At 32.8% G+C, this 53,584-nt stretch overlaps 8 protein-coding genes and 1 long non-coding RNA gene across 9 annotated transcripts; 4 read left to right on the forward strand and 5 right to left on the reverse strand.

Moving 5' to 3' along the window:
- Positions 1–1,290: 1,290 nt before the first annotated feature.
- LOC118037703 (subtilisin-like protease SBT5.4) lies at positions 1,291–4,751 on the forward strand. Its single transcript, XM_073404667.1, has 12 exons — positions 1,291–1,374; positions 1,466–1,611; positions 1,704–1,801; positions 1,949–2,113; positions 2,227–2,329; positions 2,484–3,021; positions 3,145–3,242; positions 3,357–3,602; positions 3,706–3,820; positions 3,914–4,127; positions 4,219–4,371; positions 4,477–4,751. Exons 1-12 carry the CDS (start codon positions 1,291–1,293, stop codon positions 4,749–4,751), a joined length of 2,235 nt encoding a protein of 744 aa, XP_073260768.1.
- Positions 4,752–11,674: 6,923 nt separating this feature from the next.
- On the forward strand, positions 11,675–15,242 carry LOC118037658 (subtilisin-like protease SBT5.3). Its single transcript, XM_035043706.1, has 10 exons — positions 11,675–11,752; positions 12,034–12,164; positions 12,240–12,337; positions 12,508–12,886; positions 12,973–13,510; positions 13,646–13,743; positions 13,854–14,099; positions 14,200–14,314; positions 14,394–14,607; positions 14,704–15,242. Exons 1-10 carry the CDS (start codon positions 11,675–11,677, stop codon positions 15,240–15,242), a joined length of 2,436 nt encoding a protein of 811 aa, XP_034899597.1.
- Positions 15,243–18,735: 3,493 nt separating this feature from the next.
- Positions 18,736–19,142, forward strand: LOC140955342 (pentatricopeptide repeat-containing protein At2g34400-like). Its single transcript, XM_073407826.1, has 2 exons — positions 18,736–18,941; positions 18,980–19,142. Exons 1-2 carry the CDS (start codon positions 18,736–18,738, stop codon positions 19,140–19,142), a joined length of 369 nt encoding a protein of 122 aa, XP_073263927.1.
- A 1,769-nt stretch (positions 19,143–20,911) lies between these two features.
- LOC118037704 (uncharacterized) lies at positions 20,912–25,005 on the reverse strand. Its single transcript, XM_035043779.2, has 8 exons — positions 24,793–25,005; positions 24,554–24,700; positions 24,329–24,469; positions 24,041–24,103; positions 23,817–23,957; positions 23,124–23,273; positions 22,886–23,035; positions 20,912–22,793 (listed from the first exon to the last, which is right to left on the reverse strand). The coding sequence occupies exons 1-8, from the start codon at positions 24,932–24,934 to the stop codon at positions 21,043–21,045; spliced, it is 2,685 nt and encodes an 894-aa protein (XP_034899670.2). The 5' UTR covers positions 24,935–25,005; the 3' UTR covers positions 20,912–21,042.
- A 521-nt stretch (positions 25,006–25,526) lies between these two features.
- Positions 25,527–25,904, reverse strand: LOC140955345 (cuscuta receptor 1-like). Its single transcript, XM_073407828.1, has one exon. The coding sequence runs from the start codon at positions 25,902–25,904 to the stop codon at positions 25,527–25,529; it is 378 nt and encodes a 125-aa protein (XP_073263929.1).
- A 4,700-nt stretch (positions 25,905–30,604) lies between these two features.
- LOC118037706 (subtilisin-like protease SBT5.4) lies at positions 30,605–31,901 on the forward strand. The gene is made up of 3 exons (XM_073412020.1): positions 30,605–30,804; positions 30,884–31,097; positions 31,194–31,901. Exons 1-3 carry the CDS (start codon positions 30,751–30,753, stop codon positions 31,730–31,732), a joined length of 807 nt encoding a protein of 268 aa, XP_073268121.1. The 5' UTR covers positions 30,605–30,750; the 3' UTR covers positions 31,733–31,901.
- A 4,455-nt stretch (positions 31,902–36,356) lies between these two features.
- LOC118037707 (cuscuta receptor 1-like) lies at positions 36,357–38,328 on the reverse strand. Its single transcript, XM_035043782.2, has 2 exons — positions 38,194–38,328; positions 36,357–38,101 (listed from the first exon to the last, which is right to left on the reverse strand). The coding sequence occupies exons 1-2, from the start codon at positions 38,258–38,260 to the stop codon at positions 36,357–36,359; spliced, it is 1,812 nt and encodes a 603-aa protein (XP_034899673.1). The 5' UTR covers positions 38,261–38,328.
- Positions 38,329–38,628: 300 nt separating this feature from the next.
- LOC118037720 (uncharacterized) lies at positions 38,629–39,998 on the reverse strand. The gene is made up of 5 exons (XR_004685658.2): positions 39,885–39,998; positions 39,646–39,792; positions 39,421–39,561; positions 39,133–39,195; positions 38,629–39,049 (listed from the first exon to the last, which is right to left on the reverse strand). It is a non-coding gene; the product is annotated as an uncharacterized lncRNA (long non-coding RNA).
- Positions 39,999–40,618: 620 nt separating this feature from the next.
- LOC140955348 (cuscuta receptor 1-like) lies at positions 40,619–40,990 on the reverse strand. The gene has a single exon (XM_073407844.1). It carries the CDS (start codon positions 40,988–40,990, stop codon positions 40,619–40,621), a length of 372 nt encoding a protein of 123 aa, XP_073263945.1.
- Positions 40,991–53,584: the final 12,594 nt, after the last annotated feature.

The raw sequence follows: 53,584 nt of genomic DNA on the forward strand, positions 1-53,584 counted from the left end.
AAGGGAGAAGAGAAGCGTGGTGGAAGACAAATCTCTTTCAGATCTAAGATGTGGACCGGACGTCAGTCACGGGGGCGGTGGCAAAATCAACGAAGCATGCAAATCCATGGAAGCGGTTCAAAATAGCCGATCGAGGAGAAGTTCACTCTTGGCGGCTTTAACAGTGAAAAAGAAAATAAGAAGGCAAAGCAAGGAAAAGGTAGCGATCAGCACTGAAAGATGTATATTATTAGCTAGTAGTAGTGGTAGTGGTACTCCATCAATTAGGGTTGGATTTCGATAGCAAAAGTAGAGATTATGCAGCATCTAGTAGCTAGGCTTGGACTTAAGTGGCACATGCTAAGAGGTGGAAAAGTTGTCAAAAAACTTCTAATAAAAATCAATTTTTCCTATGAGTTTTGGATATATGTAACAAATTCATGATGAAATGAGGGATTCTTCAATGCTTAATTGAGTATTTTAGTTTATTTAGTCAAGTTGCAGAACATTAATTAAAATTCAAGAATCATAATTGCTAAACTAAAGTTATTTGATTAAAAAGATATAGATAAAATTAAAATTTATTTGGTTAAAAAAAACTGAATTTCTTGTGTCTTTTAATACTCAATTTGAAGTGGCTATTTTAATTTTTCCTCCAAAATTGAAGATCAAAATTGCTAAACTAAAATTAGTGTATTTTGGATGGTAGTATAAGGTGCTTTTTAAAATAGTTTTTTAAAAAATATATATTAAAATAAATTTATTTTTAACATCAACATATCAAAACTATTAAAATAATATATAAATTTAATGTTTTTACATGCCAAATATATTTTTAAAAAGCACTCAAAAAGGTTTAAATGCACAAACAACCATCTACATGAAAAACCTCTTCCAAGAAACCAATAATGTTCAAAAACATTTTATCTCAAAATTAAGACATAAAGACATATTAATATAAATAGGAAAGACTAACGTAACACATGCATTTTATTCTACAATCTGAAAATATATGATATATATTTTCTCTTTTAAGGTTGTGACAAAAAAAAAAAAAAATCAAATTAAATGAAAAGGGGTTTTAAATTTGGCGCTAGAATCACTCTTCTCCAGCAAAGGAAATTGGATTCCGTGGTTGTTCACACCAAAAATATAGAAGGAAAATTTTGCTACCCTCTGAAAATAGGCAAGAAGGATAACAGAGTTTCAAAACAGGGGAAAGCTTAACAATATGTCAATTTTAGAACAGGGGAAAAGCAGAGCTTTTTGCGATTCTTTGCCGAAAGGAAGTTTCTGCAAGTAAGAGAAACAATGAGGCTCTCAATGTTCTCTCCTTTGGCTCTTTCTATTCTCCTCCTTTATATGTTTCAGGCTCAGAATTGTGCTGCCAAAAAGGCAAGATTGTCTCCTTTTTTGTTGCTTTATATGTAAATGCTGTTGATCTAAGCTTGGTTATGGGATTATTAATGCCTTTTTGTTCATGCAGTCTTACATAGTTTACATGGGAGAATCTTCATTTCCCCCATCATCATCATCAGGAGAGAAATCGTTTTCGGAGTCATCGTTGACAACATTAGATGTTAAAGCAATGACAAAATCACACTTTGATATGCTTGGAACATACTTAGACAGGTTTGTGCGTTGTCGAAAAGCGTTTGAAAATTCTCTGGCTAATTTATATAAACAATCAAAATTTGTACATCAATGCTGTATTTCTCATGCAGCAAAGAGAAGGTTGAGGATCAGATGCTTTACTCTTACACTAGATGTATCAATGGTTTTGCTGCAGTTCTCGACGAAGCTCAGGCTGCAGCACTTAATGGTAAGAATGACAATCCTGTATTTATTTCTCAAGCTTCAAATGCTCTGTTTTGCTCTGCTTCTTCTCTGTTTCATACAACTTTGTTGCAAATTTAAGAGGATTCCAGGATCAAATAGGTTAATTGTTTCATTTTTTACCAAAGTGTAGATAATTCAGGGGTGGTATCGATTTTTGAGAACAAAGAAAACAAAATGTACACAACACATTCATGGGATTTTCTTGGATTTGAGAAAAATGGAGTACCTTCTCTCTACTCGCTTCAGAAGAAGGCAAACTTTGGAGAAGATATAATTATTGGAAATCTGGACAGTGGTAAGGCTATGTCCTAGGATTTATAAGAGAAAAATTGCTAACCAGGTCCATGTTGTTTTTTGTCACCTGTAACACTCCCTTACATTTTGTTTGGTTGCATGCCATTGATCTAGGTGTATGGCCGGAATCTAAGAGCTTTAACGATGAAGGGATGGGTCCTGTGCCATCAAAATGGAAGGGGACTTGTGATGATGGAGGTGGAGTAACTTGCAATAAGTCCGTTCCCTTTCTCTTCTTGATCAATTTTTCCAAACAAATTTAAGACCTGAACATGTTTAGATGTCGAAAAGGACGGTAGAGTAGGTATCATAAGTGGATGTGCACATTTCCATGAGGTTTTTTTTTGTTGTTGTTGTTGTTGCTATACCAGAAAGCTTATTGGCGCAAGGTACTTTAACAAAGGTTTTGCTGCTAACAATGGCCCTGTACCAGAAGAGTGGAATACTGCTCGTGACGATGCCTCAGGCCACGGGACCCACACCTTATCAACTGCTGGTGGTAGCTATGTTCCCGGAGTAAATGTTTATGGTGTTGGGAATGGAACTGCCAAGGGTGGAGCGCCAAAAGCTCGTGTAGCTACTTACAAGGTATGCTGGCCTTCCGCTAATGGTGGATGCACCGATGCTGATATCTTGGCTGCCTATGATGCTGCCATCTCCGATGGAGTTGATGTGATCTCAGTGTCACTGGGCTCCGACGTGCCTATACAGTTTTATGAAGATGGAATCTCCATTGGCTCCCTCCATGCCATTAAGAAAGGCATTCCAGTGATTGCTGCAGGAGGCAATAATGGACCAAGTGATGGATCCATAACAAATGGGGCTCCCTGGTTGTTCACGATTGGTGCTAGTACAATGGATCGTGAGATTTTCACCACTGTTACGCTTGGCGACAAGAAGCTTTTCAAGGTATTCTTTCGAGGAACTAAAATTCTCAGCAGAATGATGAGGCAATCGCCATGAGTTTTCTAGGATCTACTATTTATGCTCATCAAGGTATTCAGTGGTTGAATGACCATTTTGTGAATTCAGGGAAAAACTCTGGCAAGTAAAAACCTGCCGGATGGAAAATTATATCCACTAATTAACGGTGCAGAAGCAGCGCTTGCCGAAGCAACACCTAGAGATGCGTAAGCAACCGCTCCAATCTACAAATATCAGAATTCAGAAACGTGTAACATCAATATAGTGTGCAAATCACTAGGTTGGCCATGGTAATAATTTGCAAGGAATTGATTGTGCAGACAACTATGCTTAGATGGAACACTTGATCCCAACAAGGTTTCTGGGAAAATCATACTGTGCCTTCGAGGACAAAGCCCGAGGCTGCCGAAGGGGTACGAGGCTGAGCGTGCTGGCGCTGTTGGGATGATATTAGCTAATGATATTATATCTGGCGACGAACTTTACTTGGAAGCTTACGAGCTCCCGTCTGCCCATATCACTTACGTTGATGGTGAATCTGTCATGGAATACATCAAAGCAACCAGGTAACAGCTCTTTTATCCATTTCACTTACTCCCTTTATCTCAATTTCTGTCAGGTTTAACGCCATTATAGACTTATACGTGCTCCTTATGCCAACTGAAATAGAAATCCTACAGCATCAATTAGCCCTGCAATTACAAGTTTTGGAGAAAAGCCAAGTCCAGCAATGGCCAAATTCTCATCAAGAGGACCTAGTAAAATTGAGCCAGCAATACTTAAGGTTAGTTCAGCTTCACTAGCAAGTCTTTGGCTTCTCCATAAACTATCACATTTATTTTTCTGTTTTATGCCTAATGAACAGTTCCAATTGCAGCCTGATATCACCGCACCTGGGGTCGATGTAATTGCTGCCTTCACCGAAGCTATAGGGCCATCTAGAAGACCATTTGACAAGCGCCGGACTCCTTACATGGTGATGTCTGGCACTTCAATGTCTTGCCCTCATGTTTCCGGCATTGTTGGCCTTCTTAGAGCTATCCATCCAGATTGGAGCCCAGCCGCTCTTAAATCTGCAATCATGACAACAGGTACATGCTTGTTATCAATATAAAGTAGGAAAGCGTGCAGCATGTTGTTCCAGCCCTTGAGAATTGAACCGGATTTGGTTTTTCCCCGCAGCAAAAACAAGCAAGAACAAGAAGAGAATGCTTGATTATGATGGACAACTTGCAACCCCGTTTATGTATGGTGCTGGACATGTGCAGCCAAACCTGGCAGCAGATCCTGGCCTAGTTTACGACACAAACGTGAATGATTACCTAAGCTTCTTGTGTGCCCATGGCTATAACAAGACCTTGCTGAACGCATTCTCAGATGGACCTTATACATGCCCTGAGAATTTTAGTCTCGCTGATTTCAACTACCCTTCAATCACAGTTCCCGATCTTAAAGGCCCGGTAACTGTTACTCGCCGGGTGAAGAACGTAGGGGCTCCGGGAACATACACGGTTAGCATTAAGGCGCCGGCCAAGGTTTCAGTAGCTGTTGAACCTTCTAGCTTGGAGTTCAAGCAAGCTGGTGAAGAGCAACTTTTCAAGCTTACTTTTAAGCCTATAATGGACGGCATGCCTAAAGACTATGAATTTGGGCATCTCACATGGTCAGATGGCTTGCACCGTGTCAAGAGTCCTCTTGTAGTGAAGCATGTGTAGATGGGAATGGGATTATTGCCCACAATCCTCGATCATCTCTTTGTAGATCATACTAGATTGATGGCTCGTGGTTCACCGCGGGGTAGGCCAATTTCTTTGCAATTGAGAAAAACAATGTCAAAGCATTATCATTATCATTGTATTTTAAAGAACAGAAAAAATCAACTACCGGATAGAAAAATAACTTAAAAAAATGAAGATCGTCAAATTTGATGGATCAAACTATAAACTAATAAAATTAATAAAAATCCATTAAAAAAATTAAAAACAAAACACTAGTAAAACCAAGCGAGGTTGTCAAAACCTACAAACAGTATCATGTCAAACCTTAAATATTGAATTGAAGTACAAAATCGAAAAGAAAAATCAAATTCACAAAAGAATTCAAAACATAAAAAAAAATTAATTTTCAACGAACTCAATAATAAATGATGAAATTTCTAAAAATAATTAAAAACAACTGAAGTGAGCATGATCCAACCATTAAAATTTGTGATACGGATCATGAGGTCGGATCACAATGTAAAAGGCTAATAAAAAAATAATTTTCAACGAACTCAATGATGATGGATGAAATTTTTGAAAATAATTAAAAATAACTTAAGCAAACCCGATCCAACCTTCAAAATTTATGACATAGATCATGAGGCCAAATCATAACATAAAAAGCAAACCAAAAAAATAATAATGTAAAATTCTAAACCAATCAAAATAATTAGGGATAAACATGAAAAAAACAAATTTAAAAAAAAATTAAAAATTTAGATTTGAAAAGGAAGGGAACCAAATTTGACATAAAAAAACCACAAATGATGAAATTGAAAAACTATTTCAATTAAGAAAATGATAGGAACAACTAAAAATAACAATCAAAAAAATGAGAACCATATTTGATATAAAAATAAAATGTCAAGGGATGAAATCCAAAGACAAATTAATTCAATAAATAATTTAAGACCAAAAACATCATAATTAAAAGAATGAGAACCAAATATAATATAAAAAAAGTGTAAACGGATGCAATGGAAAAAATAATTAACTTAATAAATTATCCAAAACCAAATACATTGCAATTAAAAAAATGAGAACCAAACTTGATATAAAAATAAAGTATTAAGGGATAAAATTGAAAAAATAAATTAACTCATTAATTGATTCAAGACTAAATACATTGCAATAAAAAAAATAAGGATTAAATTTAACTTAACAAACAAATAGCTGGATTTTTTTTTTTTTTTTTTTTGCAATAGACAACATGTTTTTCTAGGTGGACAAGGGAAAAAGAGGGAGGAATGGAAAAGGTCCTTGTCAACGCCCCTCAACGTGCCACTGCAAACACATGCCTCACCACGATAACAAAGGTGATGAGGTGCATTGAATGCCGCCCCTGACGGTGGCATTCAGCGTTATATGGGTGCTGCACGCGCCACCCGAATTGTGCAAGTAACGCCGACAATTTTTTTATTTTAAAATTAATTTATATATATTGAAACACCAAATCACCTCTAACCTCACAAAAAAAAAAAAAAAAAAAAAAAAACCATACAAATAAAATGATATTGCATTCATAGTATAGAGAGTTTATTTCTTAAGGATATTTAAGTAATTGACATGAATAAAAAATATAAAAAAAACCCGAAAATCCCCTGAACCAATGGAATTTTTTTAAGGGTTAATTAGTAATTATACTATATAAAAAAAACATGAAAATACTAATCAACACTTTTTTTTAATATAATTATTGATAAGTTCCATGAAAAAGATTTATATGCCACTCAAACTAACAATATTTGTCAAGCAAAATCAACCTTTCATTGTGGATTTACACCGTGAAAATGATACTTATTTTAGTTTATAGTTAATTAATTGGAAATGGTGGAAGGACAAGAGATTAAAAGTTTAACAAAGAGAAGATGTTCATTGTAAATAAAAATTTGTGTATCATTCATTATTTGTGTTGAAATTGTTTGATGATTAATACAATAATTAGAGAACAGAAATCCACTCTCTTTGTAACCATATCAGAATTTTTTATATCTTATTTTAATTAAAAAAACATATCAAAACCTTAATTAGTGATAGCAAAAATAAATAAGTTTTATAATGATAGTTCTAAAAAATTAATAATCACATTTAAAAATATTGGAAAATACAGATCATGGTTATACAAATGTTATTTAGATCTTATAAATGATAAGTTCATAGATTTCTCTCAATATATTTTAGAAAAATCTCAAACAAGTTAGACTCATATGAAGGTTTTGTGGAAGATGTTTTACTATTTAAAATTGAACATTGTGTGGATAAAACTATATTTTCATGATTTATCAAAAATAAAAAAATAAAATCTACAAAAATTATGAAGAAAGTTTAGAAATTTATAGAACATTGCACTTCTTGTTTAAGAAGAAAACATTAAGCTTATAAATTGATTTTTTTTTCTTAGAAAATAATTATTGTTCCCTTCTTACTCCACCTACTATCATCTCTCAAGCCATCATATGTGGCAAGTGATTAGTACTTAAAAGTGTATTTTTATTAAGGTTTTATATCATTATTTTGCACTTGAAGTATTAATAACTCCTTAACAAAAACATACTTTATAATAACAAGTTTGATACTATAAGATACCTTTAATTTATGATAAATGTTCATCTTAAATGCATGCTTATCACATAAATCAAAGGATTGATTGATGAGTTTAACTACTGAAATTTAAAAGACAAAGAGATGGCTAAACTTAGAAAAGAGATGATGGTTTAGTCCAAACTGGAACACTGTTAAGTCATTGGGTCATATCTAGAGTTGTAGATCTTAGATTTAGGTCTACTCTATATGGATGGAAAGATAAGACATAGGCCTAAAACTTTCATGAGGATTCCAAGATTTAAAAAGGTTGTTTTCAAGTCCAAATTGTAGCAACAACGGAGAAGTTTGAATATGTCATGCAGCCCAGACACTGTTCAGTTTTTAGCCCATATCTCAAGTTCTAGAAGTTCAAATGCCCTCAATTTTATTTTTTTTGGAAAGCTAGGAAAAGTTCCTAAAACTTTCATAAGTTAAGTATGTTCAAATCCTGACGTTATTAATGACGTTTTGTTCAAACAAGAAGATAAGAATTGTCACCAAGTCAAGATATGGCCACCCACTCAACAATTAGTCATCAAATTAATAGTTCCAAATTTTAGCCTATAAAAGAAGGCATTTGCCATGCATTTAGGCATCTTGATTTTCAGATCAAGATCATTCTCTTTATTACTTTCTTTATATTTTTGTAATGTTTAAGTTTTATTTTATGTTATATTTTCCTTAATCTCTTGTTTATACTTTTATTTCCTTTACTATACTTATGTTCTTATGTTGTTTATTTATGTTTATGTTCTTCATTATGTTTAGCTAAGTTTATTATGTCAAGGTGAAAAGGTTTCACTAATGGTGTTAAAATCATAGTTTTGAAACCCGGCCCGGCGGGTCGACCTGGGGCTGGAACCGGGTCAGGTTGAAGAAAAAATGGGGGAAGGAAAAACTTAGCATGACCCGACAAGACCCAGCTACAAATTCGTTGACTTTAATTTTTTTTTTTTACGAAAACGACGTCGTTTTGATTTAAAAAAAAACTTTTTTGACCCGGCCGACCCGGTGTGTAATGTTTTGAAATTAATAAGATAGGATATTACAACAAAGCCCTTGGAGGCTTAAAGAGAGGGTATAAATAAATAAGGGCATTGTAGTAATTGTATAAAATAATAAATATAAATAGAAAAAAGAAGAAGGAAAGAGTGATCTGAAAATTTGAAGAACAAACTGTGAGAGAGAGAGGGAGGAAGAAGAAGAAGAAGAGAAAAAAAGGAAAATAAGGGAAAAAGGAAGAGATTTGGAGGAAATAAGTTAAAAGGGTAAGATTTATGGTTTAATGTGTATAATATGTTTTAAGTAAGCTTTAATTTGATTTTGATTTAAATAAGGGTAAGAATGTTAGGGTTTTGAGAATTTGTGTTTGATTTAAATTGATGAATTAATTTGAAGGTTATAAGGTTAATTGTTGTGGTTAATTGATGATTTAGTTGATTATGGAAGATTGTGATGATTTTGAGTTATAGTTTTGTTTGAATGGTGAAATTTGAGTTAAAAATCAGGGGAGAACAGTGGGGTTTCTGTTAAAATTCTGGATTGGAGGTTGAAGATGACGAAAATTCAATTTGGTCCCTCAATTTACGAAAATTGCAGTTTAGTCCCCGAACTTTGGAAAATTGCAAATTGGTCCCTGGAGCATATTCCGAGATTCTGAACAGAATAACATATGAATTATGGGCAGAATTACTGTATAGATAAGAGAATTTAACACTTTCAATTTGGTCCTCCAATTTGACAAAAATTACAATTTGACCCTAAAAATTTGGTAAAATTCCAGAATGGTCCCTGAAGCATAATGATACATCCTGGACAGAATTGAGGATTAATTGAGGTCAGAATTTTAGTATATTCATGGATTATGAAAAATTTTAGTTTGGTCCTCCATTTGATAAAAGTTACAATTTGACCCTAAAAATATGATAAATTCCAAATTCATCTCTAGCTGTAATATTAGCTTTTGCATATTAGTTTGATGAATAATTAAGGGTTATTTAGTGAATTATTACCAATTTTATTAGTTATTTTTATTATGGATTAGATTTCGGGAAAACCGTTAGATTTTGGGTTTTTGAGAAAATTGACTAGTTAGTTCGAAAACCATATAGGGTTATGGAATAGACCCTTAGTTAAGTGTATTAAATAGGTTAAATGTTCTTTCGAGTCATTCTTGAATATGTCTTCTTTGTATTAAGATAATCCTGATATTCTATCGGCGGGACGTCAGTAGGATTTTCTTCAGTGTCTGTTTTTGGCTTCTGTTTGCTTTTGAGTCAGGTGAGTGGATAATTTTTCATATGCATGAGAAATAGTATAAATATTTGATTTGTTAATATGAATTGAATCATGCTTCTTGATAATATATATGTTGAGTATTATCCTTGTTATGATAAAGCATGATCAATTATTGAATCTGAATTCTTGATATGAACCAACATATATTTTGAATTGACTTCTGAATTGATAGCTCCTTATTTGATTGATGTCATGAGTTGAGCTTTGAGATACGAATATGTTTGTTAGATTATGATTATGAACCTATGGTATGTCAGTCAGAATACACATGCTAACAGGGTAGTGTTAGTCTTTGTGCACATCGTATCTGAACCCTAATTGGTTGGGGGAGTCACCAACCTGTGTGGACTGATCATCCCACAGTACGGAGCTTCATGCTCATTGCATTTTGATTTTCTGACGAGCTTTACCATATAATCTTCTTGTTATGGCCTATTTGAGAAACCTTCCAATAAGAACCTAGAGCCATAATTGTATATATATTCTCATTGCTGTATTACCTCGTGTGTGTGTATTGAACGTTATCTACTCACTGAGTTGTTGAACTCACCATCTCATTACTTATCCTTTTCAGGCTTATAGTTTGATAGCAGGTCATTTTTGTTGAATCTTCCGAACCTGCTTTTTGGTTGTAAATTGTACCTTCCTTTTATGCCAAGTTAGTGCTCCAAAACTATGAATTTATATGAACTCTTGTATTAAGACAATCGAATTATGTTATAAAATTAGCTTTGTTGTTAATGATGCGTTGAACTTTGATTGAGTTGTTTTAAGGATTGTATGTAAGTTTGGGTTCGCATAGGTTTGGAACCTTGGAGGAGAACCTTGCCTATGTGCCGGTCATGGATCCAGGAATCCGGTCGTGACACGGTGACCCAGCCAAAACTCGAAACTCGGGCCTTGGACCGAGCCAGGTCTTAAAACTATGGTTAGAATAGGTATAATACAAACTCAACATAGACTTCAATGTCTATATCCAAGAAAATTTGTTATTAACATGTCTTATATTTTGTGTTGTATAACACTTGATACAATAAATGCTTGACACTTTTATAACCAACCGTATGGTATAACCTACACATGTGATATGAAAGGAACTTGATTTGTTGTTAACATAAGTTAGCATCATGAATTCCTGCAAATATTTAAAAGTATAGTGTTACTTAAATAAGATAATTAATATGATCATGGTAAAAATTTATAATAAACTATTAAGGATAAATCATTCGATTGGAACCTCATTTGTGTGTGGTTTCCAGTTGATTAATAAAAAGAGTTTATACTATATTTATTTCTAATAATATTAGTGGATCCTCTAACCTTGACAATTGCTTTGTTATTATTTAATCCTTACATCAATATCCCATAAAATTCTCATAAACTCTTTGTTTTATTAAATATATATTATTTGTAATTTATATAGTTCACCTTCTTGTAGTTCGACCCCGGTCTTGCCAAGTTATTTATTACTTCGACACTCCTACAATTGGGATAAGACATCAATCTTTTGATCGTGTCAGCAAGCATTAATTATTTTATAATTTAAATTAATAAAATCTTATTTTATCACCAAACACTATCTCTCAAGACATCATGCATCAAATGATTTTCATTTTGAAATAATAAAAATTGTTCTCGTATAAGAATAACAATTTAAATTATGGGTTTTATAAATATATTATTTTTGCTGAATAATAAATAATAATTATACAATGAATATTTATATAAATACCTAAAATTCCATAAATAAAATATAAATATATAATTATTTTTATTAATAGATAATCGATGGCATATAAATATAAAAAAATTCACTCATGATTACCCATCTTAATCACCTTATATCGGGCTGCCAATCCATAAGGAGGAATAAGTGGAGAAGCAAGAAATTTTCTTGCTACATTTGTTGTCGTCTCTCTCTTTTCTTTTTTTGGAAGAAAGAGTTGTATGAGAAATAGTAGTTGTTTTCAATTGCTTGACAAGTTCTTGCTCAAATAATGTTAGCTTTGTTCCTAAAATCATTCTTATCCATCAAAATTAAGGATTCCATGGCTGTCCACACCAAAAATATAGAAGTAAGATTTGACTAAAAATAAATAGAATAGGCAAAAAAAACAGAGTTTAAAAACAGGGTAAAAATATTGCAATTCTACTCTGAAAGGAAATTTTGCAATTGAGAGAGAAACAATGAGGCTCTTAAGGTTCTCTCCCTTAGTTCTCTCTGTCCTCCTCCTTTATCTCGTTGAGACTTGTGCTGCCAAAAAGGCAAGATTGTCTCCCTCTTCATTGCCCTACATGTAAATGCTATTGATCCAAGCTTAGTTGTGGAATTATTGATGCTTTTTGTTTCATGCAGTCTTACATAGTTTACATGGGAGAGTCTTCGTTTTCCCCATTATCATCAACTGGAGAGAGTTCTTTTTCAGAATTAGATGTACAGAAAATGACACAATCACACTTTGATCTTCTTGGATCATGCTTGGAGAGGTTTGCTTTGTCGAAAAGTTACTGAATTCGATTAAACAATCAACCTTTATTCATCACTGTCACCTTCCTATGCAGCAAAGAGAATGTCCAGGATGTGATGATTTACTCTTACACTAATTGTCTCAATGGTTTTGCTGCATACCTCAATGAAGCTCAAGTAGCTGCCATGAAAGGTAAAGAAATACAAATTTGTATCTATTTCTCTGGCACGTTAATTTAGTTTCGGATACTGTATTTTGCTCCGCTTTTTCTCTGTTTATTCTCTATATCGTAAGACTTTGTTTTGAGTTTTTAAAAATTCCAAGATCAAATAGGTTCATTGTTTCTTTCTTCGCAAATGTAGGTAATCCGGGAGTGATATCGGTTTTCGAGAACCAAGAAAGAATATTGCACACAACACATTCATGGGAATTTATTGGATTTGAAGCAAATGGAGCACCTACCCCCAATTCGCTTCAGAAGAAGGCAAACTTTGGTGAAGGTGTAATCATCGCAAATCTTGATACCGGTAAGATTCTGTCCATGAAGCTCCAAGGGAAAAATCTTAACTATGTTCATATTGGTTCTTTGCCAACTGTAATACCCTCTTACATTTTTTGGCTGCGTAATATCACTATAGGTGTATGGCCAGAATCCAAGAGCTTTAATGATGAGGGAATGGGCCCTGTGCCATCAAGATGGAAGGGAACTTGTCAGGCTGGAGGTGGATTTAAGTGCAACAAGTCAGTTCTCTTTCTCTTCTTGATCAAGTTTCTCAAACAAACTGAATGGTGTAGATTTTGACGAAACATTTTTTGTGCTATGCCAGAAAGCTTATTGGTGCAAGGTACTTCAACAAAGGTTTTGCTTCTGCAAGTCCTACTCCAATCCCTACAGAGTGGAACACTGCCCGTGACACCGAGGGCCACGGTTCCCACACCTTATCTACAGCTGGTGGTAGCTTTGTTCCTGGAGCAGGTGTTTTTGGTTATGGGAATGGAACTGCTAAAGGTGGATCGCCAAAAGCTCACGTGGCTGCTTACAAAGTATGCTGGCCTTCAGATAATGGTGGATGCTTTGATGCAGATATCTTGGCAGCTTTTGATGCTGCCATAGGTGATGGAGTTGATGTGATCTCAATGTCGTTGGGTCCAACTCGTCCTGTAGAGTTTTTGCAAGATGGAATGGCAATTGGCTCCTTCCATGCCATCAAGAAAGGCATTCCCGTCGTTGCTTCAGCCGGCAATAACGGACCAGTTGCTGGGTCCGTAGCTCATGGGGCTCCCTGGTTGTTTACGATTGGTGCTAGTACACTGGATCGTGAGTTTTCAGCCACCGTTACTCTTGGCAACAAGAAGCTGGTCAAGGTATTCTTTTCTTGTAAAGGACTAGGATTATCTACCATAATTGTCTGTCATTAAGCCTATCAGTGGTACTAAGCCGTTAAAATATTGTTGAAACTTGGAACTAAAACACATTTAATAACCTTATTCTCGTTTCAGGGATCAAGTGCTGCAAGTAAAAGCTTACCAGCTGGGAAATTCTATCCATTGATCAATGCCGCAGAAGCAAGGCTTCCTACAGCATCATCTGCAGACGCGTAAGCAACTACTCTAATCTACAAATATCATAATTCAGGAAGGTCGAACATCTATGTAGTTTGCAAATCAGTAGGTTAGCCATATCATTAATTTGCATGAAACTGTGCAGTCAACTATGCCAGAATGGAACACTTGATCCCAAGAAGGTTGCAGGGAAGATTATAGTATGTCTTCGAGGAATAAACAGTAGAGTAGTAAAAGGACACGAGGCTGAGCTTGCCGGTGCCGTTGGGATGATATTGGCAAATGATGAAGAAAGTGGAAGTGAACTTTTGTCCGATCCTCATGTGCTCCCTGCTGCCCAACTCACGTTCACTGATGGTCAAGCTGTAATGGAGTACATCAAATCGACCAAGTAACGATCCTTCTTTTGTTCTGTTTTTCACAGCTTGCTCCCTTTCACCTAAACAAACCTATTGGGGACTTACACGTGCTCTTTATGCACATTGAAATAGAAATCCTACAGCATCAATTAGTCCAGTACACACAGATTTACGAGTCGTCCCGAATCCTGTGATGGCTGCATTCTCATCAAGGGGACCTAGTCTAATTGAGCCAGCAATACTCAAGGTTGGTTCAATTGCACGATCTCTTGTCATTCATCGCTCTCGATATGAACTATCCGTTATTTTCCAATTCTCTCTTGCAGCCTGATGTCACTGCACCTGGGGTTGATGTAATCGCTGCTTACACTGAAGCTATGGGGCCATCTGAGCTACCTTTTGACAAGCGTCGGACACCTTACATCACCATGTCCGGCACTTCAATGTCATGCCCTCATGTTTCCGGCATTGTCGGCCTCCTTAAAGCTATCCATCCAGATTGGAGTCCAGCTGCTATTAAATCTGCAATCATGACAACAGGTGCATGCTTTTGATCAATTTAAACTGGCAAAAGTCTGCAGCGTGTTGTTATAGCCCTGCTAATTGGACCGAATTCGTGTTTTTTTATCTGCGCAGCAAAAACAAAATCTAACTCCAAGAAGAGAATACTCGATGCTGGTGGCCAACCTGCGACACCATTTGCATATGGTGCAGGACATGTGAATCCAAATCTTGCAGCAGATCCTGGCCTCGTTTATGACACCAACGTGATTGATTACCTTAACTTCTTATGTGCCCGTGGCTATAACAGTACCTTCATAATAGAATTCTCAGGTGTACCGTATAAATGTCCTGAGAATGCTAGCTTGGCTGAGTTCAACTATCCTTCAATCACAGTACCTGATCTCAATGGCCCAGTAACTGTTACTCGCCGGGTGAAGAACGTGGGGGCTCCGGGCACATACACAGTCAAAGTCAAGGCACCACCTAAGGTTTCAGTGGTTGTTGAACCTTCAAGCTTGGAATTCAAGAAAGCCGGTGAAGAGAAGATTTTCAAGGTTACTTTTAAGCCTGTAGTGAATGGAATGCCGAAAGACTACACCTTTGGGCACCTGACGTGGTCAGATAGCAACGGCCACCGTGTCAAGAGTCCTCTTGTGGTGAAGCATGCGTAGATGTTCATTGTAGATGACAATTTCAGTACACACAACTGTGCTTTCATCTATAATCTTCCCTCTGATTCAATTCAATTTTTCTCACTCCATTACTTTTCTTGTTAATTTTCCCCTACCATGAATTAACAACATCCTAAAAGGAGTGGGGGGAGTATTGTTCACCTGCACACACTAATGGGCACAAAAGATTTTCTTTGCCCATGAGTTTTTTTTTTTTTTTCCCGTCCCTTTTCTTCTTCTTTTTCTTTTTTATTTTGCCTTTTAGAGGCTTAATTGAAGGTTCATTTAACTAAAATTATTAAAAAAAAAAAAAAACTGAAAGATGTAGAACCAAAATGAAACACGCGGATGAGATGGGTGATGTTTAAAACTTCTCGGTGAAATGTTTAACTTAGTTATCATACTTTTCAAATTATTCAAATTGATTCCCTCTTATTTTCAATGATTTAGAAAAAAAATCACTTTTGTTCCATAACATCATTTTATTTATTTATTTTAGTTCTAGGTTCGAGAGAGAAAAGAGAGTCATTGCATTCTAACGGTAGAAAGAAAATCATTATTGATATCGATTTCGACCATAAAAACAGTTAATTGTAGTGTCAGCGGGTTTTATTTAGTGAGGAGAGCTCCATTTAAGTGTTTTTTTTTTCACCTTCAAATTACCTACAAAAAATATTTGAGCTTGGAATTTTTGTTTTGCGTTTATTTCAAAATTTTTGAACAGTCTTTTGGGTTTTTAAAGCCATAAATGAGTTTATCTAGATGTCTAGGATGTTTGGGTGTTTTTAGGTGTTTTGTGTCAAAACAATTGATTGAAAAAGGAGCTTGTGAGGCCTAGCAATGTCTAGCTTTTTTTATTCTAATTTTTATTTTTTTTAATTGATACCTTTTTTAATATGCATTTTTTAAAATAATTTTTTGATTTATATTTAAATTAATACATATTCTCTTTGATTTTTTATTTTTTTTATTTAGCATTTTTTAAATAATGGTTATTTTTTAATTATTTTGTATGCATTTAATTTTTGAAGATATTATTCCAATTCATTTATAAAAAATATTTTATGTTTTATATAAATGAAATTTATTTTTAAAAATAAAAATATATTTATTTTTTTGATGATATTTTTAATATGTATAACCTTACATAATATTTTTTTCCTTTTATTTATTAAACACAGTCAGGTCAAAGTCTCATGTTGTTAGGGTAAATATCTTCATCTACAAATCTCTCTTGATTTTTTTGAATTTCATCTTTATTTATTATTAATGATTTTTTATTTAAATAGATGCATGTATAGACTTTTTAATTTATACTTTAAAAAATTATGTAAAAAAACACATCAGAAAAGCTTTTATATTTTTTTTATTGGAAAACAAATATCTCATCTGCGACAGAGCATTGGTTAACTAGCTAATACAAACTAGAGGAGATCCTTTAAGACCTAGTTATAAGACTCAGTCTGACGTGAAGGTCAACCTAATAACATCGATCTCACTGATGGCGAGGCTGCCATTGCCTTCATCATCTCCGCCAAGTAAGGACTCCTCCATCCCTTTCACTTGCTCCCTTTCTAAAAAATCTTATGCGTGCTCTTTATGCTTATTGAAACAGAAAACCTCCAGCATCAATTAGTGAGATCCTTTAAGACCTAGTTATAAGACTCTGCCACAGAGCATTGGTTAACTAGCTAATACAAACTAGAGGAGATCCTTTAAGACCTAGTTATAAGACTCAGTCTGACGTGAAGGTCAACCTAATAACATACAAGCCCGGGACCGACCCAAGATGAGTTAATGAAAAACAAGGTTTTTTATTGAATACAACATCATTTCAAGCATTTTTTTTCCTTAACAAATTAAAAGAAATCAGATCAGATCTTATAACTATACAATTAGATTTATTTTTATATCATATTTGGATGATGGTGCTTAGTTTTTAACTCAAGGAAAAGATGGTGACATTTCTGATGATGAAGGAATGGGCCCTGTGCCATCGAGATGGAAGGGTATTTTTTGGTTGCATACCATCTATCGACCGCTGGTTGTAGCTTTGTTCCTGGAGAAAATGTTTTTGGTGTTGGGAACGAAACTGCTCGAATCTACGAAATCAGAATTCAGGAATGTAGAATATCTACATGGTGTGAAATCACTAGGTTTGTCTCATTAGTTATTTGCATGAAATCGCAAGAAGGTTACCGGGAAAATCATACTATGCCTTTGAGGGCTTGGCGGCACGGTGTCAGGTTCGGGCCATGAGGCTGAGCTTGCTGGTGCTGTTGGGATGATATTTGAAAATGTTAGAGAACATGGGAATGAACTTTTAACCTATCCTCAAGTGCTCCCTGCCGCCCACATCGATCTCACTGATGGTGAGGCTGCCATTGCCGTCATCATCTCCGCCAAGTAAGGACTCCTCCATCCCTTTCACTTGCTCCCTTTCTAAAAAATCTTATGCGTGCTCTTTATGCTTATTGAAACAGAAAACCTCCGGCATCAATTAGTCCTGGAAATACAGATTTGGGAGTGAATTCAAATCCAGCAATGGCCAAATTCTCATCAAGGAGGCCTAATTCCATTGAGCCAGCAATACTTCACGAAACTGCTCGAATCTGCTGCAAGGTTGCAACCAAACCTTGCAGCAGATCCTGGTTTGGTTGAGCCTAAAATCTCGACATTCATTCAAGTTTTCCTGCTTGTTTTTCCACATTATGAATATAAATCCGACATTCATGTCTGTGGAAAAGCTGGAGTTGTTTCTGAATCTATTACAGAAGGCTGCCTGCATCGTACTGGATTTAGCTGGAAGTGAAAGAGTGGACAAATCAGAAGCTGTTGGGCCATTCAATCTTTTCCTTTGAAGTAGTTTTCCTTGAGAAGGAACGATAAAAACATTGAAAAGTAACATTTTCCAGCCATTGATCTCATCAGCAGACAACAGCTCAAAGTCTCCCATTTGCCAAATTTTACGCAAGGAGATTTAGTCGAATTCTTCAACCTCTTTTAACATCTTGGTTTAAGGTTTAAATCTTAATTAGTTCAAGAATCTCTTACCATATTTTCTTAATTATCAAACCTAGTCTTTCATTTTCAACTTGAAGATGTGGATCAGCATTAACTAAACTAAATCAGAGCATTTGTGAATACAAATTCAATGGGAATTTAATATAGAATATCACAATTGAATAGCTAAATCTGATATTTTTCTTGTAGTTAAAAAAGTTTTGATTAAGTCGAATTAGAATATAATTTAAGCTAAATTTTATAAAAATAAAAGAATAATGCTAATTGAGAAATTAGATTAATCAATGACCCGAATAATCAAAAACTCGTTATGGTCCAGTGATAGAAACTTGAGACCAAGAGGTTTTCTCCCCTTATAGTTTTAAGTCCGAGTCATATGGTTACTAATATGATAACTACTAAAAGTTTATATGGTTATTAATTTCAGAACCCGTGAAATTAGTCAAGATGCACACAAACTGACCCGGATATGTGGGGATTGGTCCCAAAAGTCGAGCATTATTCTTGCATGGTTGATCTTTGTGCACGTGCAGGACTTCTGAACAAAGCTTGGGACTTGATCAAGAAGATGCCTGGAAAACGAGATGAAATTGTGTTGGGGTCATTGCTTGGTGCCTGTCAGAGGCGTAGAAATGCAGATGTTGGTGAAAGGGTCATTCAATTGTTTCCAGAGATGCAATTATCTCATCTAAGATATATGCAAATATGAGAAGGTGGGATGATTCTGCAAAGATGCGGAAGTGTGGTGTCTCTAAAACCCCTGGCTGTAGCTGGATTGACGTTGGAGCTCGTGCTCATGAATTTCATGCTGGTGGCAGCTTACATCATCATTCGGAGAACATATACCAATTGCTGAATGAGGAGATGAAGAGATAAGGTTACATTCCAAATATCGGTTGCATATAGAGGTGGAAAAGTTGAAAACTCGGTGGCCTCCTTCAGCCATTGAGCAGTGCATTCGGAGGGATTGTATCTTCTGGTTGATGACTACAGCCAAAATGTTGAATGATAAGTTGTGTTCTTAAGAGCTTGAGCAAGGATCTCTATCTTGCTGATAGAAATGTATAGTTTACCCTCGCATGAGTATGTTTCTGTAGAATGAAAATGGTTGTTGGATTGGTACATGCATTTGCTGTAAAATAATGCAAGTTCATTGCGGAAAGAATGCTAAAACTTTTTTTTTTTTTCTTTCAGAACTTAAGGAGGGAATATTGGTGGATTGAAATAAAATGCACTTGACACCTTTTAAGTTTTTAAGGGATGCCATAAATCATCATTTTCAATAGTACTCTAAGCCATAATGTTGTTTAGTTTCTGAACAGACTTCACTTGGAATCTGACAAAACCCAATCTACGATTAGAACTTGTGCAGAAAGTGCCTCATAACGCGACTCCATATCTATTTGTCTTTCCCTAGTGGGACCTTGTAATTTCAATAGTTGATGTAAATGCAGTGTAAAATGTTTTTAGGCCTTCATTGTAGTTTCCGCTTGGAAACTAGTTTCTATAAAAAATAATTTTTTTTAAAGGTGAATTATTTTATTTTTGTTTTAATTATTACTTTTTAAGTTTATCTAATATATATTAAACGTTAAATGTAATTATAATACAATATTGATGAGCCCTTAATTAGACCCATCCAAAGCTAGCATTTTCATCGTTACCAATAACATGATATTTTGTTGACAATCTTAAGAATTGAGTTATATACATTTAAATGCAGTGTACTCCATATTGTACTTGTTATGATCCTTGTTAAATCTTAAGAATTGAGTTATATAGCATTAGGGAGACTTCATTACAATCCTTAGCAATGATTGTGGAGAAGTGAAAAATTAATAGCATTCCTAGTGAAGTCCCAAGTGTTCTTGAATCAAAGCTCCAGGTTAATTTGTTCTCTCAACATGCAGCCTTGTACAAGATTAATAAAGGAAAATATAGTGAAAGACTTCATTATATTTTCCTTTATTAATCTTGTACCAAGAAAACTGGAAAAAGGGCTGTGTTTTCCATGTTTGAAACCACTTTCTTGGAAAGTGGTTTCTCGTAGTGTATCAAATATAGAAAAATTGTTTATAGGAAAGTGGTTTTCATGAAACAAATAAGGCCAGTTTAGTTTTTTAATGCTCCCTTGTTTGCTTTCTGAACTTTCTTCTTGCTGTGGCAATTGCAGCTGGAAATATGATAAAGCTAAAGGACATGCTAAGAAGAGAAGAAATGCATTTTGATTTGTCAGTGTTTTAAGCAAGTGGAAGTGGAGGTAATTAAAGATTCTAACAAGAGACTTAACTTTATTTTCATATATTCTTTCACCAGATATTTGTCATTTGTCAGTCTAATTGGATCTGTTATTCTTGTAATTCTCATTTTCTAGTTTTTTTTAGAGGAAGTTTAATTTTTTTTTCTTTTTACCTTCAGGTGAAAGCTAATCATATCAAATACAAGGTTTTCTAGTTTTTTGTACATCACTTTTGGAACATATTTTTGGAATAAATTTGAATTGATATTTGTATTGTAATGTATTCCCTTTAATATTAAATATTTTTGGATATTCGTGTTGTAAATTTGAATTGACCATCCGTAACTATCAAGTAATAATGTAATATACAAGGGAAGTAAAAACTCATGGAATTGAAAAGCCCTCGCTATATAAAAACCCACAAAACCGAATGGAACTGTATAAATTATTACAACATCGCTTGAGCATGCCTTTAAACATGTTTAAATCTTAAAACTAGAATACACAACGATGCACCAAGTCTTGGTACCATCAAGGCTATGAAAACCTAAACTTTGATAAAATGGGAAGGTTGTCCACTAGAAAATAATAACAATTGTTGATGCTCACCTCAACAAAGTGAAACCATGCTCGTCGCCAATATGGATTTATATGCAAAACTGCACCTATCACCAGCAGCACCATGATGTATGCAACCCAAAAGGTCACATAAAAAACCTCCATATCCATGAAGCCACCATTATCTTCATTGTTCGTTGAAGTTGGTGTTGGGGATGGTGATGGTGGCATAGCCGCACCACATATTTTGGGTAGCGGTTCTCCACAAAGAAAAGGGTTGTCTTTGTAGCAGCTCGCCTCAAACGTGGCAAATTGTGCAACTCTCGCAGGAGTCTTACCGGACAAATTATTGTGAGCCACACTAAAAACTTCTATAGAAAATAGTTCAGTAAGTCGAGGTGGGATTTCTCCATCCAGTTTGTTGTAGGAAAGATCCAAGCTCTCTATTTCCTTTAAGTTTGAAAATGTTGGTGGAATTGGTCCGGTCAAACTGTTGTGTGAAAGGTTCAATGCCTTGATCATACTAAGGTTTCCAATTTCAGGAGGAATCTTTCCGGTGAAATTGTTGCATGAGAAATCAATTCCTATGAAGTACCATATATTGTTGCCTCTATAAGAAAGGGATACATTCTTTGTTGTAAACTCGAAGGATTGTTGTGAATCATAAGAATTGTATAACGGTGGGAAAGGATGAGTAGATATCATCCAAGAGAGGATGTTACCAGAAAGGTGATTATGAGAAAGATCAATCAAGGTTAATTGGTCCAACCTGGATAATTGAATTGGGACTTCACCTTCAAGATTGTTATAACTCAAGAGTAGAAATCTCAAGTTAGATAGCTTGTCAATCCATTCTGGAATTGTACTAGTTAAATTATTATGGGAAAGATCCAATGCCACTATCTCAGTAGGGTCATAAAATGCCATTGTGATCGGTCCTTGCAACTTATTTCTAGACAAATAAACATATCTCAAATTTGAAGAAGTGCCGAATCTAGGTGGTAAACAACCAGAGAAATTGTTCCCTGATAAGTCCAAGAATTCAAGAAAAGACATATTCCCTATCCCTTCAGAGATCTGCCCTTGCAAATTGTTGTTGGACAGGTCTAACACTTGCATCGAGGTAATGTTACCCAACGAAAAAGGAATGCTTCCACTGAAACCATTGTCAGACATAAGTAAAACTGTTAACCCTGGCAAACGAGCTCCGATTTCTGAAGGTATTTGGCCTTGGAAATGATTCATAGATATACTTAGGAATGACAAATTCACATGAGAATTCTTTGGCAACAAGAATGGACCCGAAAGAGAACAGTTTTCTAAATAAAGTTGATGTAGGTATGTGTTGTTCTCAATCAACCAATTTGAAAACTCTCCCTTTATTTGGATGTTTGCAAGATCCAAATATTGTAGGCTAAATTGATGGTAGAAGAACTTGGGTAATGCTCCCGCATCTTGTCCACGACCTCTCAAATAAAGGGACTCTAACTGGAAGTTTGGGCTCAGATTATGATCATCTTCTTCTGCGAATATTTCATTACCCGACCCATCAAAAGACTTGAGTTTTGAAAGGTTGTATAATGGGCTCAATGACATAGGAATCTTCAAGTTGTTGGAAGAGAGATCTAGTTGTTGAAGGGAAGTCAGATTCGCCAGACACGGAGGCAAGAAACCATTAAGATCATTGTCATGCATATTCAGCTCTTGGAGATGATTTAAGTCACATAGGCCTGGTTACATTATAATATAGAGAAAATTAAAACTTTGAGTGTCTAATAGAAAATACATAACCTAGAGAGAGAATAAGAGTCATCAACCTTACCTTGAGCTCTAGGTATTTGGCCATCTAGTTTGCAGCCCACCAAATCCAAAGTTTTGAGAGAGGTCATTGTTCCGATGGATTGTAAGATGTTATTATCAAGAGTATTGGAACTCAAATCTAAGTATTCCAAGTTCTTGAGATTAAGTAAGCCTGCTACAGTCAATTAAACAAGAAATTATAATCGCGTAGAAGGAATTAATTATAAAGGCAATGAAAGAGCAAGAGTAATCAACCTTACCTTGGGTTGTAGGTATTTGGTGATTTAGACTGCAATCCTCCAATATCAATGTTTTAAGAGAGGTCATTGTTCTGATTGTTTGGAAGATGCTATTATTGAGAGTATTGGAACTCAAATCCAAGTATTCCAAGTTCTTGAGATCAAGGAAGCCTGTCATGATCAATTAAACAATAAATTATATTAGCGTAGAAGGAATTAAAATTAGAAATAATTTATTACTTATTAATCATGGCTAAAAAAATGAAAAACATCAGTTAAGTGTAGAAATTGTATTGTCCATTTAATAGAAGGTTTTTTTATACATCTGACCCAAAAATAGAAATACACCATTGTTAATTTATTCTCCTCCTAAAAATAGCACTCTCTATATATGAAGTTACCTTTTCATTAAAGAAATTATTGTTTTTTATGGTATCATTTTATTTACATTACATTGAAATAGTGTTGAGAGAGAGGGGGGGCAAAATTAAATTGAAATATTATTTATATTAAATGGATTGTAGAATTTTAAAATAATAAAGATTTCAATTGAGTTAATTTCTAAATTTGAGATTTAATTGTCTCTAAGACTTGTTTAGTAGGTTGCTAAAACATAAAAGAGGAAATCTATAAAGACACCTAATTATAGCAGGTATAGAAAGAAATAAAATGATAAATGATAAGTAATAGTGGAGTTGAAATTTGTTAATTTACCTTTAGAAGGTACAGTGCCATCAAGTGCTCGCAATGACAGATTTTTTAGAGAATGCAGTGCTCCAAGGCTTTGAAAAGAGTGTTCATCTAGAGAACAACCGTCCAGAAACAACTCTTCCAAGGAGCTCAAATTTTGCAACTCTGTTTGTTCAAAAGTAGCAAATTGTATTTTTCAATTAAACCCAAATATATGAACATCACTATATATAATTACTTACTCTCACCTAATATTCTTCCTCTAAAATCATTGCCTTCCAGGTAAAGTGTCGTGAGGTTTGGGAATGATCCTAATAAACGAAGAATACTCAAGTTAAAAATATTATAATTTCATCAAACCACTAATATGATATATTACACTATTATTTTTTTCATATTTTGTTTTGCTTTCCCTTGTTAAGAAAATGCCATATTTTTTAAAAATAAAAATAAATTATAATGATTCCAATTGAGTTAATTTCCTAATTTGAATAGTCAATGAAAAGTAATAGTGGAGTTGAAATTTGTTGATTTACCTATAAAAGGTACAGTGCCATTGAGATTTTGCAATGACAGTTGTTCTAGAGAAGTCAGTGCTCCAAAGCTTTGAAGGGAGTGTTCATCTAGAGAACAACCTTCCATATACAAACTTTTCAAGGAGCTCAAATTTTGCAACTCTGTTTGTTCAAAAGTAGCAAATTAAATTTTTCAATTAAACCCAAATATATAAACATCACTATATATGTACTATAAGTACTTACCGTCACCTAATATTCTTCCTCTAAAATCATTGGATTCCAAATAAAGTGTTGTGAGGTTTGGGAATGCTCCTAATGGTTGTAGTAACTGGAAGCTACTTCCATAAGTTGTGATATTATCCAGCCGTAGAGTTCTCAAGTTGCTTGGACCTGCAAGTTAGTTAGGGAATAAACAAGAATAATTAATATCATCTTCATGATGCTACCAGCCATGTAGGTAATGTGAATGTGTTACTAATTACCTCTTGAGGCTACCAATTTGTTAATATTGTTGCCGCTTAGATCCAAGTACTCCAAGCTGCTCAAAGATTCTTGATATTTATATATAAAAAATAAATGAATACAATACTCATTAATTGTGTTTTTTGAAATTAAATGTAACATATAATCGTGTTAATTAAATTTAATATTTATAAAAAAAATAATATATAAAAAAAACTAACCTTTCAAGTCTGTTAACCCTTCCAGTCTATTATATTCTAAATATAGTGATTTAAGAGACGGAAGTCCCTCCACAAATGATAGAATATTGTTATGGAAACGATTATATCCCAAGTCAAGGTACTTCAAATTGCTCAATTTATGTAACTCATGACCACCTATATAAACAAATAAAGAATAAATTAATTAATACTTCATGTAAAGAACATAAAAAAGATATCATTGGAGTAACTTAATTATTATTGATCAAGAGGCATGTAATTGGTACGGTGACTTTATGTAAAGAGGTTGAGGCGGTGAAAGTGAAAGAAAGAGCAGTAATGATGGCAGTGAAAGTAAGAGGAATAATTGTTACAGTGATGATGTCATGATTATAATATGTTGTGGTGGTATGATTATATTAATAATGTAAGGAATTAAACAACTCCTTTTTACTAAATATGCTTTCTATTTTCTTCCAAAATGATACTAATTAAACAACACTTTATTTGATTAATTCTAAAAAATTAAAACTAATATAAATATTTTGTAATACTTAAGAGAGCAAACCTTTGTTCTCAACCCAACCGGCTATTCTATTATTCCACAAGGAGAGATAGTAGAGTTGTTGGAAAGGAAGGAACAAGGAGGCATTGAAGTACCAATCTCCCAGCTCCTGGTTCCTTACTCTCTCAACATAGAGTTCGGTGACTCGACCTGTAATGCTGTTGCAGACAATACTTTCCCAATCCCACTCACAGCAGTTGGGGTGGGCTATTCTCCAAGAGGGAAGGGAGGTGCCATTGGGATACTTAAGAGAATCTTTGAGGTGCAACAGAGCGATCATCTCTTCCTCCAAGCAGCCAAGAGCCACCCATCCTTGCAGGGAAACCGTTATCACTAACACCGTCAACACCTGAAGGAACAGCCCCATCTTAATAAATATCAACTATTACAATATTAATTGTTGCAAATGGCAGCGAGGAGGTTCAGGCTTTTATAGAGGACTTCACGGACCCATGCCGTGCAAAAAACTGCAAAGCTAGTTGTTTTAAAGAATTCCATAACTTAATGAAAACAATATATCTCAGTAATCTCAATATTTGTGCATTTACCACGTAAGAGGTTATATTACTAACTCTTCAGCAACATTAAGTAAAAGAAATGTTCATCATTCTTATAGCACTCAACATTTTCCATTTTAATTTTAACAAAGTTCAATACGAATCTTTCCTGATTGATTTCATGCACTTTTTTTTTCCTACTAAACACCAGCTTTTTAATATAGTTTTCTTATAAACATTATTTTTTAAAAAAAGTTTTTACAAACTAAAAGGTTGTTTGAGAAAAAAAATTGATACCATGTTTTTTTTTTTAATAATTTTTTTATTTAAAATATTTTTTATTTTTTTATTGTTATAATATATTGATGTTAAAAATAATTTTAAAAATGATTTTTTTTATTTTAATACATAATTCATAATATCTCAATTGATTCATTTAACATTTATCTTTAATATATATAATTTCTTTGTTTTTTTTTATAATATTTTTAATCTGAATATCTTTTAGGAAAAAAATGCATGATGAAAATGTTCACTCGGACCCAACTTATGAAAAAATGCATGATGACACCATCCAACAGACCCATCTCGTGGAAAAAAAAAAAGCAGGATGGCACAGGACGGCAATGTCTCTTCATCCTGATTTTATGATAATTTAAGTGAATAGAATTTTAGGATTTCTAGAAGAATTAATTCTCTCAAATTTTGTCATATTTCCTGTTTTTTTTTTATTATTACTTTGGCTTTCCTTTCTTACTTTTTAATATGTTTTGGATGAGAATGAAATATTTTATATAAATTTTAAAAACAGGGTCCATTAATGGAAAAATGGTTGATGGCAATGGTCTAACGGGCCCAACTCTTGTTAAAAATGGAGAAAAAAATGCCAACATAGCTGGCTAGCATGATATCCAGACACATATACAATATATGATTTTATAATAATTAATTTCATGCGATAATAACATGAAGGATTTTTTTCAATCAAATAAAAAAATTTATTTATTTATCAAAAAATTATTATGAATTTAATATTTTCAATATGTATTTTGAAATATACCACATGAAATGTTTAAATATTTGCAATATGTATTTAGAATTTAATATTAATAATTATATCTTCTTTCGGCTTTGTCATTCTTTCTTTCTCTTTCTATCTTCCATCTCTCAATCCATCAAAATTCATATTACATAGCAATTATAATAAAGCATTTAATTACATTTCCACCGACCCATATCATATCATGGAAAAAATGCAGATGGCATTAATAGTCTCACATACCCATCTTACACGGCAAAATAACTGGCTAGCAATAACCTTTCATTCAATATTTTTCCACAAAAGACTTTGACTTGGGTCAACTTTTCACTTCATTACTTTCATCAAATGGATTCACTCAATTGTCTCTGTAGGTTTACATACCTTATTTCTCAGGCATCAAGAGATATAATTATCAGAATTGTATATTTTAATACTATAATTCATAAAATTATTTTCCTTCTTTCTATATATTTTATTTATGTTATCCAAACCCTGAAATATCTAAGATTTAATTTATTTTTAGTTAATTTTTACTTTTAAAAAAGCATGATAAGTTTTTTTTTTTTTCTTAACACCACTGGTCGCTTCTTTGAATATACATTAGTGTTGATGGATGAAAATTTAAGTGGACGGAATTTTAGGATTTCTAGAATTTGAGGACCCATGCCGTGGAAGAAACTGCATGATGGAAATGTTATCTCGGACCCAACTTATGGAAAAAATGCATGATGGCAACATCCAACGGACCCATCTCGTGGAAAAAAAGAGCAGGACGGCAGTGTACTCGACAGGGCTTTATTCTTCAACCTCTCGTATAATACAGAAGAACTGTGTAAAATTTATATTTTTTTAATTTAATGATGGGAGTTTATATTAAATATTTTTTCTTTAAATTCATGAAAAAATAAATTAATGTTTTTTTACCTTAAAAAAAAACATGATAATAATTATTTTTATTTTTATTTTTTCAACACCATTGATCACTTCTTTGAACATACATTATTGTTGATGAATGAGAATTTAAGTGGATAGAATTTTAGGATTTCTAGAAAAAAAAATGATCTCAAATTTTATCATATTTTCTGTTTTTATTTTTATTGATTTGGCTTTTCTTTCCTACTTTTTAATATTTTTTGGATGAGAATGAAATATTTTATATAAACTTTAAAAACAACACTTAGATTGATTCATGTATATTCTGTGTTACTATTATTTATATAAATGGATGAAGCATGAAAATTATAGAAGGCGATTGTTACAAACTAAACTTTGAAGATGAAATTGTGAAATCTCAAGGAGCAAACTAAAAATTTAACAAAATCTGACCAAGTCGTTTTAGAAGCCAAGAAAAAACATAAAAATAATGGAATCACATCAACATCACTAGCATTATAACCCTTTCAAAAATTTAACAAAATAATGGAATCACATCAACTAAAAATTCAAGATGCAATTGAGAAATCTGAAGGAGAAAACTAAGAATCTACCAAAATCTGACCAAGTCGTTTCACAGGTGGCTTCAAGATAAAATAAAAGGAATCACGTCAACATCAGTAGTGGTTTCAATCAAACACCTCAGAGGCAGGTAATTTCCCACAGCAATAAAAGAACTATCTCACCCAATAATTTAAGTTATTAGGTGAGATCATAGGATATGATTTATATTATTCTCTAACACACCCCTTCAAGTAAAAGCTATTTGGGCTTGAAACTTGCACAGACCCATATTATCTTGTGCTTAATTTTTATCAAATAAATAGGGATAGTGAGATTCAAACTCTTGACCATTTGGTCATCAAGGCTCTGATATCATGTCAAAGAACCATCTCAACCTAATAGCTTAAGCTATTAGATAAGGTCCTAAGATATGAGTTATATTATTCTCTAACACATAAAGAAATTGCTTTTTACATCCTCAGCATGGTTGTTCTTCCTCTATTTCTATTTTTAAAAACTAAAAACATATCTGAATAAAAATATAATACAAAGAAATTGTTTCTAGAATTGTATATTTTTAAAATAAAAAACATATAAAAACATATTTTCTTTATCTTTACTATTTTTTTATTTTATATCACGATAATCAAATGTTGCCTAATTAAAAGAGCACCAAATCATGATAAAAATTGCTCCCTTTTTAATCTAGTTTTTTTTTTTTGTTAAATTGATAATTTTGATAAATAACACATTTATTTTAGTTAAAAAAAAAAAAAACTTATTAGTAGAGAGGCATTGGAGCTGGTTTTAATTACTTCAATAAATAACACACTAATTTACTTTTTGATTGATAGGAAATGGCAGCTGGTTCTTAATATTCTTGCTGATAGCCTTGCAAGAGTAATGAGTGTGTTTTTTCTTCACATTCCTCAATTTTTTTTTGTGTATTATTTTTATTTACTGGTTTCTTGTGAAGAAATTGAAACCTCAATCGCTTCAATATATCTTAAACATTTCCATTAATTAATCGGTGGTTGCATTCTTCTTCTTCTTCTTTTTTTCTTATGATAATTGAGAACTATATTAAAATATTAAAATTAAGGCATGATTTTCTAGACGTGATTTCCATAAAGATAGTAGGGAGGGCTCTGTATCAATCATCTTCATGGAAAGTGAGCTGACCAACGTTAACTTTTTATTCATGTTTTTCCACAAAAGACTTTGACTTGGGGTCAAGTTTTCCACAAAAGGCGTGATTTCAATTTTTTCTTACAATGTTAGCAAAATCACTTTAATTATTCTTTCAATATTCCCGTACGTGTGATTCACTGCTTGGTGATTCGAAAGTCACCTATTTAAACTTTAGTACGTTAGACAACTAAATTTACTCTTTCACTCGGTATTTATTATATATTCAATTCGTTTATAAAATAATGATGTAGAGTTAACCCATAGAACGGGTTGTTTTAGATGGCGATTGTTACAAACTAAAATTTCAAGACGAAATTGAGAAATTTGAAGGAGCAAACTAAGAATTTACCAAAATCTGAGCAAGTGGTTTCTAGATAAAATAAAGAAATCACATCAACATCACTAGTGATTTCTAAATAAGCATAACCCATAGAACGGGTTGTTCTTCTACTTATCAGATTCATTTATATCATAAAATAAAATTATAACAGTAATGAAATGAAATTGGATTTGAAAATTCTCCAAAACTTGGCAACGCATGATGTGTAACAGACCCATAGAACGGGAGTGAGTTACAAATGACCCAGAACTCTTGCCAAAAATTTTAGTCTCAAGAAGGTATGGACATTTTCCATGGATTCGACCTTGATGATTGTACATAGAATTTATTGGATTTGAAGCAAATGGAGCACCTACCCTCAATTCGCTTCAGAAGAAGGCAAACTTTGGTGAAGGTGTAATCATTGCAAATCTTGATACCGGTAAGGTTCTGTCCATGAAGCTCCAAGGGAAAAATCTTAACAATGTTCATATTGGTTCTTTGCCAATTGCAATACCCTCTTACATTTTTTGGCTGCGTACTATCACTATAGGTGTATGGCCAGAATCCAAGAGCTTTAATGACGAGGGAATGGGCCCTGTGCCATCAAGATGGAAGGGAACTTGTCAGGAGACTTACACGTGTTCTTTATGCACATTGAAATAGAAATCCTACAGCATCAATTAGTCCAGTAAACACAGATATAGGAGTCGTCCCGAATCCTGTGATGGCTGCATTCTCATCAAGGGGACCGAGTTTAATTGAGCCAGCAATACTTAAGGTTGGTTCAATTGTACGATCTCTTGTCATTCATCGCTCTCGATATGAACTATCCGTTATTTTCCAATTCTCTCTTGCAGCCGGATGTCACTGCACCTGGGGTTGATGTAATCGCTGCTTACACTGAAGCTATAGGGCCGTCTGAACTACCTTTTGACAAGCGTCGGACACCTTACATCACCATGTCCGGCACTTCAATGTCATGCCCTCATGTTTCCGGCATTGTCGGCCTCCTTAAAGCTATCCATCCAGATTGGAGTCCAGCTGCTATTAAATCTGCAATCATGACAACAGGTGCATGCTTTTGATCAATTTAAACTGGCAAAAGTCTGCAGCGTGTTGTTATAGCCCTGCTAATTGGACCGAATTCGTGTTTTTTTATCTGCGCAGCAAAAACAAAATCTAACTCCAAGAAGAGAATACTCGATGCTGATGGCCAACCTGCGACACCATTTGCATACGGTGCAGGACATGTGAATCCAAATCTTGCAGCAGATCCTGGCCTAGTTTATGACACCAACGTGATTGATTACCTTAACTTCTTATGTGCCCATGGCTATAACAGTACCTTCATAATAGAATTCTCAGGTGTGCCGTATAAATGTCCTGAGAATGCTAGCTTGGCTGAGTTCAACTATCCTTCAATCACAGTACCCGATCTTAATGGCCCGGTAACTGTCACTCGCCGAGTGAAGAACGTAGGGGCTCCGGGCACATACACCGTCAAAGTCAAGGCACCACCTAAGGTTTCAGTGGTTGTTGAACCTTCAAGCTTGGAATTCAAGAAAGCCGGTGAAGAGAAGATTTTCAAGGTTACTTTCAAGCCTGTAGTGAATGGAATGCCGAAAGACTACACCTTTGGGCACCTTACGTGGTCAGATAGCAACGGCCACCGTGTCAAGAGTCCTCTTGTGGTGAAGCATGCGTAGATGTTCTTTGTAGATGACAATTTCAGTACACGCAACTGTGCTTTCATCTATAATCTTCCCTCTGATTCAATTCAATTTTTTTCACTCCATTACTTCTCTTGTTAATTTTCCCATACCATGAATTAACAACATCCTAAAAGGAGTGGGGGGAGTATTGTTCACCTGCACACACTCATGGGCACAAAAGATTTTCTGTGCCCATGAGTTTTATTTTTTTCCGTCCCTTTTCTTCTTCTTTTTCTTTTTTATTTTGCCTTTTAGAGGCTTAATTGAAGTTTAATTTAACTAAAATTATTAAGAAATAAAAAAGACTAAAAGACATAGAACCAAATTAATGAAACACGCAGATGAGTTGGGTGATGTTTTAAAACTTCTCGGTAAAATGGTTAACTTAGTTATCATACTTTCCAAATTATAAAAATTAATTCCCTTTAATTTTCAATGATTTAGAAAAAAAATATCACTTTTTTTCCATAACATTATATTTTTTTATTTTTTTAGTTCTAGGTTCGAGAGAGAAAAAAGAGTCATTGCATTCTAGCGGTAGAGAAAAAATTATTATTGATATCGATTTCGACCATCAAAACAGTCCATCATGATGTCAGCGGGTTTTATTTGGTGAGAAGAGCTCCACTTAGGTGTTTTTTTCACCTTCAAATTACCTACAAAAAATATTTGAGCTTGAAATTTTGTTTTGAGTTAATTTCAAATTTTTGAACAGTCTTTTGGATTTTTTAGGCTATAATTAAGTTTATCTAGATGTCTAGGATGTTTGAGTGTTTTTAAGATGTTTGTGTCAAAACAATTGATTGAAAAATGAGCTTGTGAGACCTAGCAACGTCTAGCTTTTTTTATTCTAATTTTGATTTTTTTAATTGATGCCTTTTTTAATATGCATTTTTTTAAAATAATGTTTTGATTTATATTTAAATTAATACATATTCTCTTTGATTTTTTATTTTTTTTATTTAGCATTTTTTAAATAATGGTTATTTTTTAATTATTTTGTATGCATTTAATTTTTGAAGATATTATTCCAATTCATTTATAAAAAATATTTTATGTTTTATATAAATGAAATTTATTTTTAAAAATAAAAATATATTTATTTTTTAATGATATGTTTAATATGTGCACCCTTACATAATATTTTTTTTTCTTTTTATTTTATTAAACACAATCAGGTCAAAGTCTCATGCTATCAGGGTAAATATCTTCATTTACATATCTCTTTTGATTTTTTGAATTTCATCTTTATTTATTATTAATGATTTTTTTATTTAAATAGATGCATGTATAGACTTTTTAATTTATACTTAAAAAAATTATGTAAAAAACCACATCAGAAAAGCTTTTATATTTTTTTTATTGGAAAACAAATATCTCATCTGCGACAGAGCATTGGTTAACTAGCTAATACAAACTAGAGGAGATCCTTTAAGACCTAGTTATAAGACTCAGTCTGACGTGAAGGTCAACCTAATAACATACAAGCCCGGGACCAACCCAAGCTGAGTTAATGAAAAACAAGGTTTTTTTATTGAATACAACATCATTTCAAGCTTTTGTTTTTAACAAATTAAAAGAAATCAGATCAGATCTTATAACTATACAATTAGATTTATTTTTATATCATATTTGGATGATGGTGCTTAGTTTTTAACTCAAGGAAAAGATGGTGACATTTCTGATGATGAAGGAATGGGCCCTGTGCCATCGAGATGGAAGGGTATTTTTTGGTTGCATACCATCTATCGACCGCTGGTTGTAGCTTTGTTCCTGGAGAAAATGTTTTTGGTGTTGGGAACGGAACTGCTCGAATCTACGAATATCAGAATTCAGGAATGTAGAATATCTACATGGTGTGAAATCACTAGGTTTGTCTCATTAGTTATTTGCATGAAATCGCAAGAAGGTTGCCGGGAAAATCATACTATGCCTTTGAGGGCTTGGCGGCACGGTGTCAGGTTAGGACCATGAGGCTGAGCTTGCTGGTTCTGTTGGGATGATATTTGAAAATGTTAGAGAACATGGGAATGAACTTTTAACCTATCCTCAAGTGCTCCCTGCCGCCCACATCGATCTCACTGATGGCGAGGCTGCCATTGCCGTCATCATCTCCGCCAAGTAAGGACTCCTCCATCCCTTTCACTTGCTCCCTTTCTAAAAAATCTTATGCGTGCTCTTTATGCTTATTGAAACAGAAAACCTCCAGCATCAATTAGTCCTGGAAATACAGATTTGGGAGTGAATTCAAATCCAGCAATGGCCAAATTCTCATCAAGGGGGCCTAATTCCATTGAGCCAGCAATACTTCACGAAACTGCTCGAATCTGCTGCAAGGTTGCAACCAAACCTTGCAGCAGATCCTGGTTTGGTTGAGCCTAAAATCTCGACATTCATTCAAGTTTTCCTGCTTGTTTTTCCACATTATGAATATAAATCCGACATTCATGTCTGTGGAAAAGCTGGAGTTGTTTCTGAATCTATTCCAGAAGGCTGCCTGCATCGTACTGGATTTAGCTGGAAGTGAAGGAGTGGACAAATCAGAAGCTGTTGGACCAATCAATCTTTTCCTTTGAAGTAGTTTTCCTTGAGAAGGAACGATAAAAACATTGAAAAGTAACATTTTGGAGCTTGCTCATGAATTTCATGCTGGTGGCAGCTTACATCATCATTCGGAGAAATATATACCAATTTCTGAATGAGGAGATGAAGAGAGAAGGTTACATTCCAAATATCGGTTGCATATAGAGGTGGAAAAGTTGAAAACTCGGTGGCCTCCTTCAGCCATTGAGCAGTGCATTCGGAGGGATTGTATCTTCTGGTTGATGACTACAGCCAAAATGTTGAATGATAAGTTGTGTTCTTAAGAGCTTGAGCAAGGATCTCTATCTTGCTGATAGAAATGTATAGTTTACCCTCGCATGAGTATGTTTCTGTAGAATGAAAATGGTTGTTGGATTGGTACATGCATTTGCTGTAAAATAATGCAAGTTCATTGCGGAAAGAATGCTAAAACTTTTTTTTTTTTTCTTTCAGAACTTAAGGAGGGAATATTGGTGGATTGAAATAAAATGCACTTGACACCTTTTAAGTTTTTAAGGGATGCCATAAATCATCATTTTCAATAGTACTCTAAGCCATAATGTTGTTTAGTTTCTGAACAGACTTCACTTGGAATCTGACAAAACCCAATCTACGATTAGAACTTGTGCAGAAAGTGCCTCATAACGCGACTCCATATCTATTTGTCTTTCCCTAGTGGGACCTTGTAATTTCAATAGTTGATGTAAATGCAGTGTAAAATGTTTTTAGGCCTTCATTGTAGTTTCCGCTTGGAAACTAGTTTCTATAAAAAATAAATTTGTTAAAGGTGAATTATTTTATTTTTGTTTTAATTATTATTTTTTAAGTTTATCTAATATATATTAAACGTTAAATGTAATTATAATACAATATGGATGAGCCCTTAATTAGACCCATCCAAAGCTAGCATTTTCATCGGTTCCAATAACATGATATTTTGTTGACAATCTTAAGAATTGAGTTATATACATTTAAATGCAGTGTACTCCATATTGTACTTGTTATGATCCTTGTTAAATCTTAAGAATTGAGTTATATAGCATTAGGGAGACTTCATTACAATCCTTAGCAATGATTGTGGAGAAGTGAAAAATTAATAGCATTCCTAGTGAAGTCCCAAGTGTTCTTGAATCAAAGCTCCAGGTTAATTTGTTCTCTCAACATGCAGCCTTGTACAAGATTAATAAAGGAAAATATAGTGAAAGACTTCATTATATTTTCCTTTATTAATCTTGTACCAAGAAAACTGGAAAAAGGGCTGTGTTTTCCATGTTTGAAACCACTTTCTTGGAAAGTGGTTTCTCGTAGTGTATCAAATATAGGAAAGTTGTTTATAGGAAAGTGGTTTTCATGAAACAAATAAGGCCAGTTTAGTTTTTTAATGCTCCCTTGTTTGCTTTCTGAACTTTCTTCTTGCTGTGGCAATTGCAGCTGGAAATATGATAAAGCTAAAGGACATGCTAAGAAGAGAAGAAATGCATTTTCATTTGTCAGTGTTTTAAGCGAGTGGAAGTGGAGGTAATTAAAGATTCTAACAAGAGACTTAACTTTATTTTCATATATTCTTTCACCAGATATTTGTCATTTGTCAGTCTAATTGGGTCTGTTATTCTTGTAATTCTCATTTTCTAGTTTTTTTTTAGAGGGAGTTTAATTTTTTTTTTTTTTTACCTTCAGGTGAAAGCTAATCATATCAAATACAAGGTTTTCTAGTATTCTGTACATCACTTTTGGAACATATTTTTTGAATAAATTTGAATTGATATTTGTGTTGTAATGTATTCCCTTTAATATTAAATATTTTTGGATATTCATGTTGTAAATTTGAATTGACCATCCGTAAATATCAAGTAATAATGTAATATACAAGGGAAGTAAAAACTCATGGAATTGAAAAGCCCTCGCTAGATAAAAACCCACAAAACCGAATGGAACTGTATAAATTAATACAGCATCGCTTGAGCATGCCTTTAAACTTGTTTAAATCTTAAAACTAGAATACACAACGATGCACCAAGTCTTGGTACCATCAAGGCTATGAAAACCCAAACTTTGATAAAATAGGAAGGTTGTCCACTAGAAAATAATAGCAATTGTTGATGCTCACCTCAACAAAGTGAAACCATGCTCGTCGCCAATATGGATTTATATGCAAAATTGCACCTATCACCAGCAGCACCATGATGTATGCAACCCAAAAGGTCACATAGAAAACCTCCATATCCATGAAGCCACCATTATCTTCATTGTTCGTTGAAGTTGGTGTTGGTGATGGTGGCATAGCCGCACCACATATTTTGGGTAGCGGTTCTCCACAAAGAAAATAGTTGTCTTTATAGCAGCTCGCCTCAAACGTGGCAAATTGTGCAACTCTCGCAGGAGTCTTACCGGACAAATTATTGTGAGCCACACTAAAAACTTCTATAGAAAATAGTTCAGTAAGTCGAGGTGGGATTTCTCCATCCAGTTTGTTGAAGGAAAGATCCAAGCTCTCTATTTCCTTTAAGTTTGAAAATGTTGGTGGAATTGGTCCGGTCAAACTGTTGTGCGAAAGGTTCAATGCCTTGATCATACTGAGGTTTCCAATTTCAGGAGGAATCTTCCCGGTGAAATTGTTGCATGAGAAATCAATTCCTATGAAGTACCACATATTGATGCCTCTATAAGAAAGGGATACATTCTTTGTTGTAAACTCGAAGGATTGTTGTGAATCATAAGAATTGTATAAATATGTGAAAGGATTAGTAGATATCATCCAAGAGAGGATGCTACCAGAAAGGTGATTATGAGAAAGATCAATCAAGGTTAATTGGTCCAACCTGGATAATTGAATTGGGATTTCACCTTCAAGATTGTTATAACTCAAGAGTAGAAATCTCAAGTTAGATAGCCTGCCAATCCATTCTGGAATTGTACTAGTTAAATTATTATGGGAAAGATCCAATGCCACTATCTTAGCGGGGTTATAAAATGCCATTGTGATCGGTCCTTGCAACTTATTTCTAGACAAATAAACAGATTTCAAACTTGAAGAAGTGCCGAATCTAGGTGGTAAATGACCGGAGAAATTGTTCCCTGATAAGTCCAAGAATTCAAGAGAAGACATATTCCCTATCCATTCAGAGATTTGACCTTGCAAATTGTTGTTGGACAGGTCTAATATTTGCATCCAGGTAATGTTACCCAACGAAAAAGGAATGCTTCCACTGAAACCATTGTCAGACATAAGTAAAACCGCTAACCCTGGCAAACGAGCTCCGATTTCTGAAGGTATTTGGCCTTGGAAATGATTCATGGATATACTTAGGGATGACAAATTCACATGAGAATTCTTTGGCAACAAGAATGGACCCGAAAGAGAACAGTTTTCTAAATAAAGCACTCGTAGGTATGTGTTGTTCTCAATCAACCAATTTGAAAACTCTCCCTTTATTTGGATGTTTGCAAGGTTCAAATATTGCAGGCTAAACTGATGGTAAAAGAACTTGGGTAATGCACCCGCATCTTGTCCACGACCTCTTAAAGAGAGGGACTCTAACTGGACCTTTGGGCTCAGATTATGATCATCTTCTTCTGCGAATATTTCATTACCCGACCCATCAAAAGACTTGAGTTTTGAAAGGTTGTATAATGGGCTCAATGACATAGGAATCTTCAAGTTGTTGGAAGAGAGATCTAGTCGTTGAAGGGAAGTTAGATTCGCCAGACACGGAGGCAAGAAACCATTAAGATCATTGTCATGCATATTCAGCTCTTGGAGATGATTTAAGTCACATAGGCCTGGTTACATTATAATATAGAGAAAATTAAAACTTTGAGTGTCTAATAGAAAATACATAACCTAGAGAGAGAATAAGAGTCATCAACCTTACCTTGAGCTCTAGGTATTTGGCCATCTAGTTTGCAGCCCACCAAATCCAAAGTTTTGAGAGAGGTCATTGTTCCGATGGATTGTAAGATGTTATTATCAAGAGTATTGGAACTCAAATCTAAGTATTCCAAGTTCTTGAGATTACTAAAGCCTGCTATAATCAATTAAACAAGAAATTATAATCGCGTAGAAGGAATTAATTATAAAGGCAATGAAAGAGCAAGAGTAATCAATGCTCTGTCGCAGATGAGAGGTCAAAAAAAATGAAAAACATCAGTTAAGTGTAGAAATTGTATTGTCCATTTAATAGAAGGTTTTTTTATACATCTGACCCAAAAATAGAAATACACCATTGTTAATTTATTCTCCTCCTAAAAATAGCACTCTCTATATATGAAGTTACCTTTTCATTAAAGAAATTATTGTTTTTTATGGTATCATTTTATTTACATTACATTGAAATAGTGTTGAGAGAGAGGGGGGGCAAAATTAAATTGAAATATTATTTATATTAAATGGATTGTAGAATTTTAAAATAATAAAGATTTCAATTGAGTTAATTTCTAAATTTGAGATTTAATTGTCTCTAAGACTTGTTTAGTAGGTTGCTAAAACATAAAAGATGAAATCTATAAAGACACCTAATTGTAGCAGGGATAGAAAGAAATAAAATGATCAATGATAAGTAATAGTGGAGTTGAAATTTGTTAATTTACCTTTAGAAGGAAAAGTGACATGAAGTTCTTGTAATGATAGAATTTTTAGAGAAGGCAGTGCTCCAAGGCTTTGAAGAGAGTGTTCATCTAGAGAACAACCGTCCAGATACAACTCTTCCAAGGAGCTTAAATTTTGCAACTCTGTTTATTCAAAAGTAGCAAATTGTATTTTTCAATTAAACCCAAATATATGAACATCACTATATATAATTACTTACTCTCACCTAATATTCTTCCTCTAAAATCATTGCCTTCCAGGTGAAGTGTCGTGAGGTTTGGGAATGATCCTAATAAACGAAGAATACTCAAGTTAAAAATATTATAATTTCATCAAACCACTAATATGATATATTACACTATTATTTTTTTCATATTTTGTTTTGCTTTCCCTTGTTTAGAAAATGCCATATTTTTTTAAAATAAAAAGAAATTATAATGATTCCAATTGAGTTAATTTCCTAATTTGAATAGTCAATGAAAAGTAATAGTGGAGTTGAAATTTGTTGATTTACCTATAAAAGGTACAGTGCCATTGAGATTTTGCAATGACAGTTGTTCTAGAGAAGTCAGTGCTCCAAAGCTTTGAAGGGAGTGTTCATCTAGAGAACAACCTTCCATATACAAACTTTTCAAGGAGCTCAAATTTTGCAACTCTGTTTGTTCAAAAGTAGCAAATTAAATTTTTCAATTAAACCCAAATATATAAACATCACTATATATGTACTATAAGTACTTACCGTCACCTAATATTCTTCCTCTAAAATCATTGGATTCCAAATAAAGTGTTGTGAGGTTTGGGAATGCTCCTAATGGTTGTAGTAACTGGAAGCTACTTCCATAAGTTGTGATATTATCCAGCCGTAGAGTTCTCAAGTTGCTTGGACCTGCAAGTTAGTTAGGGAATAAACAAGAATAATTAATATCATCTTCATGATGCTACCAGCCATGTAGGTAATGTGAATGTGTTACTAATTACCTCTTGAGGCTACCAATTTGTTAATATTGTTGCCGCTTAGATCCAAGTACTCCAAGCTGCTCAAAGATTCTTGATATTTATATATAAAAAATAAATGAATACAATACTCATTAATTGTGTTTTTTGAAATTAAATGTAACATATAATCGTGTTAATTAAATTTAATATTTATAAAAAAAAATAATATATAAAAAAACTAACCTTTCAAGTCTGTTAACCCTTCCAGTCTATTATATTCTAAATATAGTGATTTAAGAGACGGAAGTCCCTCCACAAATGATAGAATATTGTTATGGAAACGATTATATCCCAAGTCAAGGTACTTCAAATTGCTCAATTTATGTAACTCATGACCACCTATATAAACAAATAAAGAATAAATTAATTAATACTTCATGTAAAGAACATAAAAAAGATATCATTGGAGTAACTTAATTATTATTGATCAAGAGGCATGTAATTGGTACGGTGACTTTATGTAAAGAGGTTGAGGCGGTGAAAGTGAAAGAAAGAGCAGTAATGATGGCAGTGAAAGTAAGAGGAATAATTGTTACAGTGATGATGTCATGATTATAATATGTTGTGGTGGTATGATTATATTAATAATGTAAGGAATTAAACAACTCCTTTTTACTAAATATGCTTTCTATTTTCTTCCAAAATGATACTAATTAAACAACACTTTATTTGATTAATTCTAAAAAAATAAAACTAATATAAATATTTTGTAATACTTAAGAGAGCAAACCTTTGTTCTCAACCCAACCGGCTATGCTATTATTCCACAAGTCGAGAACGTTGAGTTGTTGGAAAGGAAGAAACAAGGAGGCATTGAAGTACCAATCTCCCAGCTCCTGGTTCCTTACGCTCCCAAGTAAGAGTTCGATGACTCGACCTGTACTGCTGTTGCAGACAATACCTTCCCAAGAACAACAGTGGACGTCAGCTTTCATCCAGGAGGGAAGGGAGGTGCCATTGGGATAGTTAAGAGAATCTTTGAGGTGCAACAGAGCGATCCTCTCTTCCTCCAAGCAGCCAAGAGCCACCCATCCTTGCAGGGAAACCGTTATCACTAACACCGTCAACACCTGAAGGAACAGCCCCATCTTAATAAATATCAACTATTACAATATTAATTGTTGCAAATGGCAGCGAGGAGGTTCAGGCTTTTATAGAGGACTTCACGGACCCATGCCGTGCAAAAAACTGCAAAGCTAGTTGTTTTAAAGAATTCCATAACTTAATGAAAACAATATATCTCAGTAATCTCAATATTTGTGCATTTACCACGTAAGAGGTTATATTACTAACTCTTCAGCAACATTAAGTAAAAGAAATGTTCATCATTCTTATAGCACTCAACATTTTCCATTTTAATTTTAACAAAGTTCAATACGAATCTTTCCTGATTGATTTCATGCACTTTTTTTTTCCTACTAAACACCAGCATTTTAATATAGTTTTTCTTATAAACATTATTTTTTAAAAAAAGTTTTTACAAACTAAAAGGTTGTTTGAGAAAAAATATTGATACCATGTTTTTTTTATTTAATAATTTTTTTATTTCAAATAATTTTTATTTTTTTATTGTTATAATATATTGATGTTAAAAATAATTTTAAAAATGATTTTTTTTATTTTAATACATAATTCATAATATCTCAATTGATTCATTTAACATTTATCTTTAATATATATAATTTCTTTTTTTATATAATAATTTTAATCTGAATATCTTTTAGGAAAAAATGCATGATGAAAATGTTCACTCGGACCCAACTTATGGAAAAATGCATGATGACACCATCCAACAGACCCATCTCGTGGGAAAAAAAAAAAAAGAAGCAGGATGGCACAGGACGGCAATGTCCTCTTCATCCCGATTTTATGATAATTTAAGTGAATAGAATTTTAGGATTTCTATAAGAATTAATTCTCTCAAATTTTGTCATATTTCCAGTTTTTTTATTATTATTATTACTTGGGCTTTCCTTTCTTACATTTTAATATGTTTTGGATGAGAATGAAATATTTTATATAAACTTTAAAAACAGGGTCCATTAATGGAAAAATGGTTGATGGAAATGGTCTAACGGGCCCACCTCTTGTTAAAAATGGAGAAAAAAATGCCAACATAGCTGGCTAGCATGATGGAAAAATCCAGACCCATATACAATATATGATTTTATAATAATTTCATGCGATAATAACATGAAGGATTTTTTTCAATCAAATAAAAAAATTTATTTATTTATCAAAAAATTATTATGAATTTAATATTTTCAATATGTATTTTGAAATATACCACATGAAATGTTTAAATATTTGCAATATGTATTTAGAATTTAATATTAATAATTATATCTTCCTAACACAAGTTTACTTTAATCAATAAAAACTGGTATACCTTTTGTTTTTTCATCCCTCCCCCTCCCTTTTGATCTTTCTTCTTCTTTTTTCGGCTTTGTCATTCTTTCTTTCTCTTTCTATCTTCCATCTCTCAATCCATCAAAATTCATATTACATAGCAATTATAATAAAGTATTTAATTACATTTCCACCTACCCATATCATATCATGGAAAAAATACAGATAGCATTAATAGTCTCACATACCCATCTTTTATAGCAAAATAGCTGGCTAGCATTAACCTTTCATTCAATATTTTTCCACAAAAGACTTTGACTTGGAGTCAACTTTTCACTTCATTACACTTTTATGGAATTCAATTTTATTTAACTAAAATCCAGTTCAGCTTGACTGCATGTTCATCCATGATGTAGCCCGATCAAATGGATTCACTCAATTGTCTCTGTAGGTTTACATACCTTATTTTTCAGGCATGAAGAGATATAATTATCAAAATTATATATTTTAATACTATAATTCAAAAAATTATTTTCCTTCTTTCTATATATTTTATTTATGTTATCAAAACCCTGAAATATCTAAGATTTTCATTCGAAATTCTTTCGGAAACCAATTTCATTTTTACCGAAATCATTTTTTGTCTCGCACTTGAGAAATTCAGCTGAATTTTTTCATTGGATTCTTAATTGGGTCGGTTATGTCTTTTTTTTTTAAAATAAAAATAAAAATCTTGTACTTCTTAAAACCTTGAATTGACAAGGTCTTGGACTCTTGGGTATATCTACTAGAGTTGTCAAGGTTTGATATCAATGGTGATGGCAATGTGAAAGAGCTAGAGTGAATATCGAATTATGGAGTTCTTGGGTAATATGAACATGAATTATATTAATAGATTACATTAATATGACAACTAGTATTGATTTTGTTCCTCCCAATTTTGAATATATACTTATATTCATGATTAATAAAATATCTTTGTTAGTTATGCTATAAAATATTTAGCGATGTCACAGTTAACTCTCTTTTTTAATTTTTAATTTTTGAACTATAAAATATAGATAAATTTAAAATAAATATTTTTTTACAATAATCTTTCTAATTTACTCCTGTTCAAGATGAGGCAGTTCCCATTTGAGGTGGTTCTTCGTATCCTTCATCCACCAGACTCCACAAATCTGGTGAGATAAAGATTGTCTCCATTGGAGAACTTCAATAATCATAATGCTTGTTATTTATTTTTTTTGTTTCTGTATATATATAAAAAAAAATTAAAAAAATATATATTTAAAAGAAAACAAAAAATATATAGCAGTGAAAACAAGATGCCGAAATACCTAGAAAATAGTTAAAAACTGGTTGAGAAAGTTAAAAAATACAAAGATTAAAATTTGATAGCATATTTGTTTATTGATGAGAGTCCTATTAACAAAAAAAATTAATTTAAGGAAGAAAAATTTAATTTATTTTTAGTTAATTTTTTACTTTTAAAAAAGCATGATAAGTTTTTTTATTATTATTAACACCACTGGTCGCTTCTTTGAATATACATTAGTGTTGATGGATGAAAATTTAAGTGGACGGAATTTTAGGATTTCTAGAATTTGAGGACCCATGCCGTGGAAGAAACTGCATGATGGAAATGTTTTCTCGGACCCAACTTATGGAAAAAATGCATGATGCCACCATCCAACGGACCCATCTCGTGGAAAAAAGGAGCAGGACGGCAGTGTACTCGACAGGGCTTTATTCTTCAACCTCTCGTATAATACAGAACTGTGTAAAATTTATATTTTTTTAATTTAATGATGGGAGTTTATATTAAATATTTTTTTTCTTTAAATTCATGAAAAAATAAATTAATGTTTTTTTACCTTAAAAAAAAAACATGATAATAATTATTTTTATTTTTATTTTTTCAACACCATTGATCACTTCTTTGAACATACATTATTGTTGATGAATGAGAATTTAAGTGGATAGAATTTTAGGATTTCTAGAAAAAAAATAATTATCTCAAATTTTATCATATTTTCTGTTTTTATTTTTATTAATTTGGCTTTTCTTTCCTACTTTTTAATATTTTTTGGATGAGAATGAAATATTTTATATAAACTTTAAAAACAACACTAAGATTGATTCATGTATATTTGTGTTACTATTATTTATATAAATGGATGAAGCATGAAAATTATAGAAGGTGATTGTTACAAACTAAACTCTGAAGATGAAATTGTGAAATCTCTAGGAGCAAGCTAAAAATTTAACAAAATCTGACCAAGTCGTTTTAGAAGCCAAGAAAAAACATAAAAATAATGGAATCACATCAACATCACTAGCATTATAACCCTTTCAAAAATTTAACAAAATAATGGAATCACATCAACTAAAAATTCAAGATGCAATTGAGAAATCTGAAGGAGAAAACTAAGAATCTACCAAAATCTGACCAAGTCGTTTCACAGGTGGCTTCAAGATAAAATAAAAGGAATCACATCAACATCAGTAGTGGTTTCAATCAAACACCTCAGAGGCAGGTAATTTCCCACAGCAATAAAAGAACTATCTCACCCAATAATTTAAGTTATTAGGTGAGGTCATAGGATATGATTTATATTATTCTCTAACACACCCCTTCAAGTAAAAGCTCTTTGGGCTTGAAACTTGCACAGACCCATATTATCTTGTGTTTAATTTTTATCAAATAAATAGGGATAGTGAGATTCAAACTCTTGACCATTTTGTCATCAAAGCTCTGATATCATGTCAAAGAATCATCTCAACCTAATAGCTTAAGTTATTAGGTAAGGTCTTAAGATATGAGTTATATTATTCTCTAACACATAAAGAAATTGCTTTTTACATCCTCAGCATGGTTGTTCTTCCTCTATTTGTATTTTTAAAAACTAAAAAAATATCTGAATAAAAATATAATACAAAGAAATTGTTTCTAGAATTGTATATTTTTAAAATAAAAAACATATAAAAACATATTTTCTTTATCTTTACTATTTTTTTATTTTATATCACGATAATCAAATGTTGCCTAATTAAAAGAGCACCAAATCATGATAAAAATTGCTCCCTTTTTAATCTAGTTTTTTTTTTGTTGAATTGATAATTTTGATAAATAACACATTTATTTTAGTTAAAAAAAAAAAACTTATTAGTAGAGAGGCATTGGAGCTGGTTTTAATTACTTCAATAAATAACACACTAATTTACTTTTTGATTGATAGGAAATGGCAGCTGGTTCTTAATATTCTTGCTGATAGCCTTGCAAGAGTAATGAGTGTGTTTTTTCTTTACATTCCTTTTTTTTTTTTTTTGTGTATTATTTTTATTTACTGGTTTCTTGTGAAGAAATTGAAACCTCAATCGCTTCAATATATTTTAAACATTTCCATTAATTAATCGGTGGTTGCATTCTTCTTCTTTTTTTTATTTTCTCTTATGATAATTGAGAACTATATTAAAATATTAAAATTAAGGCATGATTTTCTAGACGTGATTTCCATAAAGATAGTAGGGAGGGCTTTGTATCAATCATCTTCATGGAAAGTGAGTTGGCCAACGTTAACTTTTTATTCATGTTTTTCCACAAAAGACTTTGACTTAAGGTCAAGTTTACTTTAGTCAATAAAAATGCCAACATAGCTGGCTAGCATGATGGAAAAATCCAGACCCATATACAATATATGATTTTATAATAATTTCATGCGATAATAACATGAAGGATTTTTTTCAATCAAATAAAAAAATTTATTTATTTATCAAAAAATTATTATGAATTTAATATTTTCAATATGTATTTTGAAATGCAATATGTATTTAGAATTTAATATTAATAATTATATCTTCCTAACACAAGTTTACTTTAGTCAATAAAAACTGGTACACCTTTTGTTTTTTCATCCCTCCCCCTCCCTTTTGATCTTTTTTCTTCTTTTTTCGGCTTTGTCATTCTTTCTTTCTATTTCTATCCTCCATCTCTCAATCCATCAAAATTCATATTACATAGCAATTATAATAAAGCATTTAATTACATTTCCACCTACCCATATCATATCATGGAAAAAATGCAGATGGCATTAATAGTCTCACATACCCATCTTACATGGCAAAATAGTTGGCTAGCATTAACCTTTCATTCAATATTTTTCCACAAAAGACTTTGACTTGGAGTCAACTTTTCACTTCATTACACTTTTATGGAATTCAATTTTATTTAACTAAAATCCAGTTCAGCTTGACTGCATGTTCATCCATGATGTAGCCCGATCAAATGGATTCACTCAATTGTCTCTGTAGGTTTACATACCTTATTTTTCAGGCATGAAGAGATATAATTATCAAAATTGTATATTTTAATACTATAATTCAAAAAATTATTTTCCTTCTTTCTATATATTTTATTTATTTATGTTATCAAAACCCTGAAATATCTAAGATTTTCATTCGAAATTCTTTCGGAAACCAATTTCATTTTTACCGAAATCATTTTTTTTCTCGCACTTGAGAAATTCAGCTGAATTTTTTCATTGGATTCTTAATTGGGTCGGTTATGTCTTTTTTTTTTAAAATAAAAATAAAAATCTTGTACTTCTTAAAACCTTGAATTGACAAGGTCTTGGACTCTTGGACATCTACTAGAGCTGTCAAGGTTTGATATCAATGGTGATGGCAATGTGAAAGAGCTAGAGTGAATATCGAATTATGGAGTTCTTGGGTAATATGAACATGAATTATATTAATAGATTACATTAATATGACAACTAGTATTGATTTTGTTCCTCCCAATTTTGAATACTTATATTCATCAAATGATTAATAAAATATCTTTGTTAGTTATGCTATAAAATATTTAGCGATGTCACAGTTAACTGTTTTTAGATGAGTTTAGATTGATTTTTTTTTAATTTTTAATTTTTGAACTATAGAATATAGATAAATTTAAAATAAATATTTTTTTACAATAATCTTTCTAATTTACTCCTGTTCAAGATGAGGCAGTTCCCATTTGAGGTGGTTCTTCGTATCCTTCATCCACCAGACTCCACAAATCTGGTGAGATAAAGATTGTCTCCATTGGAGAACTTCAATAATCATAATGCTTGTTATCTATTTTTTTTGTTTCTGTATATATATAAAAAAAAATTAAAAAATATATATTTAAAAGAAAACAAAAAAATATATAGCAGTTAAAAACAAGATGCCGGAATGTCCAGAAAATAGTTAAAAACTGGTTGAGAAAATTAAAAAATACAAAGATTAAAATTTGATAGTATATTTTTTTTATTGATGAGAGTTCTATTAATAAAAAAAAAATTAATTTAAGGAAAAAAGGTCAAAATCAACATTCAAAATTTAATTTAAGGAAGAAAATTTTAATTTATTTTTAGTTAATTTTTTACTTTTAAAAAAGCATGATAAGTATTTTTTTTTTCTTAACACCACTGGTCGCTTCTTTGAATATACATTAGTGTTGATGGATGAAAATTTAAGTGGACGGAATTTTAGGATTTCTAGAATTTGAGGACCCATGCCGTGGAAGAAACTGCATGATGGAAATGTTATCTCGGACCCAACTTATGGAAAAAATGCATGATGGCAACATCCAACGGACCCATCTCGTGGAAAAAAAGAGCAGGACGGCAGTGTACTCGACAGGGCTTTATTCTTCAACCTCTCGTATAATACAGAAGAACTGTGTAAAATTTATATTTTTTTAATTTAATGATGGGAGTTTATATTAAATATTTTTTTCTTTAAATTCATGAAAAAATAAATTAATGTTTTTTTACCTTAAAAAAAAACATGATAATAATTATTTTTATTTTTATTTTTCAACACCATTGATCACTTCTTTGAATATACATTATTGTTGCTGAATGAGAATTTAAGTGGATAGAATTTTAGGATTTCTAGAAAAAAAATAATTATCTTAAATTTTATCATATTTTTCTGTTTTTATTTTTTATTAATTTGGCTTTTCTTTCCTACTTTTTAATATTTTTTGGATGAGAATGAAATATTTTATATAAACTTTAAAAACAACACTGAGATTGATTCATGTATATTTGTGTTACTATTATTTATATAAATGGATGAAGCATGAAAATTGTAGAAGGCGATTGTTACAAACTAAACTCTGAAGATGAAATTGTGAAATCTCTAGGAGCAAGCTAAAAATTTAACAAAATCTGACCAAGTCATTTTAGAAGCCAAGAAAAAACATAAAAATAATGGAATCACATCAACATCACTAGCATTATAACCCTTTCAAAAATTTAACAAAATAATGGAATCACATCAACTAAAAATTCAAGATGCAATTGAGAAATCTGAAGGAGAAAACTAAGAATCTACCAAAATCTGACCAAGTCGTTTCACAGGTGGCTTCAAGATAAAATAAAAGGAATCACATCAACATCAATAGTGGTTTCAATCAAACAGCTCAGAGGCAGGCAATTTCCCACGGCAATAAAAGAACTTTATCCATCCAATAATTTAAGCTATTAGGTGAGCTTCTAGAATATGATTTATATTATTCTCTAATATATCACTTCAAGTGAAAGCCCTTTAGGCTTGAAACTTGCACAGACTCATATTATCTTATGCTTAATTTTTATCAAATAAATAGAGATGATGAGATTCAAACTCGTGACTATTTGGTCATCAAGACTCTGATACCATGTCAAAGAAACATCTCAGCATAATAGCTTAAGCTATTAGGTAAGGTCCTAGGATATGAGTTATATTATTTTCTAACACATAGAGAAACTGCTTTTTACATCCTCAGCACGGTTGTTCTTCCTCTATTTGTATTTTTAAAAACTAAAAACATATCTAAATAAAAATATAATATAGAGAAAATGTTTCTAGAATTGCAAGAGTAATGAGTGTGTTTTTTCTTCACGTTCCTAGTTTTTTTTTTTTTGTATTATTTTTATTTACTGGTTTCTTGTGAAGAAATTGAAACCTCAATCGCTTCAATATATCTTAAAATTTTCCATTAATTAATCGGTGGTTGCATTCTTCTTCTTTTTTTTTTTTCTTATGATAATTGAGAACTATATTAAAATATTAAAATTAAGGCATGATTTTCTAGACGTGATTTCCATAAAGATAGTAGGGAGGGCTCTGTATCAATCATCTTCATGGAAAGTGAGCTGGCCAACGTTAACTTTTTATTCATGTTTTTCCACAAAAGACTTTGACTTGGGGTCAAGTTTTCTGTTAATCGACTTGGGGTCAATTTTTCCACAAAAGGCGTGATTTCAATTTTTTTTTACAATGTTAGCAAAATCACTTTAATTATTCTTTCAATATTCCCGTACGTGTGATTCACTGCTTGGTGATTCTAAAGTCACCTATTTAAACTTTAGTACGTTAGACAACTAAATTTACTCTTTCACTCGGTATTTATTATATATTCAATTCGTTTATAAAATAATGATGTAGAGTTAACCCATAGAACGGGTTGTTTTAGATGGCGATTGTTACAAACTAAAATTTCAAGACGAAATTGAGAAATTTGAAGGAGCAAACTAAGAATTTACCAAAATCTGAGCAAGTGGTTTCTAGATAAAATAAAGGAATCACATCAACATCACTAGTGGTTTCTAGATAAGCATAACCCATAGAACGGGTTGTTCTTCTACTTATCAGATTCATTTATATCATAAAATAAATTATAACAAGAATGAAATGAAATTGGATTTGAAAATTCTCCAAAACTTGGCAACGCATGATGTGTAACAGACCCATAGAACGGGAGTGAGTTACAAATGACCCATAACTCTTGCCAACAATTTTAGTCTCGAGAAGGTACGGAGATTTTCCATGGATTCGACCTTGATGATTGTACATAAAATTTGCTTCTAACATGGTTCCAAATATGGCATCTTTCTGATTAATGAACAGGGCATCTATTGATACTACATATGAACGAACACTTCAATTTGTTGGTAAAAGGAAAGATATTGTACAACTATTGTAATATGTATTTCTTTCTATTATGTTTACTGTTTTCCTATTGTATTTGCTGAGATTGAGGCAATCACAGTTATTGTGATTGACCTTCTTAGAATAGATTATTTGCTTCCCTAGAATAGATTTTGCAACTTGTATAAATCACATGTATTACAGCCTTCTTAATATATACAATACACTACAGAGTTTATAATTCTTTCATGGTATCAAAGCACCAATATTGGTGAACCTATTCACACCTTCCGCCACCACCAAAATTCAACCAACACAAAACATAAACATGGATGACAACACATCCAACTCACTCACCTTGCATGGTTCAGACTCACAAGGGCTTCTTCTTGTTTCCAAGCCTTTTAAAGGACACAATTATGGTCAAGGTATCCGCTCAATGCGTATTGCCTTGAGTGCCAAAAATAAATTGGGGTTCATTGACGGAACCATCACACCTCCAGCAAGCACCGATACCAAATTTGTTGTTTGGCAAAGATGCAACGACATGGTGCTGTCATGGATTTTACAGTCACTAAATCCTGATATTGCAAGCAGTGTGCTTTATTACACTAGTGCATCTATGGTATGTAATGACCTCAAGGATCGATTCTCACAAAACAATGTGATTAGTACTTAAAAGTGCATGTTTATCAAGGGTTTATATCATCATTTTGCACTTAAAGTATCAATAACTCCTTAACTAAAGCATGTTTTATAATAACAAGTCTAATATTATAAATTACCCTAATATATGGTAAATATTCATCTTAAATGCAGGCATATCACATAAATCAAAGGATTGATTGATGAATTCAACTACTGAAATTTTGAAGATAAAGAAGGGTGAAGCTTATAAAAGAGACGTTGGTGCAGTCCAAACTGGAACACTGTTCGGTAATTGGGTCATATCTCGAGTTCTAGATATCCAAATGATCTGAAATTTTTACAGAGATTTAATAAGACATAGGCCTACAACTTTCATTTGGACATCAAGATCTAAGAAGGCCGTTTTCAAGTCCAAATTATAGCAACAACGGAGAAGTCCGAATCTGTCCTGCAGCCCAACACTGTTCAGTGTTCAGCCCATATCTTGAGTTCTAGAAGTCCCAATGACCTCATCTTTTTTTTCCTGGAAAGCTAAGAGAGTTTCCTAGAACTTTAATTTGGACATCTGGACCCAGTTATGATGCTAGCATTTTCTTTTTATTTAGACAAGATGATAAGGATTTTCACTAAGTCAAAAGTTGGCCACCCACTCAACAATGAGTCATCAAAGCAATAATTCCGAATTTTGGCCTATAAAAGGAGGCATTTGCCATGTATTTAGGGGCTTGGTTGTTCAGATCAAGTTCATGCTCTTTATTTTCTCTCTTTATATTTTTGTAATTCTTAAGTTTTGCTTTCATTAATTTCTTGTTTATGCTTTTCATTTCCTTTCCTTTCTTTAGTTAACTTGTATTTTATTTATGTTCTTGTTTTATTTATTTATGTTTTTCTTCTTCATTATGTTTAGCTAAGTTTATTATGTCAAGGTGAAAAGGTTACACTAATGGTGTAAGAACAAGTATGGTGTAAACTCAACATGGACCTTAATGTTTAATATTAATATGTCTTATCTTTTTATCTTACTAATTCTTAATACCTTGCTTGTTAAATGGTTAATCTAAATTTGTGTTGTATAATACTTGGTACAACAAATGCTTGGCACTCTCATAACCCAACCGTATGGTATTACCTACACCTGGGGCTATGAAAGGTACTTGATTTGTTGTTAACATCAGTTAACATCATGAATTCCTGACAATATTTAAAAGTTTGGTGTTATGTAAATAAGATAATTAATATGATCATGTTAATAATTTATAATGAGCTATCAATGACAAATCATCCGAATGGAACCTCCTTCGTGTGTGGTTTCCAAATTGAGTAATAAGAGTTTATATTATACTTGTTTTAAATACCATTGGTGGATCCTCTAACCTTGACATTTATTTTTATCATTGTTTAATCCTTACATTAATCTTCCATCTCAAAGTTCTCATTAATTTCTTCCTCCTCTTCTTTTTATTGTTGTTATTATTTCTACTACTAATATTATTACTATTATTATTATTATTATTATTACTATTACTATTATTTACATTCTTGTTATATTTTATGTATGTTAAGTATGCTCTGTGTTTGATCAAGGATCCTGATATTGTTGATCTTGCCTTGTTCATTCGCATCAAAAATCTGTTTATATTATATATAATATATCTCTTTGATCTTTTCATAAACTCAGTATATAGGCTGGAAACATGTGACCCGATCTTTTAGATCATTCTCAGGTATAACAACGCCACGTATTGAGTATTATTATTATTATTATTAATTATTATTATTATTATTATTATTATTATTATTATTATTATTACTGTTATTGTTATTATTATTGTTGTTATTGTTGTGTTGTTATTTATAATTTATACAATTAACCTCTCTGTGGTTCGACCCCGGTCTTGCCGGGTTATTTATTACTTCGACACTCCTGCACTTGGGAGAAGACATCAATCTTTTGGTCGTGTCACAATGACTCTAGGATTTTCCAAATCCGTCAAGAAATCGCTGAGCATCGACAAGGTAACCTCACAATTTCAGAAAACTATACTAAACTCAAGGCTTTATGGAACAAATTAGATTCCTCCCATGAACCCATCATATGCACCTGCGAGGGTTCCAAAACACAAGCTTCAAGAGAAGAAAATGAGAGAGTCATGCAATTTCTAATGGGTCTTAATAAAGCTTACTCAACAGTGCGTGGGTCGATCCTCATGATGTCACCAATCCCAGACACATGCCATGTTCATGGATTAATCATCCAACACGAGCAACAAATGGATGTGGCAAATCGGCAGATCGAACCCCATGTTATGCAGACCAGTCGCTACATCAGAGGTGGTACAAGACTTGGGAATCAAATGAGAATAAAATCGCCTGGTGCTGGTAATGGAGAAGGGAAGCACGGTCCTTATCTGAAGAAGCAACTCAATTGTTCTTACTAGGGGTGTTCAAAAAAAACCGACCAACCGATTAAACCGAAGAAACCGAGAAAAAATTAACCGAAATAACCGAACCGATAGAAAAAACTGAATAAACCGATTAAAAAATAAAAAAAACCACCCGATCCGGTTAGGTATTTGGCCATCTAGTTTGCAGCTCACCAAAATCAAAGTTTTGAGAGAGGTCATTGTTCCGATGGATTGTAAGATGTTGTTATCAAGAGTATTGGAACTCAAATCTAAGTATTCCAAGTTCTTGAGATTAAGGAAGCCTGCCTACAATCAATTAAACAAGAAATTATG

This window comes from Populus alba, chromosome 1 (genome assembly GCF_005239225.2).
Source record: "Populus alba chromosome 1, ASM523922v2, whole genome shotgun sequence".
Lineage (NCBI taxonomy): Eukaryota > Viridiplantae > Streptophyta > Magnoliopsida > Malpighiales > Salicaceae > Populus > Populus alba.

Excerpts from the sequence above, each read along its gene's own strand:
- LOC118037658 (XM_035043706.1), top strand. The coding sequence starts at position 11,675 with ATGTTAGCTTTGTTCCTAAAATCATTCTTATCCATCAAAATTAAGGAT. Across the intron at positions 12,338-12,507 it reads TCAAGTAGCTGCCATGAAAG|GTAATCCGGGAGTGATATCG; the intron begins GTAAAGAAATAC and ends TCGCAAATGTAG. Across the intron at positions 13,744-13,853 it reads ACAGCATCATCTGCAGACGC|TCAACTATGCCAGAATGGAA; the intron begins GTAAGCAACTAC and ends GAAACTGTGCAG.
- LOC140955342 (XM_073407826.1), top strand. The coding sequence starts at position 18,736 with ATGTGGGGATTGGTCCCAAAAGTCGAGCATTATTCTTGCATGGTTGAT. Across the intron at positions 18,942-18,979 it reads ATTCAATTGTTTCCAGAGAT|GTGGGATGATTCTGCAAAGA; the intron begins GCAATTATCTCA and ends AAATATGAGAAG.
- LOC140955348 (XM_073407844.1), bottom strand. The coding sequence starts at position 40,990 with ATGGGGCTGTTCCTTCAGGTGTTGACGGTGTTAGTGATAACGGTTTCC.
- LOC118037706 (XM_073412020.1), top strand. The coding sequence starts at position 30,751 with ATGGCTGCATTCTCATCAAGGGGACCGAGTTTAATTGAGCCAGCAATA. Across the intron at positions 30,805-30,883 it reads TTGAGCCAGCAATACTTAAG|CCGGATGTCACTGCACCTGG; the intron begins GTTGGTTCAATT and ends TCTCTCTTGCAG. Across the intron at positions 31,098-31,193 it reads ATCTGCAATCATGACAACAG|CAAAAACAAAATCTAACTCC; the intron begins GTGCATGCTTTT and ends TTATCTGCGCAG.
- LOC140955345 (XM_073407828.1), bottom strand. The coding sequence starts at position 25,904 with ATGGGGCTGTTCCTTCAGGTGTTGACGGTGTTAGTGATAACGGTTTCC.
- LOC118037707 (XM_035043782.2), bottom strand. The coding sequence starts at position 38,260 with ATGACCTCTCTCAAAACTTTGGATTTGGTGGGCTGCAAACTAGATGGC. Across the intron at positions 38,102-38,193 it reads CCAAATACCTAGAGCTCAAG|GCCTATGTGACTTAAATCAT; the intron begins GTAAGGTTGATG and ends TAATGTAACCAG.
- LOC118037704 (XM_035043779.2), bottom strand. The coding sequence starts at position 24,934 with ATGTTACATTTAATTTCAAAAAACACAATTAATGAGTATTGTATTCAT. Across the intron at positions 24,470-24,553 it reads AGGAAGAATATTAGGTGACG|AGTTGCAAAATTTGAGCTCC; the intron begins GTAAGTACTTAT and ends TTGAACAAACAG. Across the intron at positions 23,958-24,040 it reads TTTTAGAGGAAGAATATTAG|AGTTGCAAAATTTGAGCTCC; the intron begins GTGAGAGTAAGT and ends TTGAACAAACAG.
- LOC118037703 (XM_073404667.1), top strand. The coding sequence starts at position 1,291 with ATGAGGCTCTCAATGTTCTCTCCTTTGGCTCTTTCTATTCTCCTCCTT. Across the intron at positions 1,802-1,948 it reads TCAGGCTGCAGCACTTAATG|ATAATTCAGGGGTGGTATCG; the intron begins GTAAGAATGACA and ends ACCAAAGTGTAG. Across the intron at positions 3,243-3,356 it reads GAAGCAACACCTAGAGATGC|ACAACTATGCTTAGATGGAA; the intron begins GTAAGCAACCGC and ends TTGATTGTGCAG.